The 72089-nt window shown below is 42.6% G+C and overlaps 1 protein-coding gene across 1 annotated transcript; it reads left to right on the forward strand.

The window, feature by feature from the left end:
• Nucleotides 1-16216: 16216 nt before the first annotated feature.
• On the forward strand, nucleotides 16217-45443 carry LOC115149255 (fibroblast growth factor 10-like). The gene is made up of 3 exons (XM_029691935.1): nucleotides 16217-16921; nucleotides 38695-38798; nucleotides 44482-45443. Exons 1-3 carry the CDS (start codon nucleotides 16597-16599, stop codon nucleotides 44671-44673), a joined length of 621 nt encoding a protein of 206 aa, XP_029547795.1. The 5' UTR covers nucleotides 16217-16596; the 3' UTR covers nucleotides 44674-45443.
• The last annotated feature ends 26646 nt before the right edge of the window (nucleotides 45444-72089 follow it).

The following is a 72089-nucleotide window of genomic DNA, read 5'->3' on the forward strand; positions in this document are numbered from 1 at the left end:
CCATATATGCCATAGAAGAGCTGGACATCAGTTAAATCCACATATGGGAGGTGAAGCTTTGCACATGACGGCTGACGCAATGATTAATCACAGAACCTAGAGTCCAATGGGAGTGCCATGTCTGCCTCCCACAGCTTAAACACTCAACCACCTCCCACAATTAAAGTAAATTATCTTGAACTTTACCCAACCTCTGGACCAAGGTTAAAGGGATAGAGTCCTCAAAATACAAATGTACATGATTTTTCACTTATCTCGGCTGTAGGCGATGCCTAGAGACAGTGTTGGGATATTTAGCTATCTTACTGAGATACTGTACTATATAGTCATTGCAAGGGTTCCGATCATTCTGAAAATATATCTAAAACATCTTACAAACAAGCCAATTAAAATGTTATCATAGGTAAGTAGACATTACTTTTTTAAAAAGGTAATCTTCAGACAGGAAGCAGAACTTGAAACAGAAAAACACTTCTCTGTAGCAACTGCCTTCTAGGGGATGGGGGTGTGAGTGTGCATTGACATCTCTAAAAGTGTACCTAAAGCTCTTTATCATCCTATCAGCATCACTTCAGACATTTCCTGTCACTCTGAAGGCAACAGTCAGTCAGACCTTTATGAGTCACATGAAATTATTTGAAAGTTATTTCAAAGTTCTCACTCTGCTCACGTTTTAATGATATCACCGATGATTGGTTACAGCCTTTTGCTTTGAACTTTCCACTTAGTGAAATAAACAATGGTACCAAGAATAAAAACAATCAACACGTTTTATTTTCATAGTACATTTTTTTTTTAAAATAGATATCACAACCCCTTGCCTACGTTACTTTTATGGTCCTGGAAAAGTCCTGGAAAGTGTATCTGCTGATTAAACCACAAAGTCTGTCCATTGCCTCTCCCGATTCCCTGAAATTAAGGAATGGCTTTGTACAATGATTAATTAATCTGCTCACTCGCTTTCCCTGAAAATAGAACTAATCCTGCCAATGCATTATTCACCAATAACCAACACTTCCACCATGAATATTTCAGCACTGCCCATCTAATGTTTTTCTCATGGGGTTTTAGATCACTTATTGGTATGAGATAGAGATGGAAGGTTCATAGAATCTGGGTGTTATTTTAATCCCAGGAAGTAGAAAAGTGACCACTTATCCTTGAATATTTTCCCGGTGTTTAAAAATGTTCCATCCCGAGAATACATCACTGTTCTCCCAGGTAACCCGGTATTTCCCGCCAAAACCGGAAGTATCATTCAAAAGCATTATAAAGCATATTAATGTCTGGATTTGATTAGAGCTTTGACCAGCATGAAAATTCAAACCTAATGTTACCTGAGCCTGATGAGCCATATATTAAATACATTTTGTGAGCCCTACATTAACGACATTGAATGAAAAGCCCAAAAAAGGCCAAATTATTGTGCCATTATCCAATAGATATATGATATAGGCTACTGCACATTACGCACGACAGAAAAACATAAAAGCCCATAGATGTAGCTAGCTATATGCTCTCTTAGGTAAATAAATGAAACTTGCTCAGGAGGCTAATCTTTTTGAGCGTGAACTGTATTACTGTACTGTATTGTATTATGCTGTATTATACGGACTGGAATTACGCACATTGTTCAAACCATGATAAAGCAGAAGAGAACATGTGATTCTGATGCAGCACATGCGGCCCTCAATGTTACAAGTACAATGAGGGAAAAAAGTATTTGATCCCCTGCTGATTTTGTACGTTTGCCCACTGACAAAGAAATGATCAGTCTATAATTTTAATGGTAGGTTTATTTGAACAGTGAGAGACAGAATGACAACAAAAAAATCCAGAAAAATGCATGTCAAAAATGTTATAAATTGATTTGCATTTTAATGAGGGAAATAAGTATTTGACCCCCTCTCAATCAGAAAGATTTCTGGCTCCTAGATGTCTTTTATACAGGTAACGAGCTGAGATTAGGAGCACACTCTTAAAGGGAGTGCTCCTAATCTCAGTTTGTTACCTGTATAAAAGACACCTGTCCACAGAAGCAATCAATTAGATTCCAAACTCTCCACCATGGCCAAGACCAAGGAGCTCTCCAAGGATGTCAGGGACAAGATTGTAGACCTACACAAGGCTGGAATGGGCTATAAGACCATCTTCAAGCAGCTTGGTGAGTAGGTGACAACAGTTGGTGCGATTATTCGCAAATGGAAGAAACACAAAAGAACTGTCACTCTCCCTCGACCTGGGGCTCCATGCAAGATCTCACCTCGTGGAGTTGCAATGATCATGAGAACGGTGAGGAATCAGCCCAGAACTACACGGGAGGATCTTGTCAATGATCTCAAGGCAGCTGGGACCATAGTCACCAAGAAAACAATTGGTAACACACTACGCCGTGAAGGACTGAAGTCCTGCAGCGCCCGCAAGGTCCCCCTGCTCAAGAAAGCACATATACATGTCCGTCTGAAGTTTGCCAATGAACATCTGAATGATTCAGAGGATAACTGGGTGAAAGTGTTGTGGTCAGATGAGACCAAAATGGAGCTCTTTGGCATCAACTCAACTCGCCATGTTTGGAGGAGGAGGAATGCTGCCTATGACCCCGAGAACACCATCCCCACCGTCAAACATGGAGGTGGAAACATTATGCTTTGGGGGTATTTTTCTGCTAAGGGGACAGGACAACTTCTCCGCATCAAAGGGACGATGGACGGGGCCATGTACCGCCAAATCTTGGGTGAGAACCTCCTTTCCTCAGCCAGGGCATTGAAAATGGGTCGTGGATGGGTATTCCAGCATGACAATGACCCAAAACACACGGCCAAGGCAACAAAGGAGTGGCTCAAGAAGAAGCACATTAAGGTCCTGGAGTGGCCTAGCCAGTCTCCAGACCTTAATCCCATAGAAAATCTGTAAAGGGAGCTGAAGGTTCGAGTTGCCAAACATCAGCCTTGAAACCTTAATGACTTGGAGAACATCTGCAAAGAGGAGTGGGACAAAATCCCTCCTGAGATGTGTGCAAACCTGGTGGCCAACTACAAGAAACGTCTGACCTCTGTGATTGCCAACAAGGGTTTTGCCACCAAGTACTAAGCCATGTTTTGCAGAGGGGTCAAATACTTATTTCCCTCATTAAAATGCAAATCATTTTATAACATTTTTGACATGCGTTTTTCTGGATTTTTTTGTTGTTATTCTGTCTCTCCCTGTTCAAATAAACCTACCATTAAAATTATAGACTGATCATTTCTTTGTCAGTGGGCAAACGTACAAAATCAGCAGGGGATCAAATACTTTTTCCCCTCACTGTATAGGCTAGCAAATTTGATTTTAATGTAGAAATATAATAGGGCCTATTTGTATAATTAGTTGGCTGAGACATATTTATTCTTCCTTTCATAATATTTCCCCTAATGTTATTAACCTATACCTCGTATTTCTCTCTCTATTATTGCTTCATTCCTCCCTCACTTTTGACAGTTAAATGAAATAAGTTTTGTTGTCCTTATCTTCATCATTCCAATGTCATCCTTGAATAATATAGGAGTAGAATTAGATGCAGAAGGCTTTCACTTCTCTTCACGAAGATTGAATGGTTATGGGTCTGAATAAATAACTGCTATAGCCTACCGGCATTGCGTGTCCGCTCTTCTTTCAAACTACCCATGAGTTCTATTCACTGCTGTAATTAATATTCAGCAAAAAAGAGCTTGTGTCCCTCTTCAAATAGTCTATTGGTATAAGAAATGCTAAAAAAAAAGTATGTCCAACAAGCTTTTCTAGTCTTGCTTTTCCTGCATGGGAGCGAAGGAGCAATTCTTAAGGAGAGGCCAGCAGAGCACAGGTGCTTACATATCGCGCAAGAGATAGAGGCTATAAGTAAGTTATAAGCTTATTATGCATAACCCATCATTAATTAGCTAAATATAAGGCTAATACTGCATTGGATTTATAACCTGAAAGAGGTAGGCTAGGACATATATATATATATATATATATATATATATATATATATAAGGCTATATATATATATCAATCTAAAATTTGATCCAATTTCAATGGAGTTGATAGAGAGAGAGAAAGACTGCTAGAGAGTGCTCGCACGTGCACTGATTTAAAGCAACGATATTCGAGTGATGAGCTGTTTTAAAACTCTGGAGCTGCAATTAAAACAATTATAATCTTAAAAAACAAGGTGACCCCTGAAAGCTGGATGGAGATGGGTTAATTAGACGCGCATTCAGTCTTTGTATTACTGTAGCATAGGCTATGCTGCAGCAAATGTAGGCCTACCTGTTACAAGATAAAAAGTTCCCATGATGAGATGATAGGTCTACATGCGTTGTGAATTGCGCTCCATACTGAGATGGACTGTCTGTCCCCACCCTGAGCGTTGATTCATCATGCAGAGGCCGTAGAGAAGACAGATTTAAACATTGCATATAATTTAACAGTTCCGTTTCATGCCATGCTGTTCATATAAATAATTTATTATAATTTACTGGTTTCTCACAGTTACTTTTCCCAGGAAAGGGCAGTAGTTTTGGGCGGTAAATCCTGGTAAATCTCGGTAACTGGGTCCCCGCCATTCAACCCTAATCATTACATCTATTTCAGGACAGTTTACATAAATAGAAAAGTATTTCAGATCAATAGCAGTCTTAGAAGTTGATTTCTACCTCATGTATTTTCTTCCTATTTCTCTCGTGTTTATGTTTTTAAGCTTGCTATTGTTTGACTGTATGAATTAGTGTAATAACTCTGTTAGTATATGGATACCAAGACAGATGTCATTTAATCATGTCTTTGTAACACATGTCTTTGCGTCACATATATAATTAAGAGCATTATAACCTCATTTTGAGACCTAATTCTCAATATTACTTATATAATTAACTCACTTTACCACATCTAAGGAATAAATATTCCTGTCATCACAAAACTCAATTGAGCACTAAGTAGCCTTGTTGATAATAGAACTGGGTTGGACGCTACTCTTACCATTCTTGTGGTTTACTTATACAGGTCTTATACCAGTCTAGGCCTTGGGGACCAGTCATAACTAACAGTCATCTGTTTTGAGCTGGTGCAGGACAACAGTACATGCTTTGTCTTCCTATGAATAATTGTCAGTAGATATGGCCAACATAGTGTGTTTACTCATGAGGAAATTGCTGAGATAGTCCAAAGTTACGGGAACACACTGCAGTTGGTTGACTTCAATCTCACTGCTCACTGGCCGCAGCACATGAGGAGACGATCGGAAACAATTAGCAGCATTAAGCGTTTCATGATCAGATGATGGGAGAGTCTCTGAAGACAGAGAGCAGTAATTCACCATTCACAGGTCCCCAGGAGAGGAGGAAGAGAGGGGGAGGGAGGGAACATGGGAGAGAGAGAGAAAGAGAGAGAGATTGCGAGGGGGGTGGGGGGTTAGACGAGAGAGGTAGGGAGAGAGCGCACGAGAGAGAGAGAGAGATCGACAATGTCTGAAACCCTGTCTCTTTAAAGAGTATCTTAAATAAATCACATAGCACTGACTTTGCTGATAAAACTACTTCGTTGAGGGAAAATGTACTTTCTACGATTGTGATATGTTGCTGTCTCAGCTAGTTATCTTAAGATGACTGCACTAATGTAAGTCCCTCTGGATAAAACATCTGCTAAACGACAAAATGTCAACCTCGTCACAGAGCATTTCGTATTATTCTTTAGGTTATTCCGAGACACTCCATTTAGTATGATATGTTACGTTTCGTATGGTATGTATTAACTTGTGGATGTCCATCACCCATTTCGAATGATAGGAGAGATTAGATGGAAAGACAGACAGAGTAATCATAGAAGACCAAGGGGCATGCAGAACAGTTGCATGCCAAGGGGTATGCAGTGTGATAAGTGGAAATGATCAAAACAGCCAATGTTAAGTAGCCTGTCCCAATTAGATAAAAATATGTAATAACAAATTCTTAGGAACTAATCTTACTGCAGTGTTTCCCTTCACCTTTGAAAATGAAATATATGTTACAAGACTTCACTAGATGTTCTATAGTCAGAATAAGAACCAGATTCCTTCCTTATACTTTATCACCTAAAGTTCAGCTCAAAACATTGAATGACATTTACCGATGTAATGTTTTCTTAAGACACAGATTTAACTTTGATTTTAACCATTCTGTGTTTTGTAACTCATATATGGAAACAGCAGAACACATTTTCTTCAGGTTAACCTGCTAAAACCTTTTGGGATTTCAGTACTGGATCACATACCTATAATGATCTATTCATACCCATTTAACATTTAATAACATCAGGTTTGGTTTTCTAATGGAGGACAGGAAGCTGAATGTACGTATAATAACTTCATCATCATGGCAAAACATGTATTTTTTTAACTACACCGCTGTTTACTGTCTTCTTAAAGGAGGTAAAGTTATATAAACAATCTTTGAAATTGGTTAAATCCGAACAACCCCTTGATTTTTATAATAATTTCTGTAATTTGAGTCCTGAATAGACCACCCTATGTATTTGTGTTTTTTTACTTATTATTTATTTAGTTTTTATTTGTACAAGGTTGCTCAGTCTGTTTATAGAAATACATGTTATTGCTATACAGTGTGTTCAGAAAGTGGTCAGACCCCTTGACATTTTCCACATTTTGTTACGTTACAGCCTTTATATAGACAGGTGTGTGCCTTTCCAAATCATGTCCAATCAATTTAATTTAACACAGGTGGACTCCAATCAAGTTGTAGAAACATCTCAAGGATGATCAATGGAAACAGGATGTACCTGAGCTCAATTTTGAATCTCATAGCAAAGGGTTTGAATACTTATGCAAATAAGGTATTTGTGTTTTTTATTTTTAATAAATGTGCCAACATTTCTTAAAACCTGTTTCGCTTTTATCATTATGGGGTATTGTGTGTAGATTGATGAGGATTTTTTTTTATTTAATCCATTTTAGACATTTTAGAATAAAGCTGTAATGGGAAAAAAAATGGAAAAAGGGAAGGGATCTGAATACTTTCCAAATGCACTTGGCATGGGTCCTCAGATTTTCAAAAGGTTCTACAGCTGCCTAATCGAGAGCATCCTGACTGGTTGCATCACTGTCTGGTATGACAACTGCTCGGCCTCCGATCGCAAGGCACTACAGAGTGCCTTGCCTTACAGAGTGTGTACAGCCCAGTACATCACTGGGGCCAAGCTTACTGCCATCCAGGACCTCTATACCAGGTGGTGCCAGAGGAAGGCCCTACAAATTGTCAAAGACTCCAGCCACCCTAGTCACAGACTGTTCTCTCTATTACCGCACGGCAAGCGGTACCGGAGCACCAAGTCTAGGTCCAAGAGGCTTTTAAACTGCTTCTAAATGTCTACTTTTATTTATTCTATTTCTTATTTTTTTAGGTATTTTTCTTAAAACTGCATTGTTGAATAAGGGCTTGTAAGTAAGCATTTCACTGTAAGGTCTACATCTGTTGTATTCGGTGCATGTGACAAATACAATTTGATTAGATTTTGATTTGATGTGAATTATGCCTGTTTGATTTTTTAAATTAAAAAATCGAAGACGTAATAACAAATATATATATATAATTATGTAGCCTGCCTCAAAGGAAAGATTTGTTTATCTCATTTGGAGCACATGGTTATTGTGAAGACTGACACCACATCCTTGCACACCTTCTGAAGCTATTTCAATATCTCATGGAGAGATGTGCTTACTATGTTTCCAATTCAGGGTCTCATATGCATTGGGTTTAAAGTGGGTAGATGTTTGCTGGCTTTCAATTGGGATGCGATGCGGCCTGGTTTGATTGGTTTGTCAGAGTTCTTTAGCTAAGTGAATCTCAGGAAATGTTGTTCCGCTCCAAGTTCTTGATCGCTAGAAAAAGTATGCAATATAAGTATATTGCTACAACAAGTCTGGGGTTGATAAGGAAAACAAATTAAATCAACAAGATAAACTGTGGATATTGTCTCTGATGGACTTGAAGGTCAATTAGACCATCCTTCACAGTAACATCCTAAATCCCACTGACTGCCTCTTGTTACTGTACCGTTGATGTACTACATTTAAGCTTAAATCTGTATGCCATTACAATAGCGGACTGTAGGCTTCAACTTCATTTAACTGCTTGGCTGAACTGCTTTGAAATAATTAGACCCAATTATGTCATTCAAGACATGACCTAGCCTTAAACGAAACAGTCAGTCAACACTTAAATATTATTGTCTGATATTAAATATGAATCAAAAAGATGTGTATGTAATTAATACGATATTTTATCAGCTATATTGGTATGGCTTTCAACTGGTACAGAAATCCATGAGAAGTGGTCAGTTTTATAAAGTGGCACTGCCTGAAACAGATTCTCTCTCTATAGCCAGAGTGGAAGGTGTGGGAGACCTGATCCAGGCTGGAAACCAGGTAGAATTTCACCCCCTCCTCTTTGAAGTAACAGAGATGGATTCAGACCCCTTATTATCCTGATACCATCTACACTCAGACATGTAAGTTAGCGATTCAAATCTATGGGGACAGATTGGATTGCGTTAAATAGTGCCATTTTATAGTTTTCTCAGGCTCTTCTGACTTTCTCAAACGGGCGCCGCTAACAATGAGGAACAGAGCTGAACATTCAGTAGCAAAGACTGGCTGGGAAAAAGATATCTCAGCTCTAACCCCCTTTTTGACAGATCGTTTTTTGGGGTCGTTGTTTACAACATTCACTATGACGTAGTGGGATTTTAGGACCAATCTAGCAGACATGATATGGACAGAGGGTTCAAATGAATTACACTCACATAGTGTGAGAGTATTACAGAAGATTTGTTATGAATTATGTGCTTCATAAAAATACTTTGTGTCCAGATGAAAACATTGGCTAACGTCATACAGTAAGACCGCAGTAAGGGTTGACTGACAATGTGTATTTACATTTACATTTACATTTAAGTAATTTAGCAGACGCTCTTATCCAGAGCGACTTACAAATTGTATTAATGATGCTACACTGTATCTACCTCTGTGATTGTTTCCACGGTTTCCCTAAGCAGCTTGGAGAGGAAATCATATATCTAGTGTTTCAAAATATCCAACAAATTATTCTCTTGTTTGACGAAAAGTGTTTTCATCAAGGATAATCAGACAGCAGACTACCAGAGAGGTAGTTAAAACACTGACAGCCAGGGGGAAAGGAGGGGGAAGGGCATCTTATTAAGTGAGATGATAATCGGATTGTAGAAACAACCATGTAGGAAATGGGATTCAGAGGAATTTTTCGATTATGACTTAAGTTCTGTTTTGTTAGTTTTTAATCCTGTCGATAGGATTTAGCTCACTAGAGGGACTCTGAAGTTTCGTGTTATTTTTTATCACTCTAGATCACTTTCTTTTTTACTGTGATGGATAATCCTGCTAGTCATGTTACTCACAACATCTGAGTGGTTCTGGAGACGCAGCCATAAACTACAATCGGAACTGACCATACAGTTCTATCTTGGTATTAATGTATTTACAGCTAACTTAATGACTTCTAGAACCTATGCATGTGTGTATTCCTAGAAGTGCTACTTCTATTCCAAACAATTGTGTAAATGTGCTTGTGAAAGGGATGTACTGCCGTGTGTTGTCATTCTACACCAATGAATTCAGCACAGTGTGGTACAGAACAGATGTCCTCTCTCTCTCTGGTATCCCCCCTCTCCTGCCCCTCCCTCCACCCCCCTCCCCCAGAGTGCCTGCAATGTATCCCATGGTTTGTTTGGCCTCTCTTTCACTGCCTTGTAAGAGTGGTAGGGATTCCAGCCGTCTTGGGGATGTTAGCGACACTCTGACGTGTCTGTAGTGCAGGTACAGAAGTTACGCAAGATCTGAGCCAGATTCCCTGTGGATGAATAAGGTCAAAAGGCTGAAGTCCAAAAAGACCACGACATAAATCAGCAGTGTTGATTAAATAAAGTGTAAAATGTATTGATAACAAAAGTTGGACTCTTACAATAGAGCTCCATCTTTAAAGTAAAGGCTCCACTCGTCACTGAGCAGTGTCAGGGTCTTGAGAGACATGCATGACATTTCTTTGGCAGCAGTGGAAATGGCTTTAGCATGACCACCAAAACACAAGCTGTTTGATAGGTAGGGAAAGGACCGGAGATAAGGCTTTTGTCTGGCAATGTGAAAAGGAAATTAAACAACAAACGACCCAGACATGAGACCTAGATTCTTTGAAGGGTGAAATCGACTCACACACGGAAGGTCTACTTCAGGTTTTAAAAGCGTAGTAATTCACTTGTTTATAAAGTAATATATAGTGGAGTGTCTGTCTGTCCACATCTTTGTTGCTGAGTATCTCAACTCCGTCCATACATCTGTACTGAGTTGAGTTGCGATGACTGTCGGCGGAGTGTACCACCGACTACATCGAGTACCTATAAGTCGATACTTGTAAAAATGTCCATTGTTTAATGCCAAACTTGTACCTATGTTTGTCCTGTGTAACTGAAAGCTTTTCTTTCGGTGCTGAAATCCGTAGTTTTTTATAAAAGTAGCATTTTACGTGACCTCTGCCAAGGGAGCCGTTGGTTGTTAACAGTGAAGGAGTAGCATGGCTGATTATTTTAATAAAAAACTATGGATTCACTCTATAACAACTAGGACAACCACAGGTACACAGTAAGCATTAAAGAATGGATATGTAGAAAACAGTGGTGATCAATGACATTTAAGATGAGAGAGGACGATTATCTTTTTTTGCACATGGCCTTATTTCCAATACAACATATTGGATGACTGTCATTCATATTCCATTCACCCAGCTCAATGCCACGTTGTTAGGTTTAGGCTACTACATGATACTCCGTTTTGTCACCAAAGCACCATACACTACCCACCATTGCGACTTGTATGCTCTCGTTGGTTGGCCCTCGCTTCATACTCGTCGCTAAACCCACTGGCTACAGGTTATCTACAAGTCTCTGCTAGGTAAAGCCCCGCCTTATCTCAGCTCACTGGTCACCATAGCAGCACCCACTCGTAGCACACACTCCAGCAGGTATATCTCACTGGTCACCCCCAAAGCCAATTTCTCCTTTGGTCGTCTTTCCTTCCAGTACTCTGCTGCCAATGACTGGAACGAACTGCAAAAATCTCTGAAGCTGGACACTCATATCTCCCTCACTAGCTTTAAGCACCAGCTGTCAGAGCAGCTCACAGATCCCTTTACCTGTACATAGCTCATCTGTAAACAGCCCATCTATCTACCTACCTCATCCCCATACTGTATGTATTTATTTATCTTGCTCCTTTGCACCCCAGTATCTCTACTTGCACATTCATCTTCTGCACATCTACCATTCCAGTGTTTAATTGCTATATTGTAATTACTTCGCCCCCATGGCCTATTTATTGTCTTAACTTACCTCATTTGCACTCACTGTATATAGACTTTTTGTTTTCTTTTGTTCTACTGTATTATTGACTGTATGTTTTGTTTATTCCATGTGTAACTCTGTGTTGTTGTATGTGTCGAATTGCTACGCTTTATCTTGGCCAGGTCGCAGTTGCAAATGAGAACTTGTTCTCAACTAGCCTACCTGGTTAAATAAAGGTGAAATAAAATTAAAAAAATAATAAAATTCTCAAATGTTTCCTATACCCATCATGCTACAACCTAACCAATGAATGAAAGTTTACAATGTAGGTACACAAGTTGATATCATTTTTGTTGTAATCAAGGTGACAGACAGTGACCCATCAATACTACCTTGCATATGCTTGCCTGCATCTAGCAGATCTAGGGTTTAATCATTAGTCCAACAGTTACAAAATATAATTTATATTGGACAAACCTTCATATTATAACCACTAACCTCTACACACAGCCTACATCGTTGTCACCATATTAGCTTAGGTCAGAGTCATCATAGCTTCTAAAAATAATGCGTTAGTAAACCCGCTACAATCATGCAGTACAGTGTACAGTCAGAAAGCAGTTTAGCAGTTACACTGGTGGGCCTCAGTGGCAATAGATTAATAAAACCAAAAGCTTACCTTAATTTGGAAGAGTTCCAGTGTTGGATAGCTATAACCAGCTAGCTAACATAGCATCCCTCTCTGTTTGAGCCAGGTGTTTGAGTAGGCTAAACTAGCTAGCTGCATTCGCTAGTGAAGTGAAAGTGAAAAAAATACAACTAAATATAGCTAGCTCTCTCTCTTTCTCTCTATCTTGCTTCTCCTTCATTTTGTAAAAAATTTATTTGTTCAAAACTGTTCAACTATTGTCTTTCTCTTTGAGTCATCAATTCACCACTGCAGTGCTAGCTAACTGTAGCTTATGCTTTCAGTACTAGATTCATTATCTGATCCTTTGATTGGGTGGACAACATATCAGTTCATTCTGTAAATGCCCTGATAGGTTGGAGGACTTCCTCCGGAAGTTGTCATAATTACTGTGTAAGTTTATGGAAGGGGGTATTTTTGGTATTTGGTATTTTATTAGGATCCCCATTAGCTGTTGCAAAAGCAGCAGCTACTCTTCCTGGGGTCCACACAAAACATGAAACATAATACAGAATGGCATAATACAGAACATCATTAGACAGAACAGCTCAAGGACAGAACTACATACATTTTTAAAAGACACACGTAGCCTACATATCAATGCATACACAAACTATCTAGGTCAAATAGGGGAGAGGTGTTGTGCCGTGGGGTGTTGCTTTATCTGTTTTTTGAAACCAGGTTTGCTGTTTATTTGAGCAATATGAGATGGAAGGAAGTTCCATGCAATAAAGGCTCTATATAATACTGTATGTTTTCTTGAATTTGTTCTGGATTTGGGGACTATGAAAAGGCCCCTGGTGGCATGTCTGGTGGAATAAGTGTGTGTGTCAGAGAACCATAAGGCTCCTAGGTTTATATTGAAGTCAATGTACTTAGAGGAGGACAGAAAATAGCTGTCCTCCGGCTACACCATGGTGCTACCTACAGAGTGCTGTTGAGGCTAAGACCAAGTCCTTATTATGGCATGAATAGCTCAAATAAGCAAAGAGAAAGGAAAGTCCATCTGTACTTTAAGAACTTTGAAAGTTTCTTCAAGTGCAGTCGCAAAAACCATCAAGCGCTATGATGAAATTGGCTCTCATGAGGACCGCCACAGGAAAGGAAGACCCAGAGTTACCTCTGGGTCTCCATAGGTGATGTGAGCAAGAACTTAAAACAGGTCAACATTCACAAAGCTGCGGGGCCAGACAGATTACCATGAAGTGTACTCAAAGCATGCGCAGACCAATTGGTAAGTGTCTTCACTGATATTTTCAACCTCTCCCTGACTGGGTCTGTAATACCTACATGTTTCAAATAGACCACCATAGTCCCTGTGCCCAAGAAAGCGAAGGTAACCTGCCTAAATGACTAGCGCCCCGTAGCACTCACGTCGGTAGCCCTGAAGTGCTTTGAAAGGCTGGTCATGGCTCGCAGCAACACCATCATGCCGGAAACCCTAGATCAACTTCAATCCACATACCGCACAACAGATCTACAGATGATGCAATCTCAATCTCACTCCACACTGCCCTTTCACACCTGGACAAATGGAACACCTATGTGAGAATGCTGTTCATTGGCTACAGTGCAGCATTCAACACCATATTTCCCACAAAGCTCATCACTAAGCTAAGGACCCTGGGACTAAACACCTCTCTCTGCAACTGGATCCTGGACTTCCTGATGGGCCGCTCCCAGGTGGTAAAAGTAGATAATAACACATCTGCCACGCTGATCCTTAACACGGGTGCCCCTCAGGAATGCGTGCTTAGTCCTGTACCCCCTGTTCACCCATGACTGCGTGGCCAAGCACGACTCCAACACCATCATTAAGTTTGCTGACGACACAACAGTGGTAGGCCTGATCACCAACATTGATGAGACAGCCTATAGGGAGGAGGTCAGAGACCTGGCAGTGGGGTGCCAGGACAGGAACCTCTCCCTCAATGTGAGCAAGACAAAGGAGCTGATCGTGGACTACAGGAAAAGAAGGTCCGAACAGTCCCCCATTAACATTGAGGGAGAGACATTGATGGTGCTGAAGTGGAGCGGGTCAAGAGTTTCAAGTTCATTGGTGTCCACATCACCAGTGAACTATCATGGTCCAAACACACCAAGACAGTTGTGAAGAGGGCACGACAACACCTTTTCCCCCTCAGGAGACTGAAAGGATTTGACATGGGTCCCCAGATCCTTAAGGGCTTGTAAGAAAGCATTTCACGGTAAGGTCTAAACCTGTTGTATTCGACGCATCTGACAAAAAAACATTATTTAAAAAAATATATCTAAATTCAGAGGAGACTGCGTGAATCAGGCCTTCATGGTGAAATTGCTGCAAACTACTGAAGGACACCAATAATAAGAAGAGACATGCTTGAGCCAAGAAACACGAGCAAGGGACATTTGACCGGTTGAAATCTGTCCATTGGTCTGATGAATCCAAATTTTTGATTTTTGGTTCAAACCGACGTGTCTCTTTGTGAGATGCAGAGTAGGTGAACAGATTTATGGAAAAGGATTCCTCATGAAGCTGGTTGAGAGAATGCCAATAGTGTGCAAAGCTGTCATCAAGGCAAAGGATGGAAACTTTGAATAATCTAAAATCTAAAATATATTTTGATTTGTTGAACACTTTTTTGGTTACTACATGATTCCATATGTGTTATTTCATATTATTCTACAATGTACAAAATAGTAAAAATATAGAAAAACCCTTGAATGAGTAGGTGTGTCCAAACCTTTGACTGGTACTGTTCAGTGGTACACTCCAACACTCATAGCAACTCAACTCAGTAGAGATGTAGACATGGATGGAGTTAAGATACTCAGCAACATATTTTCCTTACTTGGTTAGACTGTTTTGTTGTACTTTGTGAGGAGGTTCCATTCAGTCTAGCCATGGTCAAGTTCTAGATACTATGGCACTACAGCATTAATAATATGTATATTTTTGACAGTGTTTTTTCTTTGATCTGTATTAATATATGTATTTATTTTATAGGTTTTTTATCTTTCCTGTTGTTCATCACTCATGATGAAAGGATAAAGAGCAAACTCCTCAACAAATATCTATTTCTTAACAGACATGAAGACAACACTCCTAGCCTCAACCTTTATGGAAATTACCAGCACCGGCCAGAAGCGGCAAGGTGGCATTGATGAGACTGAAGTCGAGAGAGACCTGACCTGTCTGGCAACACTTCCACCACTGAAAAAGGAAGACAGAGAAAGACAGGAAAATAGAGAAATGTAAAAGAGGAAAGACGACATGTACATAAGATAGAGCGGTAGAGATGGTGTTAAGGGAATAGGATGAGAGAGGAGAGAAGTTGAGGAGAGAGAGTTTCCACAATCCACTCCTAACCTGTTCTGAGGAACTGGTAGGGCTTGGAAGGGGAGGGAACAGGGTGAGAGGGAGGGGGTAAGGGAGAGAGAAAGAGAGTGAGAGAGAGAGAGAGGGGGGGTGATAGGAGGGTAGAAAAAACGGCCTCTCACACACACACACACACACACACACACACACACACACACACACACACACACACACACACACACACAGGCAACTAAGCAACAGAGAAAAAACTCACACACATAGATCTTCAAAGCCACAAGTTTCATAGACTGACAATTATCCTAAGAGATTACATCTGGGGGATTGCGTCAGATAAATAAGGTGAGAAGAGGGGCAAGACTCAGTCACCTCAGCGCAGCAAGACAGACAGACAGACAGACAGACAGACAGACAGACAGACAGACAGACAGACAGACAGACAGACAGACAGACAGACAGACAGACAGACAGACAGACAGACAGACAGACAGACAGACAGACAGACGGATAGCAGCTCAGAGAAGAGAAAAGAAGCAGCACTCCACCACTCCACTCAAAGTGACTCAGCTCAGAGAGACGGAGAGAAGAGAAGGAGAGCTCCAGCTCACACTCTACTCTACTCTAACTCAGAGGGACCAAGGACACAGAAAACCAGTGCTACCGCTCTCACTCCCTCACATAGAGGAGCACAGCACAGCAGAGAGAGAGAGAGATACAATCCAGTGAAGAGTCTCCATTGCACAGACAAGTGACTTCAGAGAAAAAGCCAAAGAGAACAGAAAAAAACCAAGGATTACATGGGTCCCTTTTTCTCCCCTCCTTGGATTCTTCATTTTGATGAGAAAAAGCTTTAGTTTTTCTGTTTAGAAATTGTTTATTTGATTCATTTTTTGAACATTTTTGTTGTCTCCCCGTCCCCTCTTCTAACCCTCCCCTTATCTCATCCTCTCCAGAGGTGGTAGAGGTAGTTTCTCATTTGTATTTAATGAGGAGAGTGAGCGGTGGAGGGCGAGAGGTGCTTGTTCCCCAGCAGAGGTGTTTTGAGTTATGGACGTTGACACATTCCTTTGGAACACGAGAGGAATAAGCAGCAGCAGTGTTGTCGTCGTCAGCCGCCGGGGGTTCCATCTCCCGCTCTCAGCCTTTCTCCCTCTCCCCTCTCCAGCATGGTCCTTTCTGTGAGCCTCTCTCCAGTCCTCCCAGCTCCAGTACAATGTCCAGATGGACAGTGACTAAGGGTGCCGCCGCCTGGTCCTGCATTCGTCTGTCCCTCATCTCCACAATGCTCGTCCTTTTGCTCTACCCGTTGCCCTCCACGTGTCATCACAATGCACCTGGGGTCGCCACTCACTCCGTGCTGCGCTTGCCCAGGGTGGCCAACACCTCTTCAGCCACTGTTGTGGGGCGGCATGTGCGCAGCTATAACCATCTCCAAGGAGACGTGCGCAAGAGGAAACTCTACTCCTATCAGAAGTTCTTTCTCAGGATTGATAAAAATGGCAAAGTCAATGGCACCAAAAACAAAGACGATCTCTACAGTAAGTAACCCCATAAAATATGCACTCCCTCAGCTTATGTTCTGTGAGTTTGGCTTCTTTTCTCTCCCCTCTCACATGTGGGTCCCATAGAGTTTGTGGGGTGGTGGTTTTCCCCCATTGTTATGGCATTGCTCTCAGATTTTTCTCCACTGCACATTCACACATAATAGGAACCTTACCTGGTATTCTGGTGGGCAGCAGTGGTGGGCAGCATAGATCATGTGTAGCCTGTGTTTCGTGTCTCTCTCTCTGCCTGGGCAGCAGAAGGTTCTGGAAGCAGCATGTTTGTTGCCTCAGTTACTCAGTGTACTTTCCTTTAGAGCATGTCTACTGGAACCAATTAGAAATAGCCTGAAGAACCATTTTGTCTCTGAGCAAATATCTCAAAAATCAACATCATCCCTGGGGCTCAGGGATCACATCCCTGTATGTTTTCTTTTGTGACTTATTATATCACTTTATTATAGGTCATAATACTGGTGATACTAGTGGCATATATAATGTTATCATTGTTTGAGGTTTTCATCAACCTCATCCCTTCCCAGTTGCCGTAGCCGTGTCCTTTACCCTTTATGGGCACGGCTGACATGAATCTCTCTAAGTGCTTGTATCCATTCACACGCCCCTGCTGAGAATGACACCTCAGCTCCTTGTCATGCTGCTCAAAGCGCTACAATTGCCTGCCTGGGTGCCGTAAAGTTTACTATGCAGTGAGCGATACACCAGACACCCAGGACAACACTCGCAGCACCTGACCGCCACAGTCTCTGTCCAAACTGGCCATGCACTTTCTGTCAGCGAACTCTGAACACACTGTGGCCCTAATAAAACAAGGCTTTGCCATATGGAGCCCATGTGGTGTGAGGCTTCTCCTCACTGACAGGCCCACTCAAACGCTGAGGCTGTGCAAGACATGGCTGAAGGAATTTCAATTAGCAGAGCTTCCTCTCGCCTTCAGCGCTCACAGCGCTCACAGTTCAACCATTAGAATCAGACGTGTCAAAAAACACCAAAAGTTCAAGCTTTGAAATCAGGTCACAACATTAGCTCCCAGGCGTTGAATACTTAGATAGTTTGAAAGCCACTTTACAATATTCTATAGGGGCGTCTTTCTTGTTTATGGAAAGATAGCGGTAAAAAAAAGAGAGTAAAAAACAAAAGAGAATATTGATTATGTTGCGGTGAGTGTCCAATGCATTCTGCATGTGAGTTGTTCCCGCCAATAGCCAACCACGTGTGAATATAATGCGGTTGTCATTAGCTCCCACAATGACCTTAGGCACAAGCCTGGCTGGTAATAATGCTGAAACCAGATGCACAGAGCACTTCTTGGGGAATTCACATCCCGTGCAGACCTAATACTGTCCCATCTGAAGTGTAGCTAGACTGGGCCAGGAATGTCTGGGGGGGGTTACTCGCCACTTTTTTAGCCTCTAAGGAGATTTATACACAAAAACATTTTATATGAATCTCAAAGTAAAATGCCCACCAGGTTGCAGCAATGTCCTGTGTCTCGCTGACTTGAAACCCATCAGCTTGTGGTGAAAAGTCAAAGATGTGGCACAAGACGTGGTGATAAGCACGTTTTGGTTTATTTATTCAGAAACTGTAGAAACTACAGTTTAAAAACCAGGTCTCCTGGTTTGGTCCTAGAAAGGGGGACTTGTTGACTAGTTGAAATGTCTCAAGGTAGCAGGAAGACAGAGAGCTGCAGGGTAATATTGCTATATGTTGGTGGTGATGATAAAGATGCTGGGGGAGTGATTGTTTTCTCCTTGCTCTGCAGTTTGTCCAGTCATAAACCCTGACAGTGGGACAGCTGAAAAAGGATCCTAAGTCTTTATTGAGCAGTGGAAGGGAGATTGTTCTGAGTACATGTTCATCTAGCCTGTCACCTTCTCTTAGTCTATTAGTAGCCTGCAGCATCATGGGATTCATTTTCTTGTTCAAATTAACCAAACATCAGAAGACTTTCCTCATCAGGACAGAGCTGTGATGTTCTGTGCTAAAATAGGTTCACTTGGAGTGTCTCCAGAAAAATGTGTGAAAATGTGTCATACTTTGTGAGGTAAGGCAGACATTGAGTAGGTGTGTCTGTCTGTAAACTTAGATGTCATGGTAGACTGATGCGTGGCAGAATATGGTGAAATTGGCTCTAATTACACAGTGTGGGACCAGTAGACATTGCCTGGCCAGGCCTCTACTGCCCACAGAATTGTAGCCTGTTAGGGTCTTTAGCCTCTGCAGCTTTGATGTGCCCATGTACGGAGGCTAAATGTTTACATACGGTAGAATCAAAAGCCAAATGAATGAAAGATCTTCTAATTAAATTAAATTAAAAGTCTGATAACATATCTTTCTGGAGAATGATATGATAATTAGTGCATGCTTTTGTTTATTTGTATAACCGTAGGTCAGTTTAAGCCAGACCTTTCAAGAATCATGGCACATTTCTTTAGGTGCAGGGTGAGAGTTGGTCCTTAGTTAAATATTCTTGGTACAAATACCTAGGTAGGACACACTACTTGGGAACAAACCTGGTTTCTTAGAGCCTCTTTGTGTGCTGTGTTGGTCAGGTCTGGGCTGTAGCCTGGCCAGTCTGTTACCCAGCCCCTTTCTCTCTCTCTCAGCCGGGCCCTCCACAAAAGACCCATCTATGCGCTGTTTGAAACCCAATCCAGCCCATATTGTGTGATTCCCTTTCAGAATCCATCTGCTCAGTATCACTTTGTCACACTGTGTTAGCAGATATTACTCTCCAGTATTAGAATAGTATAGCACTGCATGTGTGAACCAAACAAACAAGCTTATTTTCATACTGAATCATCCAATATGTCCAATCTTTTTTGTGTTTTCGAATGTCACCAAGCAATAAGAAACTGTTTATAACAGATGGGCGTCTTTTTCCTTAGTCATTCTCTCGGATTTGACATCTGGAACCCTTTCCTCTCATCTCTCTTGCTTATCAATGAAACAAACTGGAATTGAATAAAACACCCTCTAATATACTTAAGTCACCCACAGTGGACTGTGGTCTGAAGTTATATACTGGGGGATGCTGGGGAGGAAGGGGGCCTGCTAATGAGCATCATTAGACCCTGACAGTTTTGATTGAGGGGACTTAGCAGTTTAGGGTTCAACTGCAGGTTGGATTGTGAGCTCCCCAGTCAGTCTCTTTCCAATCATGTTGTCAACTTTGTGGGGTGTACTTCACAGAGGGGACAGGCAAGTAGCCATCCATCCCCCTCTCACCCCATTCAACCCTGCTCGAATCTGATGCTGCTTAATTAGTATTACAGACGATCCCTGCCAAAACAGGCTGTTCCGAAGCCAAACTCATTTGTTCGTGTCAAGTTCTAGGGCATTAAGAGAACATTGATGTGTTGTGCTCCTGGATGAGATGATGGTGTATAGCAAACACAGTGTATTTGTCGTAGCAGCACTTCATCTGTCATGTCATGGTCCACTCCTTTCCTTATATAAGGACCCTGGACATGATGTTTTTTCATTTTATATTGCATCATTTGATACAGATACCTCTAGATCCTATATTCAACTTGCACGATGCACTTTTAACTGATGCCTTAATATACACTACTGGTCAAAAGTTTAAGAACACCTACTCATTCAAGGGTTTTTCTTTATTTGTACTATTTTCTACATTGTAGAATAATAGTGAAGACATCAAAACTATTATAAAAATATTGATAATACAGAAAACATTATAAAAATCAAGGGCTTGTTTCGATTTAACCAATTTCAAAGATTGTTTATATAACTTTACCTCCTTTAAGAAGACAGTAAACAGCGGGGTAGTTAAAAAAAAGACATATTTTGCCATGATGATGAAGTTATTATATGTACATTCAGCTTCCTGTCCTCCATTAGAAAACCAAACCTGATGTTATTAAATGTTAAATGGTTATGAATAGATCATTATAGGTACACTACCGGTCCAAAGTTCTAGAACAACTACTCATTCAAGGGTTTTTCTTTATTTTTACTATTTTCTACATTGTAGAATAATAGTGAAGATATCAAAACTATGAAATAACACATATGGAATCAAGTAGTAACCAAAAAAGTGTTAAACAAATCCAAATATATTTTATCATCAAGGCAATGGGCAGCTATTTGAAGAATCTCAAATATAAAATGTATTTTGATTTGATTAACACTTTTTTGGTTATTACATGACTCCAAATGTGTTATTTCATAGTTTTGATGTCTTCACTATTATTCTACAATGTAGAAAATAGTAAAAATAAAGAAAAACCCTTGAATGAGTAGTTGTTCTAAAACTTTTGACTGGTAGTGTATATGTATTTTTTTTATTTTCATTATTGTTATTTTTATACTGTCTGTGTGTGTTTGTCCTGTCTGAAGCACCCTGTCATCCCTGAAAGAATTGCCCCTCGGGGATAATAAAGTTGTATTGTATTGTACTGTATAGCCAAGGAAGTGAGACTTGACTGAATCTAAAGCTCCTCTGACTGACCCAAAGTAACCCTATAACTATCCAACCTTTAATAGTGGGTGTTATCCTCTGCTGGCCTGGCTGGCTGGATCTATTGCAGGATGCATCTCTTTCTGAGAAGATTTGTGAAAGGAAATGGTTCTGACAAGAGGTATCATCTTAAGTGTTGCAAATGAGGTCTTAGTGTACAGCCCTCAAATTAAACTCTGGACCTCAAAGCCAGTTCCACTGCATTTTTCATGGTTCCCCTCTTATCAGATGCAGATTGTTTAATAATCACATGTACAGGGTTGCAGATGTGATTGCAGGGTACAGTGAAAATCTTAGGCTTCGAGCTCCAACATCAGAGACTGATTGAGACCTGGGACACCAGGTGGGTGCAATTAATTACCAGGTAGAACAGCAGGCTCCGGACCTCGTAGGGTCAGAGTTGACTACCTCTGGCACAGAGGATGGAGGGACTAGGTAAATCTAGAACTTTTATGGTTCTACCAGATCCTGGATGATGGAGGACGGGGGCTCTGATGTTCCATGGCTCAGCATTAGAAGCATGTCTTAGCAAAAGAGCAATGGAATAGGCTATAGACTAGTGGTACCTTTGGCAATGGACTAATATGATTGGTTGGTGATGATCAATCAAAAGGTGCGAGTGGAAGTTGTAGAAATATTAGTATTCCTAATAATTATGTGTTTATGTTCCCTTTTTCTCAGCCCATAATTACAGTTATTGGCTCTTACGTGCTTCTTCATGAGCTTCGTGGTGGTGTTGAAACACAAAGCTGTGTGTTCCCTCACTGGTTTGCGTTCTCTTAGCAAGTGGAAGTGTGGTTGTGTGTCTCTTTATAATGTGTTTATGCGAGGATAGAAAGACACCATGATGTGAAATGTGTTAATGTGTAAGTAAATGTATGTTGTAACAGCACCCCGTCTGCACCACACGGATGGCACTCTCTCTTGAGTGTTCTCCTTCTGTCTGTGGTTATAGTGCACATTTATGGTTCTCCTGGGAAATCTTAACCACACAGGCAATAAAAGTGAGTTATGAGGAGTGTGTGGATGTACAAAAGGTTAGTGCCAGCGTTTATTTTTATTATATTTGACCTTCGTAGACTTTCCCTTTTCTGATTCATAAATAATGACTGACTGTTTGACCAGGGGTTTGGAGAATGTGCATTCCAGCAGTTCTGAACGATGTCTAATTTACTGTTACGTCCTGTCCTTTTATATTTAGTATTAGAAGCAACATGTTTAGGGATTATTTTATTCTAGACCAGGGGTGTCAAACATATGGCCCGTGGGAAACAAACTCAATCTATTTTAAAATGACTAAAACCAAATCTAAACTGGGTAGAATGATAATGGACCTACATTCATACAGTTTCTTTACTGTATCATGCTCGTTAATAATCACCTAAATGAAAGCTAGACATTCAGGGAGCATCAAACATTGCAAAAACGATAGATAGAGGACAATTTTTGTTACCTTTTGACGACGAGGAAATATAACCAATTTTCAGTGATGCCCTCTGGACCTCGTTGAAGAGCAAATGCCGCCCCCAGGGAAAAATGAGTTTGACCCTCCTGTTCAGGATTCAGGATAAATTATTACACAGGAGTAATTTTTTTGCATTGCTTATGAAAACTGTTGTACAAACATTCTGAGTGTTTCCATATGTGTTATTTCATAGTTTTTATGTCTTCACTATTATTCTACAATGCTGAAAATTGTAAAAATAAAGAAAAACCCTTGAATTATACATTTGACTGGTACTGTAGGTCCTGGATGGCAGGAAGCTTGACCCCAGTGATATACTGGGCTGTATGCATTACCCTCTGTAGCACCTTGCGGACGGATGCCAAGCAGTTGACATACCAGGCAGTGATGCAACCGGTCAGGATGCTCTCGATGGTGCAGCTGTTGAACTTTTTGAGGATCTGGGGACCCATGCCAAATCTTTTCGGTCTCCTGAGGGGGAAATGGTGTTGTCGTGCCCTCTTCAAGACTTTCTTGGTGTATTTGGACCATGATAGTTTGTTGGTGATGTGGACACCAAGGAACTTAAAACTTCCGACCTGCTCCTCTACAGCCCCGTCGATTTGAATGGGGACTTGTTCGGCCCTCCTTTTCCTGTAGTCCACAATCATCTCCTTTGTCTTGCTCACATTCAGGGAGAGGTTGTTGTCCTGGCACCACACTGCCAGGTCTCTGACCTTCTCCCTATAAGGCTGTCTCATCGTGTCGATTATCAGTCCTACCACCATTGTGTCATCAGCAAACAACTATATGTTGTGGTATTTGTGTTGTTTGTTCTATAACCTGTTAGTTAATATGCCTTGCCACCGTGATATATAGGCCTAAAGCCGAGACAATAAGAAGGCAGAATAAATTCAACCACTCCTTTGTTTCATCACAAAACCAGAGAGCAACATCTGTCAGGTGGAATCCACAAAGCATATTGCATGTAACAAACATTTGTGCTCCCAAGTAGCGCAGCGGTCTAAGGCACTGCATTTCAGTACAAGAGGAGTCACTACAGTCCCTGGTTTGAATCCAGGCTGTATCACATCAGTCCTTGATTAGGAGTCCCATTGGGTGGCACACAGTTGGCCCAGCATTGTCCACATTTGGCCAGACTAGGCCATCATTGTCAATAAGAATTTGTTCTTAACTGACTTGCCTAGTTAAATAAAGATTAGATTTAAAAAAAAAAGGAAACCTACAGCATGGTCAATCAAGTTAATGTTTCCCACATTTTCAGACTACTAAACAACTATTGATATAGAATACCGGAGAGTTATCTTAAGTCGCAAAGAAAGCCGGAGCTGCCTCCACTACTCTAGCACCATTTCAACTTCAACATTTCAAAATCACCTATGATTAGTCTAATACAGCGACAAATAAAAAACTAAAAGAATTTAGTCCAATCAACCTAAGCTAAATATCAGGTGGCTGTCCATGGTACTGATTTCTGTGTGTGTGTGTGTGTGTGTGTGTGTGTGTGTGTGTGTGCGTGCGTGCGTGCGTGTGTGTGTGCGTAAGTTAGTGGTGAAAAAGTACCCATTTGTCATACTTGAGTAAAAGTACAGATACCTTAATAGTAAAATACTACTTGAGTAAAAGTCTAAAAGTATTTGTTTTTAAATATACTTAAGTATCAAAAATAAATGGAATTGCTAAAATGTACTTAAGTATCAAAAGTAAAAGTATATATATAAAAGCTTAATTCCTTATATTAAGCAAACCAGACGGAACAATCTTCTCGTTTTTTTATTGACGGATAACAGGGGCACACTCCAACACTCAGACATCATTTACAAACTAAGCATTAAAATGTTGTGTTTAGTGAGTCCGCCAGATCAGAGGCAGTAGGGATGACCAGGAATGTTCTTTTGATAAGTGTGTGAATTGGACCATTTTCCTGTCAAAATGTAACGAGTACTTTTGGGTGTCAGTGAAAATGTACGGAGTAAAAAGTACATTATTTTCTTTAGGAATGTAGTGAAGTAAATGTAAAAGTTGTCAAAAATATAAATAGTTCAGTTATGTACAGATACCCCAAAAAACTACTGAAGTAGTACTTTAAAGTATGTTTACTTAAGTACTTTACACCACTGCCCCCTACACCCCTCCACCCCCTACACCTTCTTCACCCCTACACCTCCTCCACACCCTACCCCCTACACAACCAGGTTGACAGACTTGTGTTGACAATTTCTGACTTTAGACCTTTCAGCCAGTATCTCCCTTATCACAGGGGAAGTTGGAGCTGTTTAAAGAGGTTGTGCATTCATGTAGATTTGTGAAGGCCTATTACAGAAATCTGATTTGTTTATAGTGTAAGAGTTATGATTCATAGCGAAATTGAAACTCAATGATTGAAAGCAAGCCAGTACTTTACAAAGTTCAAACTTCATAATTTTGCTCATCTTCAACTAACCCCTCTTGAACCCCTCTCAGGAAAAAAAGGTTGATCAGGGTAGCTTAGCTTTGTCTTCAAAACATCTTCTTCTAGTTTCTGCCCCCTCATTTGCCCTATTTAGAGTTCAACATGGAGGTATGGCGGTCCAGATGTATGCCTAACCTTTAACCCCATTACTTAAAGAGAGGGTCATTTGTGCCAGGGTTAGTCTAAGGGGGAACACAACTGTCTCCTCACTATCATTGTGTCCTGTCTGTCTCTAACAAGCTGCAGTCAGAGAAAAACAGAGAGCGAGAGAGAGAGTATGTGGTGCAGTGGTAGAAAAATGATGAAAATTATGATACAAAATTGTCATACTTGAATAAAGTAAAAGATACCTTAATAGAAAGTTACTCAAGTAAAAGTAAATGTAAATATAATTGCTAAAATATAGTTAAGTATCAAAAGTAAAAGTGTAAATCATTTAAAATTCCTTATATTAAACAAAGCAGACGGCACAATTTTCTTGTTTTACAAATGTACGGATAGCCAGGGGCCCACTCCAACTCTCAGACATTATTTACAAAAGATGAATTTGTGTTTAGTGAGTCCACCAGACCAGAGGCAGTAGGGATGACCACGTGTTATCTTGATAAGTGCGTGAATTTGATCATTTTCCTGTCCTGCTAAGCATTCAAAATGTAATGAGTACTTTTACAATATTTGCTTTATGAATGTAGTGAAGTAAAAGTAAAAGTTGTCAAAAATATAAAAAGTAAAGTACAGATACCCCAAAAAACTAAATTACTTAATTACTTTACACCATTAGTGTGTGTGTGTGTGTGTGTGTGTGTGTGTGTGTGTGTGTGTGTGTGTGTGTGTGTGTGTGTGTGTGTGTGTGTGTGTGTGTGTGTGTCTGTCTGTCTGTCTGTCTGTCTGTGTGTCTGTCTGTCTGTGTGTCTGTGTGTGCATGCGCAAGAGGGTCAGAGAGAAAGAGAGAGAGAGAGGGAGACTGTAAGTGTTGGAGTTAATACTTGTGTTTGCGTTGTTTTGCAGTGGATAAATGTTAGTTCAAACAGGGGCCTTGACAACTTGTGACAGCTAAACTCAGCTGAACCTCTTATTTATATCACCACACATGAACCCCAATAAATGGTTTGACTTCATGCAAGGCTGTTTAAAGTGCAGTCAAAACTCAGTTTTTCCTGTTTTATATTATATAGTACAACAGCAGATGAAACTAACACTGTAAAAGTGTGAAAAAATGGATATGTGTTATTTCCTGATAGTTGCTGGTTGAAAATACAATCTACACAGGACCTTCCATGCGGTACATTTATTAATGCACCAACAACAAATAGACTTTGAAACCTCTCTGCCATTAACAGCTGGTTTTCAGTTTTCCCCTCCACACTCAGACCCTCCCAGACAGTCCTAGCAAAATACTTGCTTGAGAAATAGTTTTTTGCTAAAAAGCAATTTTTGCCCATTTGAATGGAAATCTATTACAGTAAGGTACTTAATTGTTACCCAGAAGTTATTTGATATTGATATAAAATCGGCTGCATTGGGCCTTTAAGTACTGTTTCTACTCAAAATTCAAATAAGGAAAGCTAGCAGTCTATGTGGTGACTCTGACCAAAGTGGCTGGGGACAAGGGGAAACTGAGGCATGGCTCTAGGGGTCACAGTTTTCCCTTATTCTTTAAAAATCATTATTTAAGTATGTTTCAGCACTTTCCTGATATTCACCCATCAATTTACTCTTGTGTCAATCATTGACTCATCTGAACATGTTTGAAATAAGACACAGATTACGTGAATCGCATAGTCCTGCCACTAAACCATCCAGCCACCTCTTTATTCTGTGTCTTCCAGCAACCTCTCAGCCCTTTGTAAACTCCAGTTTTCTTCTCTGAAGAATGGATTATTTACCATGGAATTTTAAGTTGGCAATCTTTATTTTGATGAACTAGTTTTGAGTTTTCAATGTCTACCTTATTTGCTGAAATAGTGCAGATTCAAAACCCTTACAGACGTGCAGGAATTTACTTATTCCTTAAACCAAACCAGAATGTCAAAGGCTCACAATTCATCAGAATCATTCAACAGATGAGCAACTTTTGAACATACTGTCAGCTCTGCAATAGTATGTTGTTGCCCAGAGCCCAGGATTGGTAAAGCTACATGGCAATTTCTCTTTTTTGGTAGATGCACTGTTAAGTCTAACTTATGTAGTTGAATGGTAAGCTGTCCAGGGAAGGAAATGTGAGCATGTTTCATGTGTCTGGGTGCTGCAATGTTACCAACATTCACTAGGTCAGGTCAAAGTTGCAAATCATCGAGAACCACAGACATCACAACACATTCAGAGATGTGTACACACGCACACACACACAGAGAGTGTGGTGGGACAGATGGAAGTTGGTGAGCGAGAGAGGAGAGAGAGTCTTAATGGAATCATCAAAGGTAGCGCAGGGAGACCAGTGCTCGGACCAGAGACGCATCTGGACGGTCGTCCCATTTTAAAGGAACAGGCAGGAATGCCAGCTAATTACCCATTGCATGCGTGAGAGGGGGGCTGTCCCTGGGCAACTAGTGGCTGGAGCAGGAGCCCTGGATCTTATCCGTCACAGATCCTATATCCCGACACCCACTGCTTTACTGGCTACTAATGCAACACGTTCCCACACTGGTCCAACACTGTCCCCATCCACATGGATGACTGCTCTCACGTTTATAAGGGGGAACAGAGTGTGTGTGTGTGTGTGTGTGTGTGTGTGTGTGTGTGTGTGTGTGTGTGTGTGTGTGTGTGTGTGTGTGTGCGTGCGTGCGTGCGTGCGTGTTTTTGTGAATGTGTCACATACTCAATACCTGCCCTCAATCTGGAGGGATCTAAAACAACAAACAGAAAACTGTAACACAACAGACAGAGGAAAAGCTGCTGATGCACTTTCAGCAGGAAATGTTGAACGTTGGGGTGATAGGTCTGGAGCGGATTAGTTTGTTAGGCCTACCGCTTGAGTGCTGCAGTGCATGGGACTTTTCCCAGCAGTAAAAAGGCATCTGGACTTCAAAAACATGGCACCTTAAATCCCAATGACCCCAGGTTCATTACATAGCATAACATAAAGAGTCTATAAAATGTCCAGAACAATTGGAATCATAACATTGTGTTTACGCATCCATACCATTTAGAAAATGCAAGAAAGGTTCTTAATTACCTTGCCAGATCAAACCCATAAACACACATTCATATGGTAACCACTGAGTGCCCAATGACATGTTTTGACATTTACCGGCAAAGATTTGGTGCTATACCATGCTGCAGAACCAATAGCATTGGGTAAATCACATTATCTGAGAAGACTGCATTTTTTTCTAAAACCAGCGTGAACATCAACATGCATTTAATTTGGTCTTCAATGTACTTAAAACCACCATGACATAATACACAAGTACTATTACCCAGCATGGTAAACTGATCTCAAACCATGCTAATGTGAATGTTCTGTCTCAGAAAAATCTAATGCTATCTGTTGGCTGGAAAACAGAGCTCTAGTATTTGAAACATCACATTTATACTCAGTACAGGTGAATATTTTCTTCCAAATATCTGGATTGTCTTTTAATCATACTTTGGTGTCAGGTTTAAAATCACACACAGCTTGACAGCGTGGTTTCAATGTTACTCCCCTGTGTAAGACTGCAGTGAATGCACGTTTCAGGCAAAGAAAACAATATTGACAGCAGGACGGATTGTATTAGAGAAGTATTAGATGTATAATTTCTGTGTGGAGAAAGTTGACTCGATTTGAAAGGCATCTCTAATGTTACTAAGCTAACTTAACTGTCACTAGGTGAAGAAGCAGACAGTGAACAGGTGAAGTTTTCATTCTATTTAGCACCAGATCCATCACACACTGTCACGCTACCGCCAATCCACCGCCCTGAATCAGTTACCGTCATACAGATTTAGCCAGTCACCAATGAGTTACTACCAATTTATAATCCCCATCGTTGTGTAAAATATCTGTGACAAGTCATTAATGAATAAAAATGTATTGAGTAGTCAATAGTCATAAATTACAATGACAGTGAATGGTGAAAACATCAGAAAGTTTTCTTTGACACAAGCCTTTGAACGCCTTGTGCTTGTCTGGATAGAGTGGGATATTTTCCGGCTTTATCAACCCCAATACTTCATTACTTAACAAGTATAAAATTCCCTCAACACCACAATGGCGGTTTTGTTTCCCAATGGATCTAGTGCTCCCTCTGCCCCTAATGCTGAAGCTGTTCCATGCATATGAACCCCTGTGCCATGGTGAATTTGACAGAGCATCAATCAGGCTGTCACAAGTTGTCAGAGGGAAGATCTCTCAGATGTTAGTCACTCTAATCTCAAGGAACACATATCAAACTTGGGATTGTTGAAAAGTGGAAATAAAACCTGGAGTGTTTTTATACTGAAACCTAACGGTTTTACAATTAAAACGCAGACAAGTACCTTACCTTCTCACACCCAGTTGTAGGCCATCCAATGGGAGCAGAGCAGCAATATAATCTTAGGAAGGGCCTAGAAGATAAACTGCGGAAACACTTTCACAGCCCTCCTTAACCTTAAAGTCCTGCTCCAGTCTCCTTTTCAGCTAATTTATCACCTGAGTTAGTTAACAACAGGCACATCTCAATAGGTGGTCAAGGTATGTCATTACATGGCACAAATGGGGGAGGGGTCTTTCCTCTATTGTTCCTCAAGCACGGGGGGATGCCAGTGACATCAGCGGGCACCATCAGGACAACTCCTTGAAGTCTGCACAAAAAAACACTACTTTGTTCGAAACATATTTTTTTACCATGAAGTGTGTGTACATAACTGTATTTATACATGGGATCTTGTTTTTCATCAGGAAAAGTAAAAACTGGAGTCACCACTAACCATGTTTAGGAGGCAGGGGGGAGTGTGTAGGGGAGGTGAGGGGTGTAGGGGTGTAGAGGTGGTGAGGGGTGTAAAGGAGATGAGGGGTGTAGAGGAGGTGGGGGTGTACAGGAGTTGAGGGGTGTAGAGGTGGTGAGGGGTGTAGAGGTGAGGGGTGTAAAGGAGGTGAGGGGTGTATTGGAGGTGGGGGTGTACAGGATGTGAGGGGTGTAGAGGTGGTGAGGGTGTAGAGGTGGTGAGGGGTGTAAAGGAGTGTAGAGGTGGTGTAAAGGAGGTGAGGGGTGTAGAGGTGGTAAGGGGTGTATTGGAGGTGGGGGTGTACAGGAGGTGAGGGGTGTATTGGAGGTGAGGGGTGTAGAGGTGGTGAGGGGTGTAGAGGAGGTGAGGGGTGTAGAGGTGGTGAGGGGTGTACAGGAGGTGAGGGGTGTAAAGGAGGTGATGGGTGTACAGGATGTGAGGGGTGTTAAGGAGGTGAGGGGTGTAAAGGAGGTGAGGGGTGTAGAGGTGGTGAGGGGTGTACAGGAGGTGAGGGGTGTTAAGGAGGTGAGGGGTGTAAAGGAGGTGAGGGGTGTAAAGGAGGTGAGGGGTGTAGAGGTGGTGAGGGGTGTACAGGAGGTGAGGGGTGTAGAGGTGGTGAGGGGTGTAGAGGTGGTGAGGGGTGTACAGGAGGTGAGGGGTGTAGAGGAGGTGAGGGGTGTAGAGGTGGTGAGGGGTGTAGAGGTGGTGAGGGGTGTACAGGAGGTGAGGGGTGTAGAGGTGGTGAGGGGTGTAAAGGAGGTGAGGGGTGTAAAGGAGGTGAGGGGTGTAGAGGTGGTGAGGGGTGTACAGGAGGTGAGGGGTGTAGAGGTGGTGAGGGGTGTAGAGGTGGTGAGGGGTGTAAAGGAGGTGAGGGGTGTAGAGGAGGTGAGGGGTGTAGAGGTGGTGAGGGGTGTACAGGAGGTGAGGGTGTAGAGAGGTGAGGGGCGTAGAGGTGGTGAGGGTTGTAAAGGAGATGAGGGGTGTAGAAGAGGTGAGGGGTATAAAGGAGGTGAGGGTGTACAGGAGGTGAGGGGTGTACAGGAGGTGAGGGGTGTACAGGAGGTGAGGGGTGTAGAGATGCTGAGGGGTGTAGAGGGGGTTGGTGGAGGAGAGCTGTGCTGCTCTGCAGTGTAATGAAGCCGGTCTTAAAGAGAGCCCAGACCCCTCTTCACTGATCTCTCAGGAGCCTGGGAGCCAGAGTCCTGTTGAGGCCAGATCAAAGGTGTGAAGCACTGCTGTCAGGAGCCAGCTAGGGTCAACACCTGACCCCCAGCCCCACTCCCTGCCCTGCCACTACCCCAGTCCCACCTCCTCAGCCCCCCCTTCCCGGCAACTACCCCAGCCCCCTCCCCAGCCACTACCCTAGTCTCCCTGCCCAGTCCCCCCCCAATCCCCCTTCCCTGCCCCCCCATCCCTGGCCTGCCACTACCACAGTACCCTTCACTGCCACTACCCCAGCCCCCTGCCCTGCCACTACCCCAGTCCCCTAGCCTCCCATCCCTCCCGCTACACCAGCCCCAGCTCAATCCATGCCACTACACCAGCCCCAGCCCCTCCCTCACTACTACACCAGACATAGCCCCCTCCCCTCCACTGCCCTGCCACTACACCTCCTACCACTGGCCCAGCCAAACCCTAGCCCCTCCTACCTACCCCTGTAGAGTTGTGAACCAGCCCACTGATAATATGCTTCGTCCACAAGTTTCAGACCCAACCCCAAACCCCAACCCCCAATCCCAAACCCCAACCCCAAACCGTGGCTCTTTAATAGGGCCTGAGCTGTCTCTACACCCCAGGATCTGGAAGGTTAATTGGAAAGACATGCCTGTCATGGGGGCAGCAAGTTGGAGTTCCCAGGACAACTATGTACACAGTCTGGGGTGACAGTCTATGTACACAGTCTGTGGCATCTAAGCTGCTTGAACTGTAGTATAGAATTGATGTCTGGTGTTGATGAGAAAATGTACATTTTCTCTCAGAATACGGCATGCATTGTATGTGCTGTAGTAGAGTCTAGGGGTAGAAATGGGGAGGCTTAGCAGTAAAGTCGGCTGGATGAAGCTACAAATGTTGAGGTAATTATGACAAGATGTGATAATGTGAGTTCTGTCACCCTGCCAAGAAACCACGTCCCTCTGTGGAGATAGAGGGTCCGTGGGCAGGGACTGGAGGAGAGAGGCCACCTACAGAGCCTAGGGTATAAGGCAAGGCTGCTGCCAATGGGAGTCACACCAGGCAGATGACTCGACCACCCAATAGACAGTCAGTGAACAGAACTGAACTGAGCCACCAGCTGTCTGCTCTTCAGTAACCCTGTAATTAGCAGACCTGGCCTCTGCTAATGGTACTGTAGGAGAAACCCCAGACACACACATTACTCAAATACTGTGAATACATCAACCAATTGAGGTTGAAAGAGATAGAAGTCACGACTTACCTTATCCAAACCAAGATATTTCAGACATTGGACCACAAATCTAGGTAGCACAAATAGAGTTTCATACAGTGAAATGAGGCGGAAAACTGATTTTGGACTCTGTTAAAGTCTTGTCCATCTCTGGAACTAACCCTTCATTAGCAATGAAGAATGCAGTCGACTGTTACAGGACCTTGGGGCCTGGTTTTACTGAATCTGCAATATAAAATTAACACAGTCCTGCTATATACACAGGTGTTTTTCTTAGTAGTTTCAGAAAATGTTTGATTGCAAAATGTCAGAACCTTATTTTCTTGTTCATTAAGAAAACTCTGGTTATTACACTTTCAATATTGGTCATAAAACTTAAAAGTCCACCCTCACAAAACAAAAATGTCAGTTTTGGTCGACGTGCCAACAACAGGGAGAAAAAACAACCTCCCAAACATGAAAAGAAAACAGATTGAGGAGGCAGGAACAGGGGGCAGAAGGAAGAGGAACAGACGTAGATACAGTTAGAGATAAGAGTGGGACAAGAGAGAGAGAGAGACAAATGGCGTAAAGAGAGGTAGAGTAAGGATACTAATTTTACCGTTGTGAGTGAAGGGGCCGAAGAGAAAATGGGTCTGGCCGTGTGCTGTGCTGTCATATTACAGGGGAGCTAGAATTTAAAAAGTTGTTTTGAACCAGTCACTCTTGCGCAGTTGGTGAAGGTGTTTGTTTCTGTTTGTGTGTTTAACTGTGACTGTGTGTCAGTGTGAGTGTGTACAGTCGATGCAAGTCTATGCAGTGTGTTGTATTTCCACACAATTTCATTATTCCAAGTAGGCTCAATACACCTGTATCAATTGGCATTGCCTCTCTCTCCCCGTGTCTCTCCTTCTCTCTCTCCCTGTCTCTCCCTCTCACTCCCTTTGATCAGGAATTATTCCTCTCTAATCCGACTGACTGTCATCCAATCATCCTCCCTTCCCATCCCCTGTTCATGAAGCTGAGGAAGGCAGAGGAGCAGAGAGCAGGCCGATAGCCTTAACACCACTCAATAGCTGTGTGCAACCAGAGCCCATACGGAAGGGGCTCTCTCACGCCCGCCATGTATAGAGAAGCCTGTCTAATCTGTCTATTGAGTGGTGGCCACACTGCTTGTTTTGCCGGTTCACAGGTGCAGATAAAACCTCTCTGCCTTTTGAAATATGTCTATACATATGCAGGATCTTAATTTGAGCCAGTTCCCTACAGCAGGAAAATAATCCTGCAGCAACATAAGGGAAAACCAAGTCTGAAATTTCAAAGTGGAAATCACAAACTTCAGGAGATGTTTAAAACCTCAAATACACCACAAGTTTAACATTTCCTGTATTGCAGGAAAGTTCTCCTGCAACAGTGTGACCAAATTAAGATCCTACATCTGTATGTTTTCACACTCCTCCTTTGGACATTTTTGTCTTTGACTGTAGAAGGAAAACTAGGGGATGGGAAGTCTGACTAGAAGTCACGACCTTTGAGTAGAATCAACAGCTGCAGACTGTATTGGTTCAAAGGTGAAGTTGGTTTACACGGAAGTCCCTGGCAGGGGTAGACTAGAGTCCCCAAGTGAGATACTCTTCCTAAAAACTGTTAACCATAACATGTAACCCAGTACAGTACAAGGACAGAACACATAGTCCAAAGAGGAAGATACCACTGATCAAAGAACCCTGCAACAGCCCTCCTAAAAGCAAATCAAATCAAATTGTATTGGTCACATACACGTGATTAGCAGATGTTATTGTGGGTGTAGCGAAATGCTTGTGCTGCTAGCTCCAACAGTGCAGTAATATCTAACAAGTAATATCTGACAAATTACACAACATATACCCAATACACACAAATCTAAGTAGGAATGAATTAAGACTATATACAGTTGTGGCCAAAAGTTTTGAGAATAACACAAATATTAATTTTCACAAAGCCTGCTGCCTCAGTTTGTATGATGGCAATTTGCATATACTCCAGAATGTTATGAAGAGTGATCAGATGAATTGCAATTAATTGCAAAGTCCTCCTTCGCCATGCAAATTAATTGAATCCCCCAAAAACATTTCCACTGCATTTCAGCTCTGCCACAAAAGGACCAGCTGACATCATGTCAGTGATTCTGAGTGTTGACGAGGACAAGGCTGGAGATGACTCTGTCATGCTGATTGAGTTCGAATAACAGACTGGAAGCTTCAAAAGGAGGGTGGTGCTTGGAATCATTGTTCTTCCTCTGTCAACCATGGTTACCTGCATGGAAACATGTGCCGTCATCATTGCTTTGCACAAAAAGGGCGTCACAGGCAAGGATATTGCTGCCAGTAAGATTGCACCTAAATCAACCATTTATCGGATCATCAAGAACTTTAAGGAGAGCGGTTCAGTTGTTGCGAAGAAGGCTTCAGGGCGCCCAAGAAAGTCCAGCAAGTGCCAGGAACATCTCCTAAAGTTGATTCAGCTGCGGGATTGGGGCACCACCAGTACAGAGCTTGCTCAGGAATGGCAGCAGGCAGGTGTGAGTGCATCTGCACGCACAGTGAGGCGAAGACTTTTGGAGGATGGCCTGATGCCAAGAAGGGCAGCAAAGAAGCCACTTCTCTCCAGGAAAAACATCAGGGACAGACTGATATTCTTCAAAAGGTACAGGGATTGGACTGCTGAGGACTGGGGTAAAGTCATTTTCTCTGATGAATCCCCTTTCTGATTGTTTGGGGCATCCGGAAAAAAGCTTGTCCGGAGAAGACAAGGTGAGCGCTACCATCAGTCCTGTGTCATGCCAACAGTAAAGCATCCTGAGACCATTCATGTGTGGGGTTGCTTCTCAGCCAAGGGAGTGGGCTCACTCACAATTCTGCCTAAGAACACAGCCATGAATTAAGAATGGTACCAACACATCCTCCGAGAGCAACTTCTCCCAACCATCCAGGAACAGTTTGGTGATGAACAATGCCTTTTCCAGCATGATGGAGCAGCTTGCCATAAGGAAAAAGTGATAACTAAGTGGCTCGGGGAACAAAACATTGATATTTTGGGTCCACGGCCAGGAAACTTAATCCCATTGAGAACTTGTGGTCAATCCTCAAGAGGCAGGTGGACAAACAAAAACCCACAAATTCTGACAAATTCCAAGCATTGATTATGCAAGAATGGGCTGCCATCAGTCAGGATGTGGCCCAGAAGTTAATTGACAGCATGCCAGGGCGGATTGCAGAGGTCTTGAAAAAGAAGGGTCAACACTGCAAATATTGACTCTTTGCATCAACTTCATGTAATTGTCAATAAAAGCCTTTGACACTTATGAAATGCTTATAATTATACTTCAGTATTCCATAGTAACATCTGACAAAAATATCTAAAGACACTGAAGCAGCAAACTTAATGAAAATTAATATTTGTGTCATTCTCAAAACTTTTGGCCACGACTGTACATATGGACGAGCAATGTCAGAGCGGAACGGACTAAGATACAGTAGAATACTATAGAATACAGTATATACATATGAGATGAGTAATGCAATATATGTAAACATTATTAAGTGAATGAGATACCGTAGGATATTATACAAAACAGTATATACATATGAGATGAGTAATGCCAGATATGTAAATATTAAGTGACTAAGATACCGTAGAATAATATATGTAAACATTATTAAGTGAATGAGATACCGTAGGATATTATACAAAACAGTATATACATATGAGATGAGTAATGCCAGATATGTAAATATTAAGTGACTAAGATACCGTAGAATAATATATAATAAAGTATATACATATGAGATGAGTAATGCAAGATATAGAAACTTTATAAAGTGACGAAGATACCGTAAAATAGTATAGAATGCAGTATATACATATGAGATGCCTACAGGCAGCAGTCTCTAATCTGCTAGTGATGGCTGTTTAACAGTCTGATGGCCTTGAGATAGAAGCTGCTTTTCAGTCTCTCGGTCCGAGCTTTGATACACCTGTACTGACCTCGCCTTCTGGATGATAGAGGGATGAACAGGCAGTAGCTCGGGTGGTTGATGTCCTTCCTGTGCTGTAAAGTAGGTGTCCTGGAGGGCAGGTAGTTTGCCCCCGGTAATGTGTTGGGCAGACCGCACCACCTTCTGGAGAGCCTTGTGGTTGCGGGTGGTGCAGTTGCCATACCAGGCGGTGATACAGGCCAACAGGATGCTTTCAATTGTGCATCTGTAAAAGTTTGTGAGGGTTTTAGGTGACAAGACAAATTTCTTTAGCCTCCTGAGGTTGAAGAGGCTCTGTTGCGCCTTCTTCATCACACTGTCTGTGCTTGGTCCATTTCAGTTTATCAGTGATGTGTATGCCAAGGAACTTTCCACCTTCTTCACTGCCGTCTCATCGATGTAGATAGGGGGGTGCACTCTGCTGTTTCATGAAGTCCACGATCATCTCCTTTGTTTTCTTGACATTGAGTGAGAGGTTGTTTTCCAGGCACCACACTCCCAGAGACTCACCTCCTAAAACTGAGCTCCCCCATGTCTCAGGCCGCCCATTAAATCACCCCAGAACGGCAGGATGTTAGAAATGTGTGTCCAAGGAGTGAGAAGAGGGATGGCCCAAATGAAAGATGTCACCGGGGAGGAAGAGTGAAGGTGAATCAGTACCAACTGGTCCCATTAACTACCCTGACTAGCCTGTCAAAGGCCACGTTATGAGACAATATCTCCTCTCCTCTGACCCAGGCTAGGAGGCTCCACACTGGGCCAGACCAGCCACCAAGGCCCTGCTTCCTTGCTTGATACAAAGTCCCACTTCCACCAAAATTGGTTCTGAGCTAATCCCCTCTAGCCCATGATAGCTTTATAGGTTTATGCAACTGACTTCAGGATGAAGGCATGGGGAAAATGAGACTGGTTACCACAGCTTTAATCAGTAATTGGTTCAAGAAACATTTAGACTGCAAACTGATACTTACATTTCGGCTTTCCCCAGCATGCCGCTCCGCTCCGAAAACAAACAAAAGTGGAGAATTTTTTTCCGAGGCTTAGCCCTGGCCAACACCTTCCACTCAGGATTTATGGCCCGTTAGCATAGGTATGAAATGTCAGCTCAGGCTCAGCCTGTCTGTTTTCCATGACTGGCACAGAGACACACAGCCAGGCAGCCAATTAGGAGTATGTGGTTTTCTGAGAGGGATCAAGCAAAGATGACAGTGATTATTTAAAACATGGGTAGGGTTAACAGGCAGGGATAACAGTGTTAGTCGACCCCCGGTGTGGCTTAAATGGGATTCTGTAGTGTAGATGACTCAATAGGTTCAGTAAACATACTGGAAAGAACTACAGTAACTTACAACATCATGGACTACAACATACTGTATCCAATTACAGATGTAGGATCTGTATTTAACCTTTATTTAATCAGGCAAGTCAGTTAAGAACAAATTCTTATTTACAATGACAGCCTACCCCGGACCACGCTTGGCCATTTGTGCACCACCCTATGGGACTCCCAATCAAGGCCAGATGTGATACAGCTAGATTCAAACCAGGGACTGTAGTGACACCTCTTGCACTGAGATGCAGTGCCTTAGACCGCTGTGCCACTCGGGAGCCCAATCTTAATTCGAGCCAACTTGCTACAGAAGGAAAATAATCCTGCAGCAACAGGAAATGTGAATTATTATGTTAATTATAATTAATGGATATTTTTGTAGGGGTTGAGGTTGGGCAAATCAAGTCTGAAATTTAAGTGGAAATCACAAACTTACATTTCATGCTTTGCAGGAACATTTTCTGCAACAAAATAGTGATCAAATAAATATCCTACATCTACAGTATACATTAAGTGTAACAGCTACTTAATCAACTGGCCTGCCTGCATGCTACAACAGAAAAAAACAATGGAGCCTAACAACTCTATGCAGTCAAAACAGAGACACTGCTAGCCTTTCCAAGCATTTCAATGACTCAATGACTTCTATCACGTCAGTTTATTGGCCTGGTATAACTAACTTAGAATGTCTCTGTGTGTCTGTCAGGTGTGCTGGAGATCAAGTCAGTGGATGTCGGGATCGTGGCCATCAAGGGGCTCAGCACTAACTTTTACCTGGCAATCAGCAAGAAAGGAGAGCTGTATGGCGCGGTAAGTTTAGCCTGTCATGAAATTCACACACAGAATAACAATATCCCTAACAAAAACTGGAGCTAATTATTTGGTTGAGTATACAAACTTCCCATTAGACTGATTCAGTGTTCAGAACACCCACTAGTTAGATGCCAGCTAGTGTTTTCACACTGCCACTCTACTGCTGAAATCAAGTCTCCTTTGATGTTGTGTGAGAGCTCTTCTCTCCCCTGTTCTCGGGCTCTTAGAGAAGCCTAGGGTTGTTTTAAAGGACAGTTCCACTTCACTGCCCATAAATAATCCCCTAGCACAAGTCGGCCCGGCCAAAAGAGATGTCGTCTTGAAGAAAGTAAGGCGAGGAGCCCCTATCGCCCCTCTCTCCCAAACACACAGATCCTCCCATATACCACACCATGCTTGTGTTCCGCTTTATTCAGACCAGAGAAACACAATGCAACAGCCTGTCCATTCTACTAAAAGCCCTCAAGGGCTACCGGCACTGTTTCATGCGCTCTCATAAGTCAAGTCAAGTCAAATTTATTTATATAGCCCTTCGTATATCAGCTGAAATCTCAAAGTGCTGTACAGAAACCCAGCCTAAAACCCCAAACAGCAAGCAATGCATGTGAAAGAAGCACGGTGGCTAGGAAAAACTCCCTAGGAAAAACTCCCTAGAAAGGCCAAAAACCTAGGAAGAAACCTAGAGAGGAACCAGGCTATGAGGGGTGGCCAGTCCTCTTCTGGCTGTGCCGGGTGGATATTATAACAGAACATGGTCAAGATGTTAAAATGTTCATAAATGACCAGCATGGTCAAATAATAATAATCAGAGTAGTTGTCGAGGGTTCAACAAGCACGTCCGGTGAACAGGTCAGGGTTCCGTAGCCGCAGGCAGAACAGTTGAAACTGGAGCAGCAGCATGGCCAGGTGGACTGGGGACAGCAAGGAGTCATCATGCCAGGTAGTCCCGAGGCATGGTCCTAGGGCTCAGGTCCTCCGAGAGAAAGAAAGAAAGAGAGAAAGAGAGAATTAGAGAGAGCATATTTAAATTCACACAGGACACCGGATAAGACAAGAGAATACTCCAGATGTAACAGACTGACCCTAGCCCCCCGACACATAAACTACTGCAGCATAAATACTGGAGGCTGAGACAGGAGGGATCAGAAGACACTGTGGCCCCATCCGATGATACCCCCGGACAGGGCCAAACAGGCAGGATATAACCCCACCCACTTTGCCAAAGCACAGCCCCCACACCACCAGAGGGATGTCTACAACCACCAACTTACCGTCCGAAGACAAGGCCGAGTATAGCCCACAAAGATCTCCGCCATGGCACAACCCAAGGGGGGGGCGCCAACCCAGACAGGAAGACCACGTCAGTGACTCAACCCACTCAAGTGACGCACCCCTCCCATGGACGGCATGGAAGAACACCAGTAAGTCAGTGACTCAGCCCCTGTAATAGGGTTAGAGGCAGAGAATCCCAGTGGAAAGAGGGGAACCGGCAAGGCAGAGACAGCAAGGGCGGTTCGTTGCTCCAGCCTTTCCGTTCACCTTCACACTCCTGGGCCAGACTATACTTAATCATAGGACCTACTGAAGAGATAAGTCTTCAGTAAAGACTTAAAGGTTGAGACTGAGTCTGCGTCTCTCACATGGGTAGGCAGACCATTCCATAAAAATGGAGCTCTATAGGAGAAAGCCCTACCTTCAGCCGTTTGCTTAGAAATTCTAGGGACAATTAGGAGGCCTGCGTCTTGTGACCGTAGCGTACGTGTAGGTATGTACGGCAGGACCAAATCGGAAAGATAGGTAGGAGCAAGCCCATGTAATGCTTTGTAGGTTAGCAGTAAAACCTTGAAATCAGCCCTTGCCTTAACAGGAAGCCAGTGTAGGGAGGCTAGCACTGGAGTAATATGATCAAATTTTTTGGTTCTAGTCAGGATTCTAGCAGCCGTATTTAGCACTAACTGAAGTTTGTTTAGTGCTTTATCCGGGTAGGCGGAAAGTAGAGCATTGCAGTAGTCCAGCCTAGAAGTAACAAAAGCATGGATTAATTTTTCTGCGTCATTTTTGGACAGAAAGTTTCTGATTTTTGCAATATTACGTAGATGGAAAAAAGCTGTCCTTGAAACAGTCTTGATATGTTCTTCAAAAGAGAGATCAGGGTCCAGAGTAACGCCGAGGTCCTTCACAGTTTTATTTGAGACGACTGTACAACCATCCAGATTAATTGTCAGATTCAACAGAAGATCTCTTTGTTTCTTGGGACCTAGAACAAGCATCTCTGTTTTGTCCGAGTTTAAAAGTAGAAAGTTTGCAGCCATCCACTTCCTTATGTCTGAAACACAGGCTTCTAGCGAGGGCAATTTTGGGGCTTCACCATGTTTCATTGAAATGTACAGCTGTGTGTCGTCCGCATAGCAGTGAAATGTAACATTATGTTTTCGAATGACATCCCCAAGAGGTAAAATATATAGTGAAAACAATAGTGGTCCTAAAACGGAACCTTGAGGAACACCGAAATTTACAATTGATTTGTCAGAGGACAAACCATTCACAGAGACAAACTGATATCTTTCCGACAGATAAGATCTAAACCAGACCAGAACTTGTCCATGTAGACCAATTTGGGTTTCCAATCTCTCCAAAAGAATGTGGTGATCGATGGTATCAAAAGATCTAGGAGCACGAGGACAGATGCAGAGCCTCGGTCCGACGTCATTAAAAGGTCATTTTCCACCTTCACAAGTGCAGTCTCAGTGCTATGATGGGGTCTAAAACCAGACTGAAGCGTTTCGTATACATTGTTTGTCTTCAGGAAGGCAGTGAGTTGCTGTGCAACAGCTTTTTCTAAAATTTTTGAGAGGAATGGAAGATTCGATATAGGCCGATAGTTTTTTATAATTTTTGGGTCAAGATTCGGCTTTTTCAAGAGAGGCTTTATTACTGCCGCTTTTAGTGAGCTTGGTACACATCCGGTGGATAGAGAGCCGTTTATTATGTTTAACATAGGAGGGCCAAGCACAGGAAGCAGCTCTTTCAGTAGTTTAGTTGGAATAGGGTCCAGTATGCAGCTTGAGGGTTTGGAGGCCATGATTATTTTCATCATTGTGTCAAGAGATATAGTACTAAAACACTTTAGTATCTCCCTTGATCCTAGGTCCTGGCAGAGTTGTGCAGACTCAGGACAATGGAGCTTTGGAGGAATACCCAGATTTAAAGAGGAGTCCGTAATTTGCTTTCTAATGATCATGATCTTTCCCTCAAAGAAGTTCATAAATTTATTACTGCTGAAGTGAAAGCCATCCTCCATTTGCGAATGCTGCTTTTTAGTTAGCTTTGCGAAAGTATCAAAAAGAAATTTCGGATTGTTCTTATTTTCCTCAATTAAGTTGGAAAAATAGGATGATCGAGCAGCAGTGAGGGCTCTTCGATACTGCACGGTACTGTCTTTCCAAGCTAGTCGGAAGACTTCCAGTTTGGTGTGGCGCCATTTCCGTTCCAATTTTCTGGAAGCTTGCTTCAGAGCTCGTGTTTTTTCTGTATACCAGGGAGCTAGTTTCTTATGACAGATGTTTTTAATTTTTAGGGGTGCAACTACATCTAGGGTATTGCGCAAGGTTAAATTGAGTTCCTCGGTTAGGTGGTTAACTGATTTTTGTCCTCTGACGTCCTTGGGTAGGCAGAGGGAGTCTGGAAGGGCATCAAGGAATCTTTGGGTTGTCTGAGAATTTATAGCACGACTTTTAATGCTCCTTGGTTGGGGTCTGAGCAGATTATTTGTTGCAATTGTAAACGCAATAAAATGGTGGTCCGATAATCCAGGATTATGAGGAAAAACATTAAGATCCACAACATTTATTCCATGGGACAAAACTAGGTCCAGAGTATGACTGTGGCAGTGAGTAGGTCCAGAGACATGTTGGACAAAACCCACTGAGTCGATGATGGCTCCGAAAGCCTTTTGGAGTGGGTCTGTGGACTTTTCCATGTGAATGTTAAAGTCACCAAAAATTAGAATATTATCTGCTATGACTACAAGATCCGATAGGAATTCAGGGAACTCAGTGAGGAACACTGCATATGGCCCAGGAGGCCTGTAAACAGTAGCTATAAAAAGTGAGTGAGTAGGCTGCATAGATTTCATGACTAGAAGCTCAAAAGACGAAAACGTCATTTATTTTTTTTTGTAAATTGAAATTTGCTATCGTAGATGTTAGCAACACCTCCGCCTTTGCCGGATGCACGGGGGGTATGGTCACTAGTGTAACCAGGGGGTGAGGCCTCATTTAACACAGTAAATTCATCAGGCTTAAGCCATGTTTCAGTCAGGCCAATCACATCAAGATTATGATCAGTGATTAGTTCATTGACTATAACTGCCTTGGAAGTGAGGGATCTAACATTAAGTACCCCAATTTTGAGATGTGAAGTATCACAATCTCTTTCAATAATGGCAGGAATGGAGGAGGTCTTTATACTAGTGAGATTACTAAAGCGAACACCGCCATTTTTAATTTTGCCCAACCTAGATCGAGGCACAGACACGGTCTCAATGGGGAAAGCTGAGCTGACTACGCTGACTGTGCTAATGGCAGACTCCACTAAGCTGGCAGGCTGGCTAACAGCCTGCTGCCTGGCCTGCACCCTATTTCATTGTGGAGCTAGAGGAGTTAGAGCCCTGTCTATGTTCGTAGATAAGATGAGAGCACCCCTCCAGCTAGGATGGAGTCCGTCACTCCTCAACAGGCCAGGCTTGGTCCTGTTTGTGGGTGAGTCCCAGAAAGAGGGCCAGTTATCTACAAATTCTATCTTTTGGGAGGGGCAGAACATAGTTTTCAACCAGCGATTGAGTTGTGAGACTCTGCTGTAGAGCTCATCACTCCCCCTAACTGGGAGGGGGGGGGGCCAGAGACAATTAATCGATGCCGACACATCTTTCTAGCTGATTTACACGCTGAAGCTATGTTGCGCTTGGTGACCTCTGACTGTTTCATCCTAACATCATACAACATAATCTGAAACATAACAGTGAAAGGCTGTTACTACGGCTCTCTCAATAGTGAAATCAGATTCAATGAGACACAAAAATAATTCTAGCTAGGAAAATTATTCCCAGTGATGTATTCTACTATGTCACACTAAAGTACTGTCATTCATTCAGTAAAGCTTTGGTGGCTTGTCTGTCCCTCATTAAACAAGCATTACATTCTGATAAGCTTGTTCTAACTTCATATATACCATTTGGTGCGAGATCATTTTCACACACGTTTCCATGAGAAAGAGGTAGCTGACGTGAGTTAAACACTAGGCAAACAAAATATTCTCATATGCTTCGGGAACATTCACTTTACTTCTGGAACTAATTAGCTGTGGCTAAAGAGCATTTTGGGAAAGGAACATTCTTTACTGGATCACAACTGTATTCATTTTTGTGTCTAGTTAGTCAGAACACTGAATGACAAGAGCAGTCTGTTAGAAGTCTGATGGACCCCACTGCTGTTATGACTCTGCAAGTCTACATTTACACTGTTGTTTAGCTTGCCTTATTGGAGCCAAACAACCAGGATATCTGGATCGGAACTACTGCTTCATAAATAAATTATGCAAATGTGACCCCAGTTCCATTGCCTGTGCTGCCAAATTTGTTGAATCACTCACTTACAAATTGTTTTTACTGTTTGTTCTCCAGAGGGACTTTGGTGTTGACTGTCGGTTGACCGAGCGGATTGAGGAGAACAGGTACAACACCTATGCCTCAGCAGAGTGGCGGAACAAGAAGAAGGCCATGTTCGTGGGGCTGAGCGCCAACGGCAAGCCCATGAGGGGCAAGAAAACACGAAGGAAAAACACTGCCACCCACTTCCTGCCCATAGTGGTGTAGCCACCTCATTGGACAGTTCCTTCCCCTGTGAATGTTTCACTGCACTGAGGAGAAAGACCGGAAACCTTCAAAGACATAATGGAGTCATATTGAGTCAAAGTTTGAACTCATTATCATGGAGTCTGACTGATGATGTCACATATTTGTTTTTAAGTTATGAGTCGGCACAAGAGAAAATATGAAATGTTTTTCTGTGCCAAATAATTTTCAATTAATGAACTGTTGGAGACAAATCTCAATACTGAATAAGAGGACAAAAAAGGGACACTGATTCCAACAGCGTCACTGAAGACAGGGTCAAAGGGCAGAGTGTATCGTGTGTATTTGTTGTTGTGATGATCTGTCGATGCAGTTATTTATTCTGTAGTAACTGATACGAGGAACTGAAATTGACACTCAAGCTTTGTGACCCAGTGAAGTGCTAGATATACAAACAGACAGACACATTACTGGAAGCACTTGGGTGACTAAGATGTGATGAAAGAGAAGCTGGGCCATGGAGTGAGTCAAATGCAGAGAATTTAGTCATGCAAGCACCATAGCATAAACAACCCTTACAAACATTATTAACATGCAAGTTCACTGTATTGGATATCTCTATTCCTTTACCTGACTGCTTTAAAATAAATTATTTATTTTATGTAATATTTAAAGAAACCAAAAAGACAAAAAATATGTATGAACAAATTCTTTTTTTTATCATATAGGCTCTTCTTTTTAAATACTAATCTATCGTTTAAACATGAATCAAATAAATATATTTCTCTTTACCATGTTGAATTGTCTCTTTCTAGGTTTGCACCTATTTATATCACAATATCACAGCTTTACACAGCACATGTTATGCACTGTAGGTCTATAAGCAATAAGGCCTAAGGGAGTGTGGTATATGACCAATATACCACAGCTAATGGCTGTTCTTATCCACTACGCAACACGGAGTGCCTGTATACAGCCCTTAGCTGTGGTATATTGAAATATATCACAAACACCCGAGGTGCCTTATTGGTACTATAAACTGGTTACCAACATAATTAGATTAGTAAAAAGAAATGTTTTGTCATACCCATGGTATACCACGGCTTTCAGCCAATCAGCATTTGGGGCTCGAACCACCCAGTTTGTAATCAAAAATAACATGCCTGTATCAACAGCAGCTGTAAGTGGACAGATTAACAAATTAATGGAAATAGTGGAATGCTTTTTGACATATCAATTTACAACTACCAACCCCTTAATTAATTAGTTGGGTACTGTAGGTACAACAGGAAGGAAAAACGTACAGGTCAGATTTCCCAGCAGCTTGACCAGAAGGAAGGAGCTGTTTAGAAGCTGGTCACGATGCCAGAACATCAAATAAGTATTTGACAGCTTGTTCCTAAATTCTTTCATAACTCAGGGATTGACTTTGAGGTTCCACGGTGGAAAATTTTGACAAACAAACAAACCTCAAACTGGGGTATATTCTGTCCAAGATTCATATGTCAGCCAGTGTTCTAGAGAAAACATGGAGCGGACTTTGAGGAGCAAGCAAATGCTTAAATCCTTAAAGGGGGAATTACAGATAAGGTAAAGCTATGGACGTTGGACATCTACAGCCCACAGAAATACAAAAAGTGATAACCAGCCAAAGAAGAATACATACAGGAAATACAATATCCCACTGGGCACAGATGTCAATTCCACGTTCCACTGGGAACAGATGTCAATCTATTCCACGTTGGTTCAACAACATTTCATTGAAATGATGTGGAAACAACATTGATTCAACCAGCGTGTGCCCAGTGGGATGGCAGTTTAAGTCCCCTTTACAGATCTTGCGGTTCACAAAATTGTAGAGATCTTACCAAAATCAAATGTAACATTTCAAACAGATGGGATGGATTACTGCAACATCAAGGATGTTGCATAGTATAAGCACTTTAGATTTGCATATACAGGATCTGATATACTGATGTCACAAAAAGAGAGTTTGCTAAATTGTAAGTATGTCAGTTGTTTTCAAATTTCAGCACTGTTAAGCAGATGGCATAAAGTGGTGCTATGGAATTCTTCATTGTTTCAAATCAAATCAAATGTTATTGGTCACATACACATGGTTAGCAGGTGTTATTGCGAGTGTAGTGAAATGCTTATGCTTCTAAACTCAGCAAAAAAAGAAAGGACCTCTCACTGTCAACTGCATTTATTTTCAGCAAACTTAACATGTGTAAATATTTGTATGAACATAACAAGATTCAACAACTGAGACATAAACTGAACAAGTTCCACAGACATGTGACTAACAGAAATGGAATAATGTGTCCCTGAACAAAGAGGGGGTCAAAATCAAACGTAACAGTCAGTATCTGGTGTGGCCACCAACTGCATTAAGTTCTGCAGTGCATCTCCTCCTCATGGACTGCACCAGATTTGCCAGTTCTTGCTGTGAGATGCTACCCCCCTCTTCCACCAAGGCACCTGCAAGTTCCCGGACATTTCTGGGGGGAATGGCCCTAGCCCTCACCCTCCGATCCAACAGGTCCCAGACGTACTCAATGGGATTGAGATCCAGGCTCTTTGCTGGCCATGGCAGAACACTGACATTCCTGTCTTGCAGGAAATCACGCACAGAATGAGCAGTATGGCTGGTGGCATTGTCATGCTGGATGGTCATGTCAGGATAAGCCTGCAGGAAGGGTACCACATGAGGGAGGAGGATGTCTTCCCTGTAACGCACAGCGATGAGATTGCCTGCAATGACAACAAGCTCAGTCCGATGATGCTGTGACACACCGCCCCAGACCATGATGGACCCTCCACCTCCAAATCGATCCCACTCCAGTGTACAGGCCTCGGTGTAATGCTCATTCCTCCGACGATAAACGCAAATCCGACCATCACCCCTGGTGAGACAAAACCGCCACTCGTCAGTGAAGAGCCCTTTTTGCCAGTCCTGTCTGGTCCATCAACGGTGGATTTGTGCCCATAGGCGACTTTGTTGCCGGTGATGTCTGGTGAGGACCTGCCTTACAACAGGCCTACAAGCCCTCAGTCCAGCCTCTCTCAGCCTATTGCGGACAGTCTCAGCACTGATGGAGGGATTGTGTGTTCCTAGTGTAACTCGGGCTGTTGTTGTTGCCATCCTGTACCTATCCCGCAGGTGTGAGATTCGGATGTACCGATCCTGTGCAGGTGTTGTTACACGTTGTCTGCCACTGCGAGGACGATCAGCTGTCCGTCCTGTCTCCCTGTAGTGCTGTCTTAGGTGTCTCACAGTCCGGACATTGACTGCCCTGGCCACATCTGCGGTCCTCATGCCTTCTTGCAGCATGCCTTAGGCATGTTCACGCAGATGAGCAGGCACCCTGGGCATCTTTCTTTTGGTGTTTTTCAAAGTCAGTAGAAAGGCCTCTTTAGTGTCCTAAGTTTTCATAACTGTGACTTTAATTGCATACCGTCTGTGAGCTGTTAGTGTCTAAACGACCGTTCCACAGGTGCATATTCATTAATTGCTTATGGTTCATTGAACAAGCATGGGAAACAGTGTTTAAACCCTTTACAATGAAGAACTGTGAAGTTATTTGGATTCTTACGAATTATCTTTGAAAGACAGGGTCCTGAAAAAGGAAAATTTCTTTTTTTGCAGTTTAGATCCGACAGTGCAGCAGTATCTAACAGGTAATATTTAACAATTCCACAACAAAACCTAATATCTAACAAATTCCACAACAAAACCGAAAACACACAATCTAGTAAAGGAATGGGATGAAATATATAAAATACATTGATGAGCAGTGACAGAGCGGCTAAGATGCAATAGATGAGTAATGCGAGATACAGTTGAAGTCGGAAGTCAGATGAAGTTTACATACACCTTAGCCAAATACATTTAAACTCAGTTTTTCACAATTCTTGACATTTATTAATCCTAGTACAAATTCCCTGTCTTAGGTCAGTTAGGATCACCACTTTATTTTAAGACTGTGAAATGTCAGAATAATAGTAGAGAGAATGATTTATTTCAGCTTTTATTTATTTCATCACATTCCCAGTGGGTCAGAAGTTTACATACACTCAATTAGTATTTGGTAGCATTGCCTTTAAATTGTTTAACTTGAGCCAAACGTTTCGGGTAGCCTTCCACAAGCTTCCCACAATAAGTTGGGTGAATTTTGGCCCAATCCTCCTGACAGAGCTGGTGTAACTGAGTCAGGTTTGTAGGCCTCGTTGCTCGCACACACTTTTTCAGTTCTGCCCACAAATTTTCTATAGGATTGAGGTAAGGGCTTTGTGATGGCCACTCCAAGACCTTGACTTTGTTGTCCTTAAGCCGTTTTGCCACAACTTTGGAAGTATGCTTGGGGTCATTGTCCATTTGGAAGACCCATTTGCGACCATGCTTTAACTTCCTGACTGATATCTTGAGATGTTGTTTCTATGTATCCACGTAATTTTCCTATCTCATGATGCCATCTATTTTGTGAAGGGCACCAGTCCCTCCTGCAGCAAAGCACCCCCACAACATGATGCTGCCACCCCTGTGCTTCACGGTTGGGATGGTGTTCTTCGGCTTGCAAGCGTCCCCCTTTTTCCTCCAAACATAATGATGGTCATTATGGCCAAACAGTTCTATTTTTGTTTCATCAGACCAGAGGACATTTCTCCAAAAAGTATGATCTTTGTCCCAATGTGAAGATGCAAACCGTAGTCTGGCTTTTTTATGTCGGTTTTGGAGCAGTGGCTTCTTCCTTGCTGAGCGGCCTTTCAGGTTATGTCGATATAGGACTCGTTTTACTGTGAATATAGATACTTTTGTACCTGTTTCCTCTAGCATCTTTACAAGGTCCTTTGGTGTTGTTCTGGGATTGATTTGCACTTTTCGCACAAAATTACGTTAATCTCTAGGAGACAGAACACGTCTCCTTCCTGAGCGGTATGACGGCTGTGTGGTCGCATGGTGTTTATACTTGCATACTATTGTTTGTACAGATGAATGTGGCACCTTCAGGCGTTTGGAAATTCCTCCCAAGGATGAACCAGACTTGTGGAGGTCTACAATTTATTTTTCTGAGGTCTTGGCTGATTTCTTTTGATTTTCCCATGATGTCAAGCAAAGAGGCACTGAGTTTGAAGGTAGGCCTTGAAATACACCCACAGGTACACCTCCAATTGACTCAAATTATGTAAATTACCCTATCAGAAGCTTCTAAAGCCATGACATAATTTTCTGGAATTTTCCAAGCTGTTTAAAGGCACAGTCAACTTAGTGTATGTAAACTTCTGACCCACTGGAATTGTGATACAGTGAATTATCAGTGAAATAATCTGTCTGTAAACAATTGATGGAAAAATGACTTGTGTCATGCACAAAGTAGATGTCCTAACCGACTTGCCAAAGCTATAGTTTGTTAACAAGAAATTTGTGGAGTGGTTGAAAAACGAGTTTTAATGACTTCAACCTGTGTGTATGTAAACTTCCGACTTCAACTGTATGTAAACATTCCTAAAGTGGCATTATTAAAGTGACTAGTGTTCCATTTATTAAAGTCTGTAGGTAGGCAGCCCCCTCTCTGTGCTAGTGGTGCCTGTTTAACAATCTGATGGCTTTGAGATCGAAGCTGTTTTTCAATCTCTCTCTCCCAGCTCTGACGCGCCTGTATTGACCTCACCTTCTGGATGGAAGCGGGATAAACAGGTAGTGGCTCGGGTGGTTATTATCCTTGATGATCTTTTTTGCCTTCCTGTGACATCGGGTGTTGTAGGTGTCCTGGGGGGCAGGCAGTTTCAAATCAAATCAAATCAAATTCTATTAGTCACATGCGCCAATTACAATAGGTGTAGACCTTACAGTGAAATCCTTACTTACGAGCCCCCAACCAACAATGCAGTTTAAAAAAATATTGACAAGAATAAGAGATAAAAGTAACAAGGAGCATCCGGTCTTGTGCTCCTACAGGCTCTCAGTAATGGAAAGTGGCAGCTTGAATAATACAAATAAAAACTGTCACACAACCCATTTGTAATGAGGAACTTGAATAATACTTGGACAATTGTCTTTAAAGAAAAGAGGGAGATTGTTAAGTTCATGTTTTAACCTGTTGGGACTAGGGGGCAGTATTTTCACGGCCAGATAAAAAACGTACCCGATTTAAACTGGTTACTACTCTTACACAGAAATTAGAATATGCATATAATTAGTAGATTTGGATAGAAAACACTGTAAAGTTTCTAAAACTGTTTGAATGGTGTCTGTGAGTATAACAGAACTCATATTGCAGGCCAAAACCTGAGAAGATTCCATGCAGGAAGTGCCCTGTCTGACAATTTGTTGTCCTTCTAGGGCATCTCTATCAAAAATACAGCATCTCTGCTGTAACGTGACATTTTCTAAGGCTTCCATTGGCTCTAAGAAGGCGCCAGAAAGTGGAATGAGAGCTCTGCAGTCTCTGGGCGAAAAACAGCAGGAGTGTTTGTGAACTAGCATACCCACCGCAAACTTCCGGTGAATTTACTAAATTACTCATGATTAACGTTCACAAAAAAACATAACAATTATTTTAAGAATTATAGATACAGAACTCCTTTATGCAATCGCAGTGTCAGATTTTAAAATAGCTTTTCGGCGAAAGCACATTTTGCAATATTCTGAGTACATAGCCCGGCCATCATGGCTAGCTAATTTGACACCCACCAAGTTTGGCCCTCACCAAACTCAAGATTTACTATAAGAAAAATTGGATTACCTTTGCTGTTCTTCGTCAGAATGCACTCCCAGGACTTGTACTTCAACAACAAATGTTGTTTTGGTTAGAAATAATCCATAGTTATATTGAAATAGCTCCGTTTTGTTCGTGCGTTGAGGTCACTATCCAAAGGGTGACGCGCGAGCGTATTTGGTGACAAAAAATTCAAAATATTCCATTACCGTACTTCGAAGCATGTCAAACGCTGTTTAAAATCAATTTTTATGCTATTTTTCTTGTAAAATAGCGATAATATTCCAACCGGGCGACATTGTATTCATTCAAAGGCTGAAAGAAAAAAATGGAGTAGTCTCGTGGATGCGCATCTCCAGTGTCACTGTTCCCAGACTGACCACTCACAAATACTCCTGCTGTTCTTAGCCCAGAGACAGGAGACACGTCATTCCACTTTCTGGAGCCTTCTGAGAGCCAATGGAAGCCTTAGAAAATGTCACGTTACAGCACAGATGCTGTATTTTTGATAGAGATGCTACAGAAGGACAATAAATTGTCAGACAGGGCACTTCCTGTATGGAATCTTCTCAGGTTTTGGCCTGCCATATGAGTTCTGTTATACTCACAGACACCATTCAAACCGTTTTAGAAACTTTAAAGTGTTTTCTATCCAAATCTACTAATTATATGCATATTCTAGTTTCTGGGCAGGAGTAGTAACCAGATTAAATCGGGTACGTTTTTTATCAGGCCGTGAAAATACTGCCCCCTATGCCAAACAGGTTAACTTATTGATGAGCTTTGAGGGCACTATGGTGTTGATCGCTGAGCTGTAGTCAATGAATAGCATTATTGCATAGGTGTTCCTTTTGTCCAGGTGGGAAAGGGCAGAGTGGAGTGCAATAGAGATTGCATCATCTGTGGATCTGTTGGGGAGGTATGCAAATTGGAGTGGGTCTAGGGTTTCTGGGATAATGTTGTTGAGTGTGACAGGTCAGTAGTCATTTAGGCAGGTTACCATAGTGTTCTTGGGCACAGGCACTATGGTGGTATGCTTAAACCATGTTGGTTTTACAGACTCGGAAAGGGAGAGTTTGAAAATGTCAGTGAAAACACTTGCCAGTTGGTCAGCGCATGCTCGCAATACACGTCCTGGTAATCCGCCTGGCCCTGCGACCTTGTGAATGTTGACCTGTTTAAAGGTCTTACTCACATTGCCTGCGGAGAGCGTAATCACACAGTCGTCCGGAGCAGCTGGTGCTCTCATGCATGTTTCAGTGTTATTTGCCTCAAAGCAAGCATAGAAGTAGTTTAGCTCATCTGGTAGGCTCGTATCACTGGGCAGCTCTTAGCTGTGCTGCTCTTTGTAGTCTGTAATGGTTTTCAAGCCCTGCCACATCTGATAAGCATCAGAGCCGGTGTAGTATGATTCAATCTTAGTCCTGTATTGATGCTTTGCTTGTTTGATGGTTCGTTGGAGGGCATAGCAGGATTTCTTATAAGCTTTCGGGTTAGAGTCCCGCTCCTTGAAAGTGGCAGCTTCTGCCTTTAGCACAGTGTGGATGCTGCCTGTAATCCATGGCTTCTGGTTGGGGTATGTACGTACGGTCACTGTTGGGACGACGTCATCGATACACTTATTGATGAAGCCAATGACTGATGTTACGTACTCCTCAATACCATCGGAGGAATCCCGGAACATATTCCAGTCTGTGCTAGCAAAACAGTCCTGTGCTTAGCATCTGCTTCATCTGAACACTTTTTTATTAATCTAGTCACTGGTGCTTCCTGCTTTAATTTTTGCTTGTAAGCAGGAATCAGGAGGATAGAATTATGGTCAGACTTGCCAAATAGAGGGTGAGGGGGAGCTTTGTACACATCTCTGTGTGTAGAGTATAGGTGGTCCAGAGTTTTTTTTCTCAGGTTGCACATTTAACATGCTGATAGAAATGTAAGTTTCCCTGCATTAAAGTCCCCTGGGTGAGCGTTTTCTTGTTTGCATACGGCGGAACACAGCTCATTCAATGCTGTCTTACTGCCAGCCTCTGACTGTAGTGGTATGTAAACAGCTCCGAAAAATACAGATGAAAACTCTTTAGGTAGATCATGTGGTCTACAGCTTATCATGAGATACTCTACCTCAGGCGAGCAATAGCTCGACACTTCCTTAGATATCGTGCACCAGCTGTTATTTACAAAAATACATAGTCTGCCGCCCCTTGTCTTACCAGACGCCGCTGTTCTATTCACCCGGTATAGCGTGTAACCAGCCAGCTCTATGTTGATTGTGTCATCGTTCAGCCACGACTCAGTGAAACATAAGATGTTACAGTTATTAATGTCCCATTGGTAGTTTAATCTTCCGCATAACTCATCGATTTTATTCTCCAAAGATTGCGCGATTGCTAGTAGAATGGAGTGAAGTGGGGGTTTATTCAAACCGCCTACAAATTCTCAGAAGACAGCCCGCCCTTTGGCCCCTTTTTCTCTGCCTCTTCTTCACGCAAATCGCGTGATGCGTTGTGCAGACTGTACCACCCCCTGAAGAGCCCTGCGGTTCTGGGCGGTGCAGTTGCTGTACCAGGGGGTGATACAGCCTGACAGGATGCTCTCAATTGTGCACCTGTAAAAGTTAGTGAGGGTTTTCGGTGACAAGCCAAATTCTTTCAGCCTCCTGAGGTTGAAGATGCGCTGTTGCGCCTTCTTCACCACACTGTCTGTGTGCATGGACCATTTCAGTTTGTCGATGATATATACACCGAGCAACTTAAAACCTTTCACCTTCTCCACTGCTGTCCCATCGATGTGGATAGGGGGGTGCTCCCTTTGCTGTTTCCTGAAGTCCACGATCATCTCTTTTGTTTTGCTGACATTGAGTGAGAGGTTATTTTCCTGACACCACACTCTGAGGGCCCTCACCTCCTACCTGTAGGCTGTCTTGTCATTGTTGGTAATCAAGCCTACCACTGTAGTGTCGTCTGCAAACTTGATGATTGAGTTGGAGGCGTGCATGGCCACGCAGTTATGGGTGAACAGGGAGTACAGGAGAGGGCTGAGAACGCATCCTTGTGGGTCCCCGGTGTTGAGGATCAGTGGAGTAGAGATGTTGTTTCCTACCTTCACCACCTGGGGGTGGCCCGTCAGTAACCCCAGGACCCAGTTGCATAAGGCAGGGCCGAGACCCAGGGTCCCAAGCTTAATGATAAGTTTGGAGGGTACTGTGGTGTTAAATGCTGAGTTGTAGTCAATGAACAGCATTCTTACATAGGTATTCCTCTTGTCCAGATGGGATAGGGCAGTGTGCAGTGTGATGGCGATTGCATCGTCTGTGGACCTATTGGGGCGGGAAGCAAATTGGAGTGGGTCTAGGATAACAGGTAGGGTGGAGGTGATATGATCCTAGTCTCTCAAAGCACTTCATGATGACATAAGTGACTGCTACGGGGCGATAGTTATTTAGTTCAGTTAACTTGGATTTCTTGGGAACATGAACAATGGGGGCCATATTGAAGCATGTGGGAACAGCAGACTGGGATAGGGATTGATTGAATATGTCCGTAAACACACCAGCCAGCTGGCCTGCGCATGCTCTGAGGACGCAGCTCGGATGCCGTCTGGGCCAGCAGCCTTGCGAGGGTTAACATCTTTAAATGTTTTACTCACGTCGGCCACAGAGAAGGAAAGCCCACAGTCTTTGGTAGCAGGCCATGTCGGTGGCACTGTCGTCTGGGAGTAAGACGTCGATGTCCACGACGGGGCTGGTTTTCTTTTTGTAATCTGTGATTGTCTGTAGACCCTGCCACATATGTCTCGTGTTTGAGCCGTTAAATTGCGACTCCACTTTATCTCTGTACTGATGCTTTGCTTGTTTGATTGCCTTACGGAGGGAATAACTACACTGTTTGTATTCGGTCATGTTTCCAGTCGCGTTGCCATGATTAAATGCGGTGGAAAGGTTTTAATAGTCATAGTGGGTTCAACATCTCATATACACTTCCTTATAAACTCGCTCACCGAGTATACGTATATGTCAATGTTATTGTCTGAGGCTACCTGGAATATATCCCAGTCCACGTGATCGAAGCAATCTTGAAGTGTGGAATCCATTTGGTCAGACCAGTGTTGGATAGACCTAAGCACGGGCGTTTCCTGATTTAGTTTCTGCCTATAGGAGGGGAGCAACAAGATGGAGTTATGGTCAGATTTGCCAAAAGGAGGGCGGGGGAGGGCCTTGTATGCATCGCTGAAGTTAGAGTAGCAGTGGTCGAGTGTGTTACTCGCTCTTGTACTGCAATCGACATGCTGTTAGAATTTAGGTAGCCTTGTTCTCAGATTAGCTTTGTTAAAATCTACAGCTACAATAAATGCAGCCACAGAATATACACTTGAAGCCGAAAGTTTACATACACTTAGGTTGGAGTCATTAAAACACGTTTTTCAACCACAACAAATTTCTTGTTAACCAAATATAGTTCTGGCAGGTTGGTTAGGACATCTACTTTGTGCATGACACAAGTCATTTTTCCAACAATTGTTTACAGACAGATTATTTCACTGATAATTCACTGTATCACAATTCCAGTGGGTCAGAAGTTTACATACACTAAGTTGACTGTGCCTTTAGACAGCTTGGAAAATTCCAGCAAATGATGTAATGTGAAGCTTCTGATAGGCTAATTGACATCCTTTGAGTCAATTGGAGGTGTACCTGTGGGTGTATTTCAAGGCCTACCTTCAAACTCAGTGCCTCTTTGCTTGACATCATGGGAAAATCAAAATAAATCAGCCAAGACCTCATCAAATAATTTGTAGACCTCCACAAGTCTGGTCATCCTTGGGAGCAATTTCCAAACACCTGAAGGTGCCACATTCATCTGTACAAACAATAGTACGCAAGTATAAACATCATGGGACCACGCAGTCGTCATACCGCTCAGAAATGAGAAGCTTTCTGTCTCCTAGAGATGAACATACTTTGGTGTGAAAAGTGCAAATCAATCCCAGAACAACAGTAAAGGACCTTGTGAAGATGCTGGAGGAAACAGGTACAAAAGTATCTATATCCACAGTAAAACAAGTCCTATATCGACATAACCTGAAAGTCCGCTCAGCAAGGAAGAAGCCACTGCTCCAAAACCACCATAAAAAAGCCAGACTACATTTTGTAACTGCACATGGGGACAAAGATGGTACTTTAAGGAGAAATGTCCTCTGGTCTGATGAAACAAAAATAGAACTGTTTGGCCATAATGACCATCGTTATGTTTGGAGGAAAAAAGGGGAGGCTTGTAGGCCGAAGAACACCATCCCAACCGTGAAGCACGGGGGTGGCAGCATCATGTTGTGGGGGTGCTTTGCTGCAGGAGGGACTGGTGCACTTCACAAAATAGATGGCATCATGAGGTAGGAAAATTACGTGGATATATTTAAGCAACATCTCAAGACATCAGTCAGGAAGTTAAAGCATGGTCGCAAATGGGTCTTCCAAATGGACAATGACCCCAAGCATACTTCCAAAGTTGTGGCAAAACGGCTTAAGGACAACAAAGTCAAGGTCTTGGAGTGGCCATCACAAAGCCCTTACCTCAATCCTATAGAACATTTGTGGTCAGAACTGAAAAAGTGTGTGCAAGCAAGGAGGCCTACAAACCTGACTCAGTTGCACCAGCTCTGTCTGGAGGAATGGGCCAAAGTTCACCCAACTTATTGTGGGAAGCTTGTGGAAGGCTACCCGAAACGTTTCACCCAAGTTAAATAATGTTAAGGCCATGCTACCAAATACTAATTGAGTGTATGTAAACTTCTGACCCACTGGGAATGTGATGAAAGAAATAAAATCTGAAATAAATAATTCTCTCTACTATTATTCTGACATTTCACATTCTTAAAATAAAGTGGTAATCCTAACTGACCTAAGACAGGGAATATGTCTAGAATTAAATGTCAGGAATTGTGAAAAACTGAGTTTAAATATTTGGCTAAGGTGTACTGTATGTATCCTTCCGACTTCAACTGTATGGTTTCCAGTTGCATAAAGTACTGTGAAGTTCCTTGATGGCCGTCTTGGTATCCCATTTGCGGGAGTATATACACGGCTGTGATGATAATCGTGGAGAGTTCTCTTGGGAGATAATACGGTCGTTATTTGATTGTGAGGAATTCTTGGTCAGGTGAACGAACGGACTTGACTTGAGTTCTTGTATCGTTAATCATGAAACATACACCCCACCATTCTTCTTACCAGAGACATGTTTGTTCCTGTCGTTGTGATGCACTGAAAATCCCATTGGCTGTACAGACTCCGACAGCATGTCCCCAGCTAGCCATGTCTCCGTGAAACAGAGTATGTTACAATCCCGGATATCTCTTAGGAAAGCAACTCTTGCCCTAATTTCGTCAACAATGTTAACTAGGGACTGGACATTAGCGAGTAATATACTCGGAAGTAGTGGGTGGTGTCCGCGCATCCGAAGCTTCACTAGAAGACCAATCCGGCACCTTCTCCTCCGACGGCGTTGTTTTGGTTCGGCCTCTAGAATCAGTTCAAATGCCCTTGGAGGTGCAGACAAAGGATCTGCTTTGGGAATGTCGTATTCCTGGTCATAGTGCTGGTTGTGCTGGTAAGTTGATGTCTCTCTGATATCCAATAGTTCTTCTCGGCTGTATATAATAACGCTTAAGGTTTTCTGGGCTAACAATGTAAGAAATAATACATAAAAAACAAAATACTACAGTTTCCTAAGGACTTGAAGCGAAGCTGCCATCTCTATCAGCGCCATCTTGCCATAAAGAATACATGTGTTCTTTAATCTCTTACCAACAAAGGAAAACCTGTTTTTGGAGGTATGACTATGAACCTGGCCTCTCTCTACTTGGGCAGACATTTCTTCTTTTTTTAAAAAGAAGCTTTCTCAAGGTGGCATAGCAGCTGAGCACGTTCCACCTTGACCTGTGATGTCTAAATCAGGATGTTTCCCTCTGCCTCTCCAGTGAGTGTCAGTTACAAGGCGAGGGCATATGGTGTAACATAAATATTAGAAAGTTGTTCATGAGCTGATTCTAATTAAGCATGATGTAATGGTTTCTTTTTTCTCCTCGTAACCTCCAGATCAGTTCCAGCAATTAACAGAATCAGACAGAGAGTTAGGGCAGGCATCAGGACACACACACAGACACACATGGGCGCACGCACGCCCGCACGCACGCACGCACACACACACACACACACACACACACACACACACACACACACTACCACCACCATCCCCACCCAAGGGTGTGTTCAATCACTGTCAATACTCCAACATCTGTTACTCTCTGAGGTTATTTCTGAGTGGAATCAAAATCTCTCTGTTGATCCTGTTGTTTTTATATAAACAGACTTTATCTTTTGTTGGCCTCAATAATCCAAAATGTGTAAAAGTCATGTCAAAATGTGAGTAAGTGTGATGCATTTGAACAAGCTTCAAATTTGCTTTAATCTTAACAGAACACTCAAGCTTTGTTTATATGATTACTTGGGTGTTCTGTAAATATATAATGTACAGTTAGACTGAAATGTATTCAAGGCACCAGTAGAATTGTTTTTCCTTTACAAAAATACAATTATTCTGACAAAGCGTTTGTTTGTTGAACTTAAAGTGTAGGACTATATGGCTGAATACTAGGTTCAAACTATACTTTACATAGTTCATATTTCACATAACTTGAACTATATACTTCCAGAAATGTGTTTTCTGATGTCTTCAGGAAAAGGTACAGATCAGTGTTTTGTTGATTTAAGGGCATGCGTTATAACGTTGCTGTTTTGACTACATAATTTCTAACAAACCTGTGTGGACCTCAAATGAAATCCACACCGATGGCTTCACACATTCACAGCTTCTCTGTTTGCTCAGAGGAATTTGCGGCTTCAGGACCAAACCACAGTACCAGCTGTGAATATTTTATCCTGGAGAGCTCACTTTCTGATGCTCTGGTGGACAAGGCAGGGCAGTAGATGTTAATAATAACTCAGAGAGCCACGGTTCTGGTGTATTTTCAGAGGTCGGACACAGTGACATTGGTCCGAACCCAGGGAGTTCTAAGAACAGAGGTGAGTCTGGAACATCTGTGAGGAGCATTGGGTCTCTGGGTCTCCGAAGAGCCTCCTGCCTTGCTTGATGTCAGCAGAATCCAACGGCTAGATGGCTATGTATAGAGAATGTTTTACTGCATTTAACGGCATATATTAAATCTTGGGCCAGTTCAGGCTGAGGCTTGGACCCCTTTGGGATCTCCGGAGGGCTCCAATTTCGGTTCAGCAGGTGTGTCAAACATTTGCCTTGGCCTTGACTAAGATGAAGCATGTGTTTATCAATTTAGAGAGAGAAGGAGAGGGGAAGAGGGGATGGAGAGAAAGAGAGAGAGAGAGAGAGAGAGAGAGAGAGAGAGAGAGAGAGAGAGAGAGAGAGTGTTGCAGGTTCAGATAATATACAGTATGATCTGTGTCAAGCCTTTCTGAAAACATGTCATATTTGGCCCGTCCAACCAATAGGTTTTTCTAATAAGTAACAATGACTGTTGTGACGAGCGGAGCAGAGGCCCTAGCGAGCTCCGGCTCCCACTGACCTTCCTGGTCCACTATCCCACAGGGAGGAGAAATGTGCTTGAAGTCTAAATGAAAATATATTTGTTATTCTTGGACCCCTGACACTGGCGTGATTCTTGGAGAAACCCTGCGCCCCTGGAAGCACAAGCACAAACGCCGACTATTATCCTTGATCACAGGCAATTACAGTAGAGTGACCATGGCAAACATTAGCATTGACATTGGATCAAATGTACATTAATATATTTGGTACTTGTGTCAGTAAACCACATAATAGCTTTTCTCTACTAACAATATTTTTGAAAAACAGTGCATTAGACTGATTAAAGTGCCAAAGACTAACTGTAATTGCTTTAGGAAAGGCTGCTTTGGCTTGGGCCGTAATAATGTGTTAATTACTCTGTGTGTTTAGTGTTCATTAGAAGTCAGTATTGGTCTGCCTCCAGGTCATTTGACTGACTCTCAGTAGTGTCTCATGGTGTGATGTTGTACATGGCTGGTGACATGGCAGAATAACTTGGCTGTTGGAATGACCAGACTCTTTCTCCCTGTTTAGTCCTGCAGCTCTAGGTAAATAGAGACCATGCAGGGAAACACATGGACCTTGATGCTTCATTTCTGGAGCCGTGATATAACTACTGATCGCAAGATACTTAAGTTATGCAAAAAGTTCAACATAATTTCCCCAGAAGGAGTATTTGCAAAGAGAAAGAATTGGCCCCTAAGACCCTCACAAACCTCTACAGATGCACTATTGAGAGCATCCTGTCCTATCATCGCCTGATACGACAAATGCACCGTCCGCAACGGCAGGGCTCTCCAGAGGGTGCTGATGCCAGCCTACAGTACTCGGTGTCACAGGAAGGCCAAGAAGATCATCATGGACCACGTCCTATTCACCCCGCTACCATCTAGAAAGCAGAGACAGTACTGGTGTGTCAAAGTTGGGACCGAGAGACTGAAAAAAAGCTTCTATCTCCAGGCCATCAGACTGTTAAAAAGTCAGCACTAGCCAACCTGCCTAGTCACTATTACTGGCCAGCTACCACCCGGTAGTCTACCTTGCACCCTAGAGACTATTGCCCTATGTACAGTGCGATCGGAAAGTATTCAGACCCCCCATAACTTATTCTAAAATGTATTACATTTTTTTTCTTCCCCTCATCAATCGACACACAGTACCCCATAATGACAAAGCAAAAACTGTTTTTTTTCACCACAGAAACTGAAATAACACATTTACATAAGTATACAGACCCTTTCTCATTAATTTGTTGAAGCACCTTTGGCAACGATTACAGCCTCGAGTCTTCTTGGGGATGACACTACAAGCTTGGCACACCTGTATTTGGGGAGTTTCTCCCATTCTTCTCTGCAGATCCTCTAAAGCTCTGTCAGATTAGATGGGGAGCGTTGTTGCACAACTTTTTTCTGGTCTCTCCAGAGATGATCGATTGGTTTCTAGCCCGGGCTCTGGCTGGGCCACTCAAGGGCATTCAGGGATTCTTGTGTTGTCTTGACTGTGCGCTTAGGGTTGTTGTCCCGTTGGAAGGTGAACCTTCACCCTAGTCTGAGGTCCTGAGTGCTCTGGAGCAGGATTTCATGAAGGATCTCTCTGTACTTTTCTCCATTCATCTTTCCCTCAATCCTGACTAGTCTCTCAGTTCCTTCCGCTGAAAAACATCCCCACGGCATGATGCTGCCACCACCATGCTTCACTGTAGGGATGGTGCCAGGTTTCCTCCAGACGTAACTCTTGGCATTCAGGCCAAAGAGTTCAATCTTGGTTTCATTATACCAGAGAATCTTGTTTTTCATGGTCTGAGAATCCATTAGGTGCTTTTTGGCAAACTGCAAGCGGGCTGTTATGTGCCTTTTATTGAGGAATGACTTCCGTCTGGCCACTCTACCATAAAGGCCTGATTAGTGGAGTGCTGCAGAGATGGTTGTCCTTCTGGAAGGTTCTCCCATCTCCACAGAGGAACTCAAGAGCTCTCTGTCAGAGTGACCACCTGACTGTCGGTCACCTCCCTGACTAAGGCCCTTCTCCCCCAATTGGTCAGTTTGGCTGGGCGGCCAGCTCTAGGAAAAATCTTAGTGGTTCCAAACTTCTTCCATATAAGAATGATGGAGGCCACTGTGTTCTTGGGGATCTTCAACGCAGCAGAAATGTTTTGGTACCCTTCCCCAGATCTGTGTCTTGACACAATCCTGTCTCGGAGCTCTACAGACAATTCCTTCGACCTCATGGCTTGGTTTTTACCCTGACATGCACTGTCAACTGTGGGACCTTATATAGACAGGTGTGTGCCTTTCCAAATCATGTCCAATCAACTGAATTTACCAAAGGTGGACTCCAATCAAGTTGTAGAAACATCTCAAGGATGATCAATGGAAACAGGATGCACCTAAGCTCAATTTCGAGTCTCATAGCAAAGGGTCTGAATATGTATGTAAATAAGGTATTTCTGTTTTTATTTTTTATAAATTTGCAAACATTTCTAAAAACCTGTTTTCACTTTGCCATTAAGGGTTATTGTGTGTAGATTGCAGTGCATGTTAGAGCAAAAACCAAGCCATGAGGTCAAAGGAATTATCGTTATTGCTCCGAGACCGGATCGTGTTGAGGCACAGATCTGGGGAAGGGTACCAAAACATTTCTGCAGCATTGAAGGTCTCCAAGAACACACTGGCCTCCATCATTCTTAAATGGAAGAAGTTTGGCACTCTGTGGAGATGGGAGAACCTTCCAGAAGGACAACCATCTCTTTATGGTAGAGTGGGTAGACGGAAGCCACTCCTCAGTAAAAGGCACATGACAGCCCGCTTGGAGATTGCCAAAAGGCACCTAAAGGACTCTCAGACCATAAGAAACAAGATTTTCTGTTCTGATGAACCAAGATTGAACTCTTTGGCCTAAATGACAAGCGTCACGTCTGGAGGAAACCTTGTGCCATCACTACGGTGAAGCACTGTGGTGGCAGCATTGTGGAGGTTGTGGAGGTTGTAGCCTTTCACCACAGATGCGGAAGTGCGACATAGGCGGATGTGGTGGATTGAGACGCATCCAATGCAAAAACCCCCAGATATATCTATCTTAAATTATTTTTATGGAGATGTTTTTATTATGCTAATTTGATTTCCTCGGGGGCGCAGACAGCAAACATAGTGGTTACATTGTTGCCTTGGAGAATATGTAGTCCCCATGAAATGTCCAGCTTAGTTTGACATAGAGCTGCTATGTTTCTGTACAATGTTTTGGGTGTTGCATTTGACAACTGTTTTGTCTCAGTGATGATGATGAACATAGTCGCTTCAGAACCATGGACAGCAGACACTATAGCTTTGTCTCTAATGTAAGTATAACATTATGAGACTTTGCAATGTCACTCTTCTGTGAAATAATTATAATGCTGTAATGTGATCAACAGTTCGAAGGACTTACGCTAGTTCGGTAGTTCTCCACTAAACGTATATGGTTTAAAGAAATGAAGCCTCAGTAGAGTTGAAGGCACAACCCCATAATATCTAACCCTAACTAGACCTTTTTGTTTCATGAGTTATTATTTATTTATCCTGGAAAGCAACAGGTGCAAACTTTGTGCTAGGGCAACACTACATTTTGTAAACCTGGCAAAACAACTTTCTGCTTGCCTGAATCAGTGTTTTTCACTGTTTTCTCCCTGGAATTTGTCCACAAGTAGTTCTGCATCCCCCCACTAGAAAAAAAAGAATATGAATCACATTTATAGAGCTCACCAGTTCAACAACAAAAATACCGGTCTTTGTACTCTACATAGTACTTCAATATTATTATTGCTACTTATGTGATAGAGTAATAGTTTAGCACGTAGCACAAACAAACTGACAAAATCATTTTGGCACCTGAAAGCTTTTCCAGTCCTGTGCTGTTACTTTGTTCTAAATGAAGATGTTGCTACACTCTTCTAAGCCTGAATAAAGATCATATTGACTTGATTTTAATACAGATGGTCGCTGGCCAGTTTTTATTTAGCTTTTACTTTGTCTGATGAAAACAACAGAATAAAATACACCGCATTGCACAAAATTTGAGGATTTTGGTAAAATGCCATGTTTATGGTTTACATTATGATATTCTGAAACTGTATGCTTGAGATCATAATCCATCTGTCAGTGGTTAAGACGTATCTGCAACTTCAAATATGGGCACTATCATACACTTTACAGTGACATTGACTACCCAGCAATACCCACAGCTGTAACACCACCTGATCGGCCATTGATGTGGTCAGTACCATGCACTGTGTGTGTGTGCGTGTGTGCATGTGAGAGAGAGAGAGAGAGAGAGAGAGAGAGAGAGAGAGAGAGAGAGAGAGAGAGAGAGAGACAGAGAGACAGAGGGAGAGGGAGTATATAAAATGGGTCAGAAGGTTCCTAATGATATGCATGCATAGGTTCACTCTGCAGCAGAGTGGGGTTCTGGGAGCTCTCGTTTTCAGGGCCGCATTGCATCATAGCCAAACACCAGCGAGGACACATCTGGCCTTGACATGATAGTTCCCTTTTATCACCTGCTCTCGGCACAGAAAAACAAGTCTGGTTCCTCTCACACAGACGTAGGCTGCTCAGCCCTCTTTGGCTAATCACTGACTGACTATGAGGAGGACGATGAGCTCTCTAATGGGAGAGAGAGAGGGAGAGAGAGAGCCCTGTCTGGAGCAGTTGAGCTGGAGCCCTCCCTCCATTCCTCCCTCAGCAACACTGATGACTGTTTCAACACTCGCCACTTTTCCTTTCATCAAAATCAATGAAACAAAAGCAATGATTGTAGCCATTATGGAAATTGTGTACACTTATTACCTCGTGTGAATAGGTTTGATTCACATAATAACATAATAATGCAGGTCAAAATGCTAAGAGCAGGAATAACGTTAGTTGGATTGTCTTTGAACGTAAAAACCATTGTGTATCATTTGGAAAGAATGTTTTGGCTCTTGATGTCCATCAAGAGATTTGTTTGTGTTTAAGCAAATACCAAAATGTCAAATTATACATGATCGATCATTTGTGATTACAATTACGACACCTATTGAAAAGATCATTTCAAATTATAGTTATAGCATATAGTAAGTCTAGTGGGAATGGAAAAAATGGAATATGGAGTTGAATAATCTTATTGATCAATTTCTCATCTGAATAATGATATTAAACTAATCCAATACATAACTGTCAAACCTCACACACGCGCCATACTACATTGCAGTGATATAGAACAAACTGTATCATTGTTATGAAGTGTTTTCTACCCATCCCCAGATTAGTTTTCTTCGCTTTAGTTCCATTTGCTGTAGTTCCTATCACCCCGCTATCATCCAGAAGGTGAGGTCAGTACGGGTGCATCAAAGCTAGGACCGAGAGGCTGAAAAACAGCTTCTATCTCAAGACTGTTAAATAGCCATCACGGGCCGGCTAGCACCCGGTTACTCAACCCTGCACCTTAGAGGCTGCTGCCCTACATACATAGACATGGAATCACTGGTCACTTTAATAATGTTTACATACTGCTTTACTCATTTCATATGTACATACTGTATTCTATTCTACTGTATTTTAGTCAATGCCACTCCAACATTGCTCGTCCTAATATTTAAATATTTCTTAATTCCATTCTTTTAATTTTAGATTTGTGTGTATTGTTGTGAGTTGTTAGATATTACTGCACTGTTGGAGCTAGGAACACAAGCATTTCGCTACACCGCAATAACATCTGCTAAATATGTGTATGTGACCAATAAAACTTGATTTGATTTGATCAGTTAATCTGGTCGTAGTGAGATGCCTCAATGGTAAATATACCCAAAGTGTACATACTGGAAAATGTAAACCACATGCTTGCCACATATGTAAGTAATAAACATATTCTGGCCCTCTGTCCCCAATTACAGCCGTCACACAACACAAGCGTAGATAATAGCAATTATGACTGCCCAAAACACATTTATTGCATGTAATTATTAAGCAGGGCTTTGTAGCCCAAGGTTATAAGAGTGAGAAGTCGGGTGGGTTCAAACACACAGATTGAAGACTTAATTAAAATCATATGCAAACCTTCAATGTAATACTAGTAATATTTAATAACAGATTTTTATATGACCCAACTGTCAAAAGGTACAATGAGATTGTTACATTGCCTTATAATAACAATAAAGTAGAATTAGATATGCCCTAGCAAGTCTTCTTGAAATCCCAGAAGTAGCATATTATATCTGGGAGACACCAGCATTGACATTGACACTACTGGTCTCCTTATTCAATGTAGTCAACTGCATGATCCCTATTAGATATTGGGGAAAGTTGGGTTGGTCTTCAAACGGGTCGGTTGTCACTCCTAACTGAAAATGTGGACTGTGCTATGACTTCATTTGGACACTAAAATGTGTGAGAGTGAATTAGATTAGATCAGATTAGAAAATACAATAACTGACAACAGTTCAGTCTGTCATCAGCATCTCATTCCCACTGGGCACAGACATCAATTCAACGACTAATTTGATTTACATTTAGTTGAGTTGTCAACTAATGTGAATTCAAGGTGAAATCAACAAAACATGTCACCATGTCATTGGATTTTTTTAAAAGTTGGATGAAAAAAATATGAAATTCCCTTACGTTGATTACTTTTTAAAAATCCAATCATTTTCCCACGTTGATTCAATGTCATCACATTGAATTGATTCAACCAGTTTTTGCCCAGGGACTTCACATGTTAATCCACAGGCCATGGATCTTCAGCTAAATAAAAAAGTTAATGATAAATGTTGATAGAGATGAAGAACAACCGTCAACATAAACACTAACACTAACAATGCTAATTTAGCGCAATAGGTTTGTGAAAGGCACGCTATATGAACGGGTGTGTTAAACAACATTTACATGTGTTTACGCTTCACTACATCTCAAGCTAAATCCATGTGAACAACAGCTACCCATGCTTCAGACAGTGTCCTTAGGCCTTAGACAGGCTCCTTAGATGGTGGTTTTCACAGTCTGCTGTATTGTTGCACAGTACTTCAACAATTAAAGTGTTAGAACAAAAACAAAGATGGAAACGTTTCAGAAGACTTTGAGTTGCACTTGATTGCCATTGTGATGTTCCTCTAATAGAAACCAAAGATCGCTGGAAAATTCATTGGCGGTGCCTGATCCTGGCAACTCTCAACTTCCCAGCTAGAGAAAAGCACTGGTTCAGAGAGATGGAAACGAGAATAGCTGACCACAGTGTCAGTCATGTCTTTCCCTAGACTGGACTGGGACCGAAAACCGCTCAAAGTCTGCATTATACAAAGGCAAGGACGACAATAGCGGCTAAAGCAGATATTTTTGGTTCTTCCCAACACACATTCCAAGCCGAATCTGACACCACTTGTTGTCACCCACAACATCTCCAGTGTAGAGTACTTTGGTCTACACAAGACCTACCAGTATTATCTGGAGTTTTCAACAGAAATTGACCTCCACTGAAGTAGAAACAGAATCCCAAATGAATCGTTTGAATCGCTGTCATCAGCAGAGGTCAGTAGACAGTCACTCCACTCTATCAAACATTATTTATAAAAACAAATCAGTTCCAAATTAGTGTGCTATAGAGCTATCCTAATCGACAGTACATTTATTTATATTTTTTATTCACTTTTATTTATTCAGGGGAGCTCAATTGAGACCAAGGTTTCATTTTCAATGGTGCCCTAAGACCACAAAGCAAAATATAAAAAATATAACAAGATACAATAACATGTACATTACACCAGAACATCACCAACATCATAGCCATCATAAACAAGTTATTAAATCAATTAATCCAAATAATTGCACACCTCAGTGAACTCATTTATCATCAGCGTTATAAAATACCCTAGTGGCACCATGGGCATGACCTTAGCAGTTCAACCACAACCTTCGAGCCATTTGTCAGGTTCCTCTAAATTCTTCTTCATGTGCTCTTTCATACAAGGGAGTTTTCCCTTGCCATATACAGCCAAGGTGTGTATGTCAATGTTTGGTGATTTAAAAAGCATCCAGTGACAATTGTTTTTATGTGAAGCATCCAGGTAGAGTTTAGAATCACCTGTTGTTGGCACAGATCATAATCCAACATGTTTTAAGCAGACCACCATAGTCCCTGTGCCCAAGAACACTAAGGTAACTTGCCTAAATGACTACCGACCCATAGCACTCATGTCTGTAGCCATGAAGTGCTTTGTAAAGCTGGTCATGGCTCACATCAACACCATCATCCCAGAAACCCGAGACTCACTCTAATTTGCATACCGCCCAACAGATCCACAGATGATGCAACCTCTATTGCACTCCACACTGCCCTGTCCCACCTGGACAAAAGGAACACCTATGTGAGAATGCTATTCATTGACTACAGCTCAGCGTTCAACACCATAGTGCCCTCAAAGCTCATCAATAAGCTAAGGACCCTGGGACTAAACACCTCCCTCTGCACCTGGATCCTGGACATCCTGACGGGCCACCCCTAGGTGGTAAGGGTAGGTAACAACACATCCCCCAAACTGATCCTGAACACCGGGGTGCGTGCTCAGTCCCCTCCTGTACTCCCTGTTCACTCATGACTGCACGGCCAGGCACGACTCCAACACCATCATTAAACTTGCCGATGACACAACAGTGATCACCGACAACGACAAGACAGCCTATAGGGAGGAGGTCAGAGACCTGGCCTTGTGGTGATAGGACAACAACCTCTCTCACCGGGATCAAGACAAAGGAGATGATTGTAGACTACGGGAAAAAGAGGTTAGAGCACACCCCCATTCTCATCGACGGGGCTGCAGTGGAGCAGGTTGAGAGCTTCAAGTTCCTTGGTGTCCACATCACCAACAAACTAACATGGTCCAAGCACACCAGGACAGTTGTGAAGAGGGCACGACAAAACCTATTGTGGAGACTGAAAAGATTTGGCATGGGTCCTCAGATCCTGAAAAGGTTCTACAGCTGCATCATCGAGAGCATCCTGGCTGGTTGCATCACTGCCTGGTATGACAACTGCTCGGCCTCCGACCGCAAGGCACTACAGAGGGTAGTGCGTACGGCCCAGTACATCACTGGGGCCAAGCTTCCTGCCATCCAGGACCTCTATACCAGGCGGTGTCAGAGAAAGGCCCTAAAAATTGTAAAAGACTCCAGCCAACCTAGTCAGACTGTTCTCGGCAAGCGTTACCGGAGCGTCAAGTCTAGGTCCAAGAGGCTTCTAAATAGTTTCTACCCCCAAGCCATAAGACTCCTGAATATCTAGTCAAATTGCTACCTGGACTATTTGCATTGTTCTCCCCCACACACTTTTATCTCTTATTCTTATCCTTATTTTTTGGAAACTGCATTGTTGGTTAGGGGCTCGTAAGTAAGCATTTCACTGTAAGGTGAAATCTTCTGAATAACTTGTTCAATCTTCTGAATCTTCTTCGACCTCTACTTGTTGATCACCTCCTCCTCCTCTGGAGTCAGCTTGGCTCCCTTCTTGGCTCCCTTCGGCACATGTGACTAATAAAAATGAATTTGATTTGATTTGATTTCAGTGTGTTAGTGTATGAGGTTTGCTATAAGTGCAGGGGCTAAGCAGGATATAGAAGTATATCAAAATGGCTTCCAAAAAGACTGCATTGCAAAATGAGTTTGTTTGCAGAGAAAACAAGAGAGGTAGACAGAGGAAAGGACTGTTACGCCTTTTCAGGTCACTCTCATTAGGTTCAATTTCCTTATCTCTCCACCTCTCTGGTTTCTTTCCAATATCCTAGCTATTTTTTCCCCCTGCAGACTCGAGTCTTTGCATTATGCATTCAAAGCATTTAAAAAAATCAGTAAATTTCCATGGTAACAAAGTCCATATTGCTTTAAAATGTTGTGCCTTTTCTTGCATGGAATTAACACATCTGAATCAACTGCTGGTTCCAGCACTCTTGCAGCCCACAATCTCACACCCCTCTTTGGTCCTCACTGACAGCTTGGCCCAACCACCTCTCCCATGTGTCTTTCATAATCAAGACCTCTACGATACAGATGATACAGGCATCTTTTTCGGGGGCTTTCTCCACGGTTCAACTGCTATGCCATCGTACTAAATAGGATTCCCTGCCAAGTACCCCAACACTGTCATAATTTGCATTTATCCTTTGTTTCAAGTTTTGAGTTTGTATGGAGTACCTGATACCTAAATATACACTGCTCAAAAAAATAAAGGGAACACTTAAACAACACAATGTAACTCCAAGTCAATCACACTTCTGTGAAGTCAAACTGTCCACTTAGGAAGCAACACTGATTGACAATAAATTTCACATGCTGTTGTGCAAATGGAATAGACAACAGGTGGAAATTATAGGCAATTAGCAAGACACCCCCAATAAAGGAGTGGTTCTGCAGGTGGGGACCACAGACCACTTCTCAGTTCCTATGCTTCCTGGCTGTTGTTTTGGTCACTTTTGAATGCTGGCGGTGCTTTCACTCTAGGTAGCATGAGACGGAGTCTACAACCCACCCAAGTGGCTCAGGTAGTGCAGCTCATCCAGGATGGCACATCAATGCGAGCTGTGGCAAGAAGGTTTGCTGTGTCTGTCAGCGTAGTGTCCAGAGCATGGAGGCGCTACCAGGAGACAGGCCAGTACATCAGGAGACGTGGAGGAGGCCATAGGAGGGCAACAACCCAGCAGCAGGACCGCTACCTCCGCCTTTGTGCAAGGAGGAGCAGGAGAAGCACTGCCAGAGCCCTGCAAAATGACCTCCAGCAGGCCACAAATGTGCATGTGTCTGCTCAAACGGTCAGAAACAGACTCCATGAGGGTGGTATGAGGGCCCAACGTCCACAGGTGGGGGTTGTGCTTACAGTCCAACACCGTGCAGGACGTTTGGCATTTGCCAGAGAACACCAAGATTGGCACATTTGCCACTGGCGCCCTGGGCTCTTCACAGCTGAAAGCAGGTTCACACTGAGCACGTGACAGACGTGACAGAGTCTGGAGACGCCGTGGAGAACGTTCTGCTGCCTGCAACATCCTCCAGCATGACCGGTTTGGCGGTGGGTCAGTCATGGTGTGGGGTGGCATTTCTTTGGGGGGCCGCACAGCCCTCCATGTGCTCGCCAGAGGTAGCCTGACTGCCATTAGGTACCCGAGATGAGATCCTCAGACCCCTTGTGAGACCATATGCTGGTGCGGTTGGCCCTGGGTTCCTCCTAATGCAAGACAATGCTAGACCTCATGTGGCTGGAGTGTGTCAGCAGTTCCTGCAAGAGGAAGGCATTGATGCTATGGACTGGCCCGCCCGTTCCCCAGACCTGAATCCAATTGAGCACATCTGGGACATCATGTCTCGCTCCATCCACCAACGCCACGTTGCACCACAGACTGTCCAGGAGTTGGCGGATGCTTTAGTCCAGGTCTGGGAGGAGATCCCTCAGGAGACCATCCGCCACCTCATCAGGAGCATGCCCAGGCATTGTAGGGAGGTCATACAGACACGTGGAGGCCACACACACTACTGAGACTCATTTTGACTTGTTTTAAGGACATTACATCAAAGTTGGATCAGCCTGTAGTGTGGTTTTCCACTTTAATTTTGAGTGTGACTCCAAATCCAGACCTCCATGGGTTGATAAATTGGATTTCCATTGATTATTTTTGTGTGATTTTGTTGTCTGCACATTCAACTAAGAAAAAAGTATTTAATAAGATTATTTCTTTCATTCAGATCTAAGATGTGTTGTTTAAGTGTTCCCTTTATTTTTTTGAGCAGTATAATTATTTCACAAGGATAAATCTTCATTTAGTTAAGGATGTGAATTTATTTTGACATTCCTTGAGAATTTGGATGAGGTTGGTCTGTTCTTTTAGTTTATGTATTTGTGGATCTGCTGGTTGGTCCGTTCTCCTCCCTAACAGTTTATGTTTTTGTGGATCTGCTGGTTGGTCCGTTCTCCTCTCTAACAGTTGCTGTTTTTGTGGATCTGCAGGTTGGTCCGACCTCCTCTCTAACAGTTGATGTTTCTGTGGATCTGCAGGTTGGTCCGACCTCCTCTCTAACAGTTGATGTTTGCAGGTTGGTCTGTCCCCCTCTCTAACAGTTGATGTTTCTGTGGATCTGCA

This window comes from Salmo trutta, chromosome 15 (genome assembly GCF_901001165.1).
Source record: "Salmo trutta chromosome 15, fSalTru1.1, whole genome shotgun sequence".
NCBI lineage: Eukaryota > Metazoa > Chordata > Actinopteri > Salmoniformes > Salmonidae > Salmo > Salmo trutta.

What these genes read in the sequence shown, in the direction of transcription:
- LOC115149255 (XM_029691935.1), top strand. Translation starts at nt 16,597, where the DNA reads ATGTCCAGATGGACAGTGACTAAGGGTGCCGCCGCCTGGTCCTGCATT. An exon ending in AAACAAAGACGATCTCTACA is followed by an intron (nt 16,922 to 38,694) that starts GTAAGTAACCCC and finishes TGTGTCTGTCAG; the next exon opens with GTGTGCTGGAGATCAAGTCA. An exon ending in AAGGAGAGCTGTATGGCGCG is followed by an intron (nt 38,799 to 44,481) that starts GTAAGTTTAGCC and finishes TTTGTTCTCCAG; the next exon opens with AGGGACTTTGGTGTTGACTG.